This window comes from Oryza sativa, chromosome 5, assembly GCF_034140825.1.
Source record: "Oryza sativa Japonica Group chromosome 5, ASM3414082v1".
Classification (NCBI taxonomy): domain Eukaryota; kingdom Viridiplantae; phylum Streptophyta; class Magnoliopsida; order Poales; family Poaceae; genus Oryza; species Oryza sativa.
The window spans coordinates 19,040,491-19,112,579 of record NC_089039.1 but is presented as its reverse complement, the minus strand read 5'-3'; the positions used below and the strand labels follow the sequence as shown (position 1 = coordinate 19,112,579).

General features: G+C 39.7%; 4 protein-coding genes, 1 long non-coding RNA gene and 1 pseudogene across 5 annotated transcripts in view; 4 read left to right on the top strand and 2 right to left on the bottom strand.

Annotated features, from left to right (window-relative positions):
- LOC4338683 (mannosylglycoprotein endo-beta-mannosidase) overlaps nt 1-262 on the bottom strand; it is an 8,749-nt gene extending 8,487 nt beyond the window's left edge. The window contains exon 1 of the mRNA XM_015784830.3: nt 1-262. This exon is cut by the window's left edge and continues 174 nt beyond it. Coding sequence (XP_015640316.1) covers nt 1-14 — 14 coding nt within the window. The 5' untranslated portion in view covers nt 15-262.
- Nucleotides 263-12,978: 12,716 nt separating this feature from the next.
- LOC4338682 (probable glycosyltransferase STELLO2) lies at nt 12,979-17,380 on the top strand. Its single transcript, XM_015784992.3, has 3 exons — nt 12,979-15,124; nt 16,455-16,581; nt 16,661-17,380. The coding sequence occupies exons 1-3, from the start codon at nt 13,371-13,373 to the stop codon at nt 17,135-17,137; spliced, it is 2,358 nt and encodes a 785-aa protein (XP_015640478.1). The 5' UTR covers nt 12,979-13,370; the 3' UTR covers nt 17,138-17,380.
- A 16,874-nt stretch (nt 17,381-34,254) lies between these two features.
- Nucleotides 34,255-40,791, bottom strand: LOC136356671 (uncharacterized; annotated as a pseudogene).
- A 10,748-nt stretch (nt 40,792-51,539) lies between these two features.
- Nucleotides 51,540-55,436, top strand: LOC9272551 (VQ motif-containing protein 10). The gene has a single exon (XM_026025709.2). It carries the CDS (start codon nt 51,738-51,740, stop codon nt 52,242-52,244), a length of 507 nt encoding a protein of 168 aa, XP_025881494.1. The 5' UTR covers nt 51,540-51,737; the 3' UTR covers nt 52,245-55,436.
- An 8,465-nt stretch (nt 55,437-63,901) lies between these two features.
- On the top strand, nt 63,902-64,647 carry LOC136356709 (uncharacterized). Its single transcript, XR_010741631.1, has 2 exons — nt 63,902-64,136; nt 64,309-64,647. It is a non-coding gene; the product is annotated as an uncharacterized lncRNA (long non-coding RNA).
- A 3,580-nt stretch (nt 64,648-68,227) lies between these two features.
- Nucleotides 68,228-70,297, top strand: LOC4338680 (probable membrane-associated kinase regulator 1). Its single transcript, XM_015782419.3, has one exon. It carries the CDS (start codon nt 68,357-68,359, stop codon nt 69,512-69,514), a length of 1,158 nt encoding a protein of 385 aa, XP_015637905.1. The 5' UTR covers nt 68,228-68,356; the 3' UTR covers nt 69,515-70,297.
- Nucleotides 70,298-72,089: the final 1,792 nt, after the last annotated feature.

The following is a 72,089-nucleotide window of genomic DNA, read 5'->3' as shown; positions in this document are numbered from 1 at the left end:
GCAGCAGCAGCCATCTCCGCTCCCGATCGCTAGGACGCCACCTATCTACGGATTTCTGGGAGGAGTCCACGCCGCCGATGGCTTTGGCGTTGGCGAGTGGGGTGTGGGGGTTTTGGAGCTCACGCAAACGCAAGCATTCCGGTTGAGTGCACGGCGGCGACGAGGGGTTTTTGGTTTGGAAGGTTGCGGGAGTGGGCCAACGCATCGTCACGGGGCGCCGCGCCGCGCGGGGGAGCGCCGTGTCGCGGGGGCAGTGAGACACGGTTGCATCATGCGCGATATGTCGATTTTGTGGTGGGGGGTGGGGGTGGGCAGCGGCGACGGCCGATCTCGTGGGTGTGCCGCGTGCGCGGCTTGGGATCGGAGTCGTCGGAGTGTGTTTTGGAGCATAAAATCGTGAACGGGATTGCTAAAAATACGTCGCCATGAAATATGATGGATTTTAGTCGGTTGAAACCAACCGTCAGATACGGATGTAAAATTACGTCATGTCACATGTGTACGTATATCGTCCCTCCGATTCACTTCTCTTCACAGCATATGCTATAGTTGATTTTTCTTAGCCACTTACACAGTAATTACACCCCATATGTAATTAGTATGTAATTTTCGAATTTACATATGTAATTTTAGGACTTACATATGTAATTTTGAGACTTACATTGTAAATACACTAAAATTAGATATGTAATTTAGAAACTTACAATGTAAATACATACCGACTGTTTTTTGATGAAAAATATGGCGTCATAAATATAGCTACACCCATTGTGAAAAGCACTGGGTTAGTACTCGTAGTGAGAGTACGAGATCCTGAAAAAATTGAGTTTTTTTAGTGTTTGACTTCTAACTTATTTTTTATTTTACAATTACAGTTTCTCAAAATCTAAACCAAGATATCCAAATCATGATTGTTTAGAGAACTTCTGGTTCTGATAGAAGCTGCAGCAGTTAAAACCTCCTCTAAATAGGTCTGGAGTACCTTATCCGGCTCGGTTTGTAGCTTTACATTTTTTTAATCCGTCATCTCGTTGGGCAGGTTTACTTTTTAATATAGGTTTTTAAATAGTTAAAAACACATGAATAAAGTGTTTGTATGTAGTAATTGTTTTCTTTTTCTAAAAAGGCATACGGCTTGTAATCGTATTAGCCCAACAATAAAATATTCGTCAATGGTTTTTATGGATATTTTTGTCCAGTAGATAGGAAAGGAAGAGTTATCCAATTAAAAACTACAACACCATATGGTTTGTCACAACCATCTCTGCTTTGGATAGCAGAGAATAATGTAGCTTTATATCTCCTCCCTAACCAATGGTAAAATGGTGATGCAATGGTACATTTTGTTTTTATCGGATCTCGACTATTTCCTTTGATATACTTTCTTGTACTATTAAGTCGAGTACTTAATAAATTGGAACTTCTCCTAACACGGTGACATTTGTGTTTGATTGCTACGAAACATTTGTGCAACGTGGCATTCCTCTTATCTAACAAAAAAGTACTATGAAAGGGGACCCACTAACATTACATATCCCTTTATCACTTATATATGAGCCCATGGGTGATGGAGTTTGCATGTTAGTGATCATGTTACTCTGATTTCACGTTAGAGGATCTCAATCCGTACTATATATTACTATGGTATTTCCTCCGTCCCAAAATATAATGTATTTTCCCCTTTAATTTATCTCAATATATAGCATATTTTGAGTTCCCAAGAACTGAAGCACATCAAACATTAAGTCCACTTTATCCATGTCCCCGTTGTGTCCTCTTGGGAGTGTTCATAACATGTAATGTTTTGTAAGCGCTAGGTGATTTAAATTTGTATGTTTAAACTATGATATGTGTAAATGGAGATAAAAATAGTGCCTGGTAGTGGCGGCAATTAAGTCCCACGCGGGAGTACTAAGTAGCAGTGATAATGACCACTATTGCAGCCACAATAGCAATAAACCATCAGTGGGATGTTCTTACTATTAGGATGATGTTGTTGCTAAAATAGTGACGGAAACATTATGAGTGTTAAAATAGTGGGCTAGCGGCTGCTATTGTGGCAAGAGCTATTTTACATGTTATAAAATGTTTTTATTTAACTTTTTAGGCTTGGTTATACGACTAATAAGTTGTATAAATGATACCTTCTGACTAAATTAGCTACAAATTATAATTTCAAAACTAAATTGATCTCACATAAATTAATATACACAAACAATTTACTTATATTTTGACTAGTATTTTTTTCGCACTATTGAAATATGTCCGCTATCCGCTATGACAATGAAAATCCACAATAATCGTCCCACTGTCCACTATTGTAGAGAGAACTTTTAGTTACCCATTGGCCACTGCAATGTAATTTCACGTTGTAGAGAGAGCTTTTGATTGTGTTAAATATACATGCCCATAGTCATTTTTAAGATAATGAATTAAAAAAATTGGTCTCTCCACCTATAACGGGTGAACACAGCCAGCATTGAAACAAATTATAGAGACCTTTACACAACGTTTAACCAAACAAACACCATTTAGCACTTAGACTCAACCTCTTCCATAACACCAAACAACTCAATAACAAGCACCCAAATAAAAGAGAAAGATAAACATGAAGCTACACTTCTAATCTTCTCATCAAGTTCCATCCAGACTTTGAAGAAAGACGAAAAGTTCTAACGTCCAGTAATTTGCACCCCCCCCCTTTTACCATATCACCCTCTCTTCCTCCTTAGGCAACGAAGATCATTGACGAATCAAATATATTCCCCTAAAAATTACCTGAAAAAATAGTTAAATTTGAAGTCATTGACGACTACATCATTTCTACAGAGCCAATCTACAACAACTTAAAGTTGCAGCCTCTATCAAGGTTTGGTACTTAAACATTCTATACCATTCAACCAGCTGTTGAATTTTGGCGGACCATTAGACGCGTACGTTGTGCACGCGTGCCGCCACGCCATGCGAAGTGAGCAAGCGCACGTGTGTTCCCCCTATTCTCTCCACCTCGCATGCTTCAAGTGGCTAGGAGAGCATCCTCCCTTATAAGAATGTCTCCTTCTCCTATAATAAGTAAGGTAGTACTAAACTCCCCATACATGACATCCCATGAGGTGGACTTTTGTGATTTTCCAAATAATTAATCTTCGAATGGGCTAAAACCCATCTATTAATTCCAACACCAATCACCAAACATATTAGCAACACTCATTGAAGAATTAAAAAACACATTCATGGGCGGCTAGTTTAATCCCAAAAGTAATAAAGACGGCATTCTATACAAATCTAGCAACTTGGCAATCAAAACAAATCCACCGTCATAATCAATAGGAATAGAAAAACTATCTGCTATTCATCAGTCATCTCAAGGAAGGCTAATATGTAGGGTTCATGAATATTTTCTCCACTAAATCAGGGTGCTTTCTTTGAGACCTGCATCAGTACTAGCTTTGACACCCTTAAAAAAAATCCACAATGTTAACACACACTAAATATTTGGTTAGCTTATCGCCGATTTTTTTCTCATCAGTTTGATGCACAATAGAGCTCCTAGGTGCAGCTGGAATAAACTTGAGACGAATGATAAAATTTGGTGCTGATTTCTATTGAGTTGCATGCATTGATTAGATCAACTCAAAAGCTTAAGTAATGAGAAAAGACGGGTATTGAGTTGCATGCATTGATTAGTCTAACTAAAAACTTAAGCTGATGAACAAATTTACTTATACTCCAACTCTTTCTTCTTTGTTACCATTCCGATTATGGATACCGAATTATTGCATGCATGTTTCTGAAGCTTGTAAAAGGTGCCTTTTTTTAAGAAACAATTCTTCATCAGTATCTGTTGGAAAACATTTTAAAACAAACTTTTCAACTCTAATATTGAATTTATTTATTTGTGCTCTTAAACAATTGTCACAAACTCAACTTAATCCATCATTCATTTGTATCAACACTTTAAACATGTCCAAAGGCAATTTTTTTTATGAATGTAGTGGAAAAAGAATACGTGTCATATATATACTCATTTACTCCCATTTTAAATTTTTTCATAATGCAACTCTGATCCATAATTTGACATGACCTCAACAGTTACAGTTACAGCTGATAGGGCCCATAGATTGCACCAAGTCACCAACTAACTACTGTTCAACAAATTGTCCACTCATATATGGCATATAGCACAGGAGAATAGGCAGCTATATATTGGCGATTGTTGAGCTTTTTATACGCGATTTTATTGACCTTTATAACTTTAGCGGTCCAAGCCTGAAACATATATATATATATATATATATATATATATATATATATATATATATATATATAGAAGGAATCCAGAAGAAGGAACCCAGAAGGACACCCTATAAAGCATAAAGGAACAATATAGGGTGCGGTGAATGACATATCCCTGTGAAGAATAAAACTTTCGGCAGGAAAGGCCTCAACTTTAGCCTGCTCTCGTGAATCCACAGTAGCGAAGAGATAAGCAGGAGGCACAGGCGACGCCACCCCTGACCTCTATAAAAGGAGGGGCCTGCCCAGCTGAGGAGAACACAACAACGAAGACACCATTCAGAGCAAAGCTTCCAAGCGCGCTCTCACCCTCCATTCCACCGTTCTTAGTAGTAGTGACTTTAGCCTACCTTGCATAGTGTATTGAAGCAAGGAGTTGTGTTATAACGCTGTGTAAGGTAAGAACAGCTTGCTTGTACCTACCTTCGGGTTTCCCAAAAGGGAAAACCGTATGTAAGCTTATCTATTTAATATGAAGTAATTTTCCTTAAGTATTCCTGCACGTTAGTTCTAGACAAGTGTTTATGCTAAGGACCCTATAGGAGAAACCTCTTCGGTTTGTTCTCGTTTTTAGCCTGCATCTTGCATAGGCGTCTGGAGAATCGGTATCCGTAGAGAAGTGTTCCCTTCGGTTGGAACTGCCTGGGGAGACGATAAACTCTTAGCTAGAACAAGTGTGACTTGGAATATCTTTTTAAGTTGCTTCTAAAAAGACAGATAGGTGAGGCATACGGTGAGTACCGAGTAGGACTTTACATCATCTGAAACAAGCTTCTGAGGCTGTCTAAGTAGGATTCGCCACCCTGCAAAGATCCTAAAGTTAAAATATCTCTCGAAGTGAACAATATTGAACAGTAATTTGAACAGTAAACTGAATAGTAATCAGCCGAACAAACAGTAAACTGAATAGTAATCAGCCGAATAAACAGTAAACTGAATAGTAATCAGCCGAATAAATAGTGTTTTTGAACAATGTATATTGTTTGAAGTATAAGTGGTATCAGAGCCAGTCATCATAGAGAAATCAAATTCAGAAGCTAATATTGGAAAGGTAATTACTACCAAAGATAATCTGAATATAAGGTGTAGGCTAAATCACATTGAAGACCATAGTTGGCACTCTAACAATAGTCAATTAAATTTAATTGTTGATCTGATATATAATTTTTATATAAATTGGGATAAAAAGCAGGAAGATTTAGAGCGAAGGATTGAAGATTTGTTTAAAGAACAAAAGCAATCTGAAGAACAATATTTGCTTATCAGTAATAAATTAAATTCAGTGCTAAAAGAGCTAGAGGAATATAAGATAAGGCAGAATAAGATATTACAAAACAGTGACTATATCAAAGAATTACTAGAAATAATAAATTCTAGTAAAGGAAAAGAGATAGTTTTGGCTTCAACAGGCATAATTACCTCGTCTCAAGCTATTAATTCAGAAAAATGGACCTATCTAGGAGTTTGTTTAGAAGAATAGCAAGCAGAGACGATAAATTTTTAAGTTGTATTGATAAACAAAAAGGTAAAAATGAAGACATAGATTAGCTTGAAGATATTGCAGAAGTAGACAAACAGCTCGAAAGATATCAAAGAGATACTCTGAGGGCAATAAGACCTCAACAAATATATTGCATGGGATTTTTTGAGAATAAAAATGGGTTATACAGAATATCTAGAGAAGTAGAGTTAAGCGTTTTAACAAAGCCAGTTGAGTTAAAAATTGTAGCCAAGGAATTTGAAAATGGATTAAAGTATTCAGGGTATAAATATATTCACCAAGGTATGTATATAATAGGAATCAAAGGTATGACAAGAAAGAAATTAGGAGCTAAAGTTTTAATAACTCTGTTAGATAAAAGGTGGGACACAATAGATAAAGCAGCATTAGGATTTTTAGAAGGTGATATGAATGAGAATATGTTGATAACATATATAGCCCCAGATCTAATGATGCCTATAAAAGAATTTATAGATAAAATGAGTTTTGGTTTTCAAACAAAGGGATACGAAGAATTTAAAGGAACAAATTTGCTAGTAAGCATAGAATTTATAGGAAGATTAACTAATAGAAGTGCCTCCAAATACAAAATAAATGTAAATGACGTGATTGAAAATATGCACTCTAAGGGAATAACTTTCATGAGCCCTTTAAAAATAAGTTCTGAAGAAAGGGCAGAAGAAGAATGGAAAATTAGTGATTTAATTGAAAGCAAAACTTTGAGTCAGCCTGAAAATTATATAAGTTATCAAAACAGTAAAGGAAATACCAACATTAGATTTATAAATTACAAACCCAGAACCACAGATGACTTAGAAACAGAAGCATCTGATAGAAATATAATAGATAATAGAAGACATAGTGTTTCAGAGTTTATGGAAAAATTAGATCAAGAAAGTGAGATAAAATATTACGAAAATAAATTAAAGGAAATAAATGAAGAATATAATAAATCTATGAAGTGTGAGTGGCCTAAAATAAGAGATAAAGAACTTTATTTCTATAGAGAATTAGCTAGAGTAAAGAAAGTAAAGAGAACAAAGATATGGCAGTAGAAATTTTTAAAAACCAAGAAACCAAGATAGAACAGATAAAGAGGAAAGAGCAAGATAAGCATGGCAAAGAAGAGCAAAATCTTGGTAAAATTTTAAGTGAAGAAGAGCAATGGGCAGAGAATGAAAGATTATTTCTTGAAAGTTATGAAGAAGAAATTAATCTAATAAATGAGATGGAGAATATAGAAAATGAAATAGACAATGCAGAACAATATAATGATTTTATAAACACATTAGATGAAGTAGGGTTACATAATCTTGATAATGCAATGGAAGCTATGGAAGTGGACTTAGGAATAGGAAAGAGAAAAAAATATGGAGAAGGTACTGTGAAAAACGAAGGAGAAAGAGAAAGACCAGCTAGGGCAGCAGGAAAATGGCCCCCTGATAGAGAAGAATTTTCATATAACTATATACCAGGACAATATAGGCACATGGGTACTAAGAGAAGAGACTTTGAGAAGCCTGTTAAATTTCAAAACCAGAGGAGTGATGGTGCTATATTAAATTTAGCCGCACATGACCCTATTGATTGGCCTAATATTATTAGTATTTGGAAAGGTTTAATAGTTCAAAAATATATACAAAACCAGCACAATATAGGAAGTAAAGTTGAAGATATGATAACCTACTTAGAAACATTTTTAGGTGAATCTGCTAAGGTTCTATGGGAACAATGGGTTGAAAAGAATCCTAATAATTATGAAGAATTGAAAAGAGCTGGTAGCAATCCGCATAATTTTGCAAATGTTATATCTAACATTATTATAGCTGAAGATCCGGAATTAGGTTATACAACTTTGCAGAATGAAAGGTTAAAAGAAATAGAAAAATTAACGTTAACAAGTTGGAAAGGCATAAAAGAATTCTCCCAACATTATTTATATAATGCTATAACTGCTAAACAAGGATATAACAGGGGAATAGTTGAACGTTATTTCAATAAATTACCTGACCCACTAGGAAGTATGATATTTGAAGAATATAAAAAGGAAATTGAAGGAGCTGAAATCAACATCTCGCAAGCCATAACTTTTGTGTTTAAGCAACTAAGAAAAATATGCACGGGTATCCAAGCCCAAAGATCTATGAAACACTCGGATTACAATTTCTGCAATAAAATAGTTCAAATACCCTTGTCATATGGAGAAGACAAGCCTAGAAGTAAAAGGATTTATAAACATCAAAATAGAAACAACAATAATATTAGAACAAAGAAAAGGTATTTCTTAAGAAGATCAGATAATAGAGCACCCTTCTTACATAAAAGAAATGTAAGAAGATATAATCCAAAGAAAACCTATGACAAAACATGCAGATGTTTTATATGCAACTCGCCAGATCATTTAAGTAGAACATGCCCAAATAAAGATCAAAAGAGATATTCTAGTAAATATGAAGAACAAGAGAGGGTTCTAATTATAGATAGCGTAAACGAAAACATATTAGTATGTGATGATGAAATAAAAGATGACGAATCAATATATTCTATCATAGAAACAGACGAAGTTGAAACCATCAACGAAGAATATGAATCATCCGATGAAGAGTTAGATTTAATTGACGAATTAGCAGGTCTAAAAGTTGAAATGATGGATCAATTAAATTGTGAACATGATTGGATTAGAGGAAAGGGTGACTATAATATCAAATGTGCTTTTTGCATATATTACCCAAGTCAAGAAAATAGAGTGACTTGTAGTATATGTCTAAAACAAGCTTGTGCTGAATGTATAAAAGTAAATAAACAAAAATGGAGAAAAGAAATAGAATTAGAATCAGATGAAAAGACTTTATCTAGTAGAGTACGAGTGTTAGAAAATAGACTAAATAAACTAGAAGTAGAATTAGAGAACCTAAAAAATAATTGTGATATTAAGGCATTACCAGAGAATAAGGACATACAAAACACCGAATTTAAAGAGCAATTGATAACACTAAAAGACAGTAATACTGCTAAAATAATTCAACTAAGAGAGGCCATAACTAATTTTGGAAATAAATATATAGTAAGATTGCCTTTCAAAGAAATATTAGGTATAAGAATCCCTGTTAAAATAAAATTGACACCCAAAGTATCTTATAAAATATTAGCACTAGTAGACACCGGGTGTACAAAGAATATTATTCATGACAAATATTTTATAAGATGTCCTAAAATAGTTCACACAATTGACGACAATAAGGCAGAAGTTTCCACAGACATGTCCGGAATAAAGAAAATTCATAATCAGTTAGCTTATAATATTGAGGTTTACATTAATGCAACTAAATATATAATAGATGAGATTACAATAAGAGATTTATCAATGATTAATGATGACATGATAATTGGCCTAAGGTTCCTTCAACAATCAGTACAAACCACAGTAATACATGAGCAAGGAATTACTTTTATCCCATATCAAAATAATGTTCCATATATCTCAGAGGTACGAAAGCGTGGTGGAACCTCCCCCAAACTCGACAACTTAGAAGTACCTAATCTTGAGTCTGAAGAAAGAATTAATGAATATGAGCTTAGTGAGAATATAGACAACTATTATATATCAAATTCCAATATAGAGTGCATAGGACTACAAGCATTTGCACCAAATTGGTATAGGGATATTAAGTCTAAAAGGGATATAGAAAAAATTATTCAAAGATTAGAAGATATCCAAATTATAGGAGAAATTCCTATGAAATATTAGAAAAAAAATGCTATTGAGTGCAAAATTAATATAATAAACCCAGAGTATATTATTAAGACTAGCACAATAGAAGCAACTCCGAAAGACATAGAAGAATTTAAGATGCATATAGAAGAATTGTTGAAACTAGGAGCCATAAGAGAAAGCAGAAGTCCACATAGGTCTGCAGCGTTCATAGTAAGAAATCATGCAGAAGAAGTTAGAGGTAAATCTAGGATGGTCATAAATTATAAAAGACTAAATGATAATACTATAGAAGATGCCTATAATATCCCAAATAAGCAAGAATGGATTAATAGAATACAAGGTAGTAAATATTTCTCAAAATTTGACTTGAAAGCTGGATTCTGGCAAGTAAAGATGGCAGAAGAATCTATAGAATGGACTGCATTTACATGTCCTCAAGGACATTATGAATGGCTTGTTATGCCATTAGGATTAAAAAATGCACCAGCAATTTTCCAAAGGAAAATGCAGAATATATTTAACGAAAACCAAGAATTCATATTAGTCTACATAGATGACCTGTTAGTCTTCTCAAGGACTTACAAAGAGCTCATCTTGAAATATTTTTTAGAAAGGTGGAACAAAATGGGTTAATATTATCCAAAAAGAAAATGGACATATGCAAAGAAAAAATTAACTTCCTTGGACATGAAATAGGAGAGGGCAAAATTCATTTGCAAGAACATATTGCTAAGAAAATTTTACAATTTCCTGATGCTATGAATGATAAAAAGAAGTTACAGCAATTCTTAGGACTTGTAAATTATGCTAGAAATCACATCAATAATTTAGCAAAGTTAGCAGGACCGTTATATGCTAAATTAAGAAAAAATGGTCAGAGATATTTTAATTCTGAAGACATTAAATTAGTAAGATTAATAAAAGAGAGGGTGAAAGAATTAAAACATCTAGAATTACCATTAGAAGAAAGTTACTTTATTATTGAAACTGATGCATCACAACACGGTTGGGGTACTATATTAAAGCAAAGACCTACTAAATTTTCCGCTAAATCAGAAGAAAAAATATGTAGATATGCTTCTGGAAGTTATAAATTAAAAACTGTCAATAATACAGATAGAGAGATCATGGCAATAATCAATGCAATCAATGCCTTTAGGTTGTACTTAGGATTTAAAGAATTCACGGTTAGAACCGATTGTGAAGCCATTTGTAGGTACTATAATCAGCTAAATAGCAAGAAAAGCTCAACTAGAAGATGGGTTTTATTTGAAGATATTATAACAGGAAACGGCTATAAAGTTATATTTGAACATATTAAGGGGAAAGATAATAATTTGCCTGACATGCTTTCTCGTTTACCTGAATTGCAGGTATGAAAAGATCAATGAATTACAGCGGAATTGAATGCTTCACATTTGGAGATGACAACAAGCTCAGAATATTCCCACCAAATTCATATAAATTTAAGCCAAAAGACCATATAATCTTAGATGAAGTACAAGAATGCATCTTGGATAATTTTTGGTACCAATACAATAATAAAAGGGAAGAAAAAGGATATATGTTATCAATATTGAATAGCCTCTCTGAATATTTTCACTTAATAAACGGGTTATTAATGCCAGCTAATGAAGATCATGAAATAATCCAACAGAAGCCTATATATGTCGTATTTGATGGAAAGCTCCCAGGGGTCTATATATCTTTTGAAGAAATTGTGGCCCAAAAGATATATGCTAAATTAATGGGAGGAATATCTTGGAAGAAATATAAAGACATTGATGAAGCACTAAGCCAGGCTAGAAAAATACTAGGAATAAATTATTATCTAGAGTCTGCTGCAAAAGAATATATTCAAAAATGCAAAAAAGCTAAAGGAAAGAAGACTCCAGAAATACCCATTAAAACGACTATAAAAGAAGAAGGGTATTCTAAAAAACCCACATACAAGGAATGCCTAACAAAAGGAGTGGATCCATTAGATGAGGAATATATTGATTGGAAAATAATAGAAAAATTTGAAGAAGCCTCCCCACAATTAAAGAAGGAATTAAAGGAAGAAATACTTAAAGAATTAAAACAAGAAATGGATCAGAAATTTGAACAAATAAAAAAGGCAGTAGATGAGAAATTAGAAGTTTCTTTTTCTGATCTGGACACTATGGATCTTGGTGGTCATGGGCAACCAGATGAATAGAATTCTTTAAGCTAAATATGTTTTTCAATATATATTGATAATAGAATATCAACAATTTGGGCGTGGAAGAAGAATAAACAAAGATTTCAGAAGACTAATCAAGAAGGAATCTAGAAGAAGGAACCCAGAAGAACACCCTATAAAGCATAAAGGAACAATATAGGGTGCGGTAAATGACATATCCCTGTGAAGAATATATATATATATATATATATATATATATATATATATATATATATATATATATATATATATATATATATATATATATATATATATATATATATATATATATATATATATATATATATATATATATATATATATATAAACTCCTAAATTAATTCTAAAAATCGAAAATAGCTGTAGTTGGATATGAACTTAGCCTAATCACGTGCTAATGGACGCTCCGTTTTGCATGCTTACTGTTTGTGTTGGGAACCTAATCTTGCGAACAGAGCCGTAATGTTTCATTCCATTATCTAAAAAAAAATCTTTCAAGAAACTACATCGCTACAAGTACTACATATACAGTAAGATGCCATTTTAACTCCAAGATTGCTTAGCGACAACACCCTGCAGTTCACCGGCATTCTGCAAGGTTACAGTACTTAAAGCACGATATATTCCTACTGTTTTTCTTTACTCCAGGATTCCTTAGGGACAACCCCTTGCAGTCCATTGGCATTGCCAAGTAGAGTAATATACTACGGACCACTCCAAGTACTAGGCTGTGGTTAGTTCAGCATAAAGTTTAGATTTTGGTTGAAATTGGAAATGATGTGACTGAAAAGTTACGTATGTATGACAGGTTGATGTGATGAAAAATGACTGAAGTTTAGATTCAAGCTTTGGATCTAAACACAGCCCTAGTTTTGTTTTCTAGAAAAAACTGCCGAGTACCAGTAGTAAAATGTACTGTACTAAGCATCTAGATCTACATGATCTCCAAAATATTGCCCTCCTAATCCCATGTGCAAGGAGTGCCACCGATGGTTAATGTTTCTTTAATGATCAGATGATTATCATTCCAGCCCATTTCGATCCACATTCCATAAAACAAAACTATACACGTAAATAAAAACATCAAATCCACGGGCTGTGTGCATCACATGATGCACAGGTTGGAATTTTTATTCCATTATCTAAAAAGAAAAACACCAAATCCAGCAAAAAAAAAACAAGAAGAAAACCAGAAAACCCCGATCCCAACGAACTCCGCTCACCTCACTGCTCACCCCTCTCCTTCTCCTCCCCCGTTTCGTTGCGTTTCTCCCCCACCGCGAGCGACCACGAGCTCCCACCAACCGCTCCACCTACTGGGACACCACCACACACACACACCCCACCACTGGACTGTGGAGTAACGCACACTCCAGCTCTCGCCCTCGCCCTCGCTCTCGCTCTCGCCGCGACCGACCGACCGACACCGCGCGCGGCCGCCGCGCCTCAGGCTCAAGAGATCCCCCCCCTCCCCGCGCGGATCGCGACTCCCCACCCCACCCCACCTGTCGGCGCGCGCACCCACCGCCCACCGCGCCGCTCCACCAAATCTCGCCTCGCGGGTACTCGCGGCGCCCCAAATCCCCAACCGCTGCCGCGCGCACACCCCCGCAAACCCATCAGATCTCGGACTCGCGTCGTCGTCGTCGTCGAGGATGCTCGTGCAGGACCGCGTCTCGCCGCACGCGGCCGTGGCGGTGGGCGGGGGCGGGGGGCAGAAGACGCCGACGTCGCCGCGGGGCGCGCCGGGGGCGGACAGGCGGCACCCGCGGCCGTTCGCGAAGAACCTCGACTTCGCCTCGTGGGCGTCGGAGCACTCCTCCAAGCTGCTGCTGCTGCTCTTCGTGGTGGCGTCCGCCGCGGCGGTGTTCCTCCTCCGGGGCGCCGCCCCCGACGCCGCGGCGCTGCTCTGCCTCGACCGCTCCCGCTCCTCGTCCTCGTCGGCCGCGGGGTCCGCCAGGCTGCCGTACCCGGACGTCAAGTGGGCCGCCGTGCCGCCGCTCGCGATCGCGGCGGGGGCGCCGTTCGCGTCGTTCCGCGCGGAGAGGTGGATCGTGGTCTCCGTCTCGTCCCCGCCCACCGCCGCGCTCGGCGCGCTCGCCCGCGTCAAGGGGTGGCAGCTCCTCGCCGTCGGCAACTCCCACACGCCCTCCGGGTGGGAGCTCAAGGGCGCCATCTTCCTCTCCCTCGAGCTCCAGGCGCAGCTCGGCTACCGCTCCGTCGACTTCCTCCCCTACGCGTCCCACGTCCGCAAGACGGCCGGCTACCTCTTCGCCATCCAGCACGGGGCCAAGGTGATCTTCGACGCCGACGACCGCGCCGAGGTCCCCGGCAACGATCTGGGCAAGCATTTCGATGTCGATTTGGGATCTGGGGTCACCAACCATCCCGTGCTTCTGCAGTACAGCCACGCCGATCCCAACAGGACGGTGGTGAATCCCTACGTGCACTTTGGGCAGCGTTCCGTGTGGCCACGGGGGCTGCCGCTAGACAAGGTTGGGGAGGTGGCTCACGAGGTGTTCTACACTGAGGTGTTCAGTGGCCAGCAATACATTCAGCAAGGGCTCTCAGATGGATTGCCGGATGTCGATGCCGTGTTCTACTTCACTAGGAAGCCACCAACCGCGGCGTTTGATCTCAGGTTTGATGCAGAGGCGCCGAAAGTGGCACTGCCTCAGGGCACGATGGCACCGGTGAATTCGTTCAACACATTGTTCCACACGCCAGCTTTCTGGGGTCTCATGATGCCAGTGTCAGTGAGCTCAATGGCATCAGATGTGATCCGTGGCTACTGGGCGCAACGGATCTTGTGGGAGATTGGTGGGTATGTGGCTTTCTATCCGCCGACTATTTACCGGAAGGATCATATTCAGGCATACCCGTTCGCTGAGGAGAAGGATCTGCATGTTAATGTGGGTCGGTTGATCAAGTTTCTGAATGAGTGGAGGTCAAACAAGAGAACTCTATTCGAGAGGATTCTTGATTTGAGCTATGCCATGGCTGAGGAAGGGTTCTGGACAGAGCAAGATGTGAGATTAACGGCTGCCTGGCTGCAGGACCTTCTTGCAGTGGGTTACCGGCAGCCTCGGCTCATGTCATTGGAAATTGACAGGCAGCGGGCAACCATTGGAGAGGGTGACATGAAGGAATTTGTACCCAAGAAGCTGCCATCTGTGCACTTGGGAGTTGATGAGATTGGTACAGTGAACTATGAGATTGGAAACCTGATTAAGTGGAGAAAGAACTTTGGAAATGTTGTGTTGATCATGCATGTTAGTGGGCCTGTGGATCGCACGGCACTCGAGTGGAGGCTGCTATATGGAAGGATTTTCAAGACGGTTATCATACTAGCTGAACAGAGCAACACAGAGCTTGCTGTTGAGCGCTGCGCGTTGTCACATGCATACAAGTGAGTGGTTATCCACCAACCCCCCCTCCCCCCCAAACCCCCAATAACTCTTTATCTGACTTGCTCATAACTATTCTGATTCTTAATTTACCAGCCTGTTCATCTTGAAAGTTGTCAGTTAATTACTTAAGGTTGCAAATAATTACAATCCAGTTTTTTACTTAAACAAATGAGTATTGAAACATTCATCTGCAGGGTTGCATTTTATAACCACATGCACATTCTGAACATGTTCTCTGGAATTTGTTAAATAATCCAATATGAAATTCATTAATGACAATATCGTTTATGCTAATGTCAAATACAGTTAGGACTGTAATGTCGGGATTTTATATTGATGATTGCATCCAGACTATATTTAAATGAACACATTGCTTGAAATACTTAAAGTCATTATTATTATATCATTACATATCACTAGATAATTCCTGCTGGTGTTAAATTGAACTTTGCTAGAGGATTCTTTTTTTTTGTTTGTTTGTAGAGAAGACTCAAATTTTTCACTCTTTAAACCACATTGAATGTTGGCTGATTGTGTCGTTATATATATGATGTTATTTTGGCGATAATTAACCATTTTTGTTTGAATAATGAGCATCAACAAATTATGATGGTACTGCCTCCAAGACTCTTCAGTTGTTGTGGCTGAGCTGGTTATAATGGTTGTGACATTTGAGTGTGTCTTCACTGAAAAGGCTAAATAGAAATGCACACTTGTATGATGGAGCTTAGCATAAAAATACTTTACAATATTTGCTACTCCCTCCGTCCCAAAATATAACAACTTTTAGCCCTCAGGATTTGTCCCAAAATATAACAACTTCTCCACCAACATTCTCTTCTCAACCAATCACAACCCTCCACCATTCATTTTTCCCACCTATCTCCACTACTCATCCAATCACAACCCTCCACCATTCACTTCTACTTACTTTCTTAATAACCGTGTACGACTCTAAAACTTCTTATATTCTAGGATGGAGGGAGTAGTTGATTGTCAGAGTTCACTAGCTACATGTTCTGTAATGTGGTCTTTTTAGTATCAAACATGCCTATATGAATATAGTGGTCCACCAGGGATTCAACTGAGAAAGGACTAACTATAGTTACAAATTTCTATTTCATTTTTAAGTTCAAGTCTTCAGGGGCCTAGGTTCATATGGCTGAACCAAAGGGGTTTGCATGATTGTATCAAATTGTTGGTTTGCAACTTTTAACTGCCTTTAAGTTGTTTTGATGTTTGTCGTGATTATAGCTGATCAATAATGTTATGAATTTGAACTTTCTTCCATGTGCTAATCGTGCTGCCAATATTGTGTAACTTAATTAGGTTTCTGCCCAAGGTGTTTGCGAGATACGGTGGTGCTGATGGATTTCTCTTCCTGCAAGATCACATGATTCTTAACTACTGGAACCTGCTGCAGGCTGACAAGGAAAAACTTTGGATAACCAACAAGGTTTGTAGGCTTCATGTATTTGATATTAATCAATTCACATGATACGTTATTATCCATAACATACTTTCTCATACTGCAGATTGCACATTCTTGGGTTACTGTTCCATTGGAGAACAACAAAGAGGAATGGTTTGTAAAGCAAGGGTCAATGGTTAAGCAGGTCATTGGCAGTTCCCCAGTTCATTTCCAGACAAACTATAAAGAAAGCATGGGCGAAGATAAGATTGCATTCTGTGGCAGTGAGCTTTTTTACATACCACGTCAATTTGTTGAGGATTTTGGTGACCTTGTGGGACTTGTCGGCGATTTGGAATTGCACCACAAAGTTGCTGTCCCGATGTTCTTCCTGGCGATGGACTCGCCTAAAAATTTTGACTCTGATGCTCTGGCTGGAACAGTGTTCAGGAGCAACTTGGTGGGCAACGAGACTTTCTCAAGTATTTATACAGCTCACGCACCTGCTGTTTTCCCAGTGAAAGTACAGAACGAGATTGATTTTATAAAGCTTATTCGGGTTATGTCCACGGGAGACCCTCTTCTAATGGAGTTGGTATAAATACATATTCTGTAGTTGGAACGAAACTTCATCCTTGTGACAGTGTGGACAGAGTAGACAGCCATAGATTTCTGTTTTCAGGGGGTTCTCCATTGTTGTAATTTCATTTATTCTGTTTATTTTGTAGCTGTTTTTTTTCCTCTGCTGTTGTATACTGTTGTATCAATAGTGACATTGTTACTGAGGATCATCTTGGTCCAGCTGCCCTAGTGAAGGAAAGGACAGCTAAGAGTTTACTGAGAAGAGTGTCACCACGGTCGGCTGTTTTGCGAGCTTTCAGGGGTTGCCTTCAGTGAGATACACCATTGAGGGATACAATTTGCTGTACCCTTCAAATTTGATGAAATATTTGATAAACGGAAAACCATACATACCCTTTTAAAGGAGTATAATTGTGTTTCGAAATCCAGCATATGTTGATGAAAGTTGGTTATTGTTTGGAACAAAAAGTTCTCAATAGTTCGGACTAAAGTCACTGAACTATTTGCCATTTCTATTGTGTAGCTTTAAGCCTTTAACCTTCTAGATATGAAATTTTAGTGGAAGCTCCTTTGACGTAGCTCTACTTGTCCACCAGTTAGGTTGTTCTATGACATGGTCAATTCCTCGGCATGCATTTGCCTTGCTAGTTCTGTATAAAAAGGATAATAAAGCTATTTCCAATGCTTAGCCTTTCTGAAGCCTGCTGCTCCAAACCTTGTGCCGATGCTTAGCCTTTCTGCAGCGCAATAAGTTCACTTTGGGTCCCTATATTTGTCGCCTAGTCCGATTTTCGTCCTTGACCGCAAAACCGGGTACGACCTGTCCCCAACTTATGAAAACTGGCCAAACAAGATCCCTCGGCGGTTTTGAAGGCGGTTTTGGCTGACGTGGCGCCTACGTGGCTTATTTGACTAGGTCTCTGTCCCACGTGGCATTGACGTGGCGCTTACGTGGCAATTATATCCCGAAAAAATAATAAAAAGCTTGGCCCCACATGTCAGCTGCACACAAAAAAGTATTTTTAAAATGGTGGGGCCCACATGTCAGCCTCACTCCTCACTTCTTTCCTCTCCCTTCTCTCTCTTCTTCCCTTTCCCCTCTCTCTCGCAGCAGACGACGCGGGTAGGCGGCGGAGCAGGCGAGCTCCGGCCCTCCGACCGGAGCGCCGCGGACAGCGCGGCGTAGGCGGTGGGTGACCGCAGAGGCGTGCGCGCCGGGAGGTCGGAGTCGGCGAGCACAGCGACGTCGGAATCGGCCGACGGCGGAATCCTCGAGCTCTCAGACCCGCGCACACCCAGCCCCAATGGTGGTGGTGGTAGCAGTAGCACCGTGACTGCGCGCGTCCCCTTCCACCTCCTGATACAGCCGCCGCCGGCTGGATACATTGATATATCCTAAGAAGCAATTTAAGCTAGCTAGCTTCGAGAGATTGATATTCAACAATGGCGTCAGCTCCGACCGCCTCTTCTGCAGTGCTCGTCATCGTGGTCCTTGTGGCGACCCTCGCCGCCGGCGGCGCCAACGCGGCGACCTTCACCATCACCAACCGGTGCTCGTTCACAGTGTGGCCAGCGGCACGCAGCTGAGCCTGAGCCAGACGTGGACCATCAGCCGCCGGCCGATTCTGACGTCACGGCGCTCACCGACTCCGACTGCCTGGCGCTCGCCGACTTTGACCGCCCGGCACGCTCGCTTCTCCGTCACCCGCCGCGCTCTGACTCCGACTCTGCTCGCTTGCTCCGCCGCCCACCCGCGCCGTTCGTGCCCAGGAAGGAGAGAGAGAGGGGAAAGGAAGAAGAGAGAGAAGGGAGAGGGAAGAAGAGAGGGGTGAGGCTGACATGTGGGGCCCACGTGGGCACCACCATTTTAAAATTATTTTTTTGCGTGCATCTAATACGTGGGGGCCACGCTTTTTATTATTTTCCGAGTTATAATTGCCACATAAGCGCCACGGCAATACCACGTGGGACGGAGACATAGTCAAACAAACCACGTAGGCGCCACGTCAGCCAAAACCGCCTTCAAAACCGCCGAGGGATCTCGTTTGCCTGGTTTTCGTAAGTTGGGGGACGGGTCGTATCCGGTTTTACGGTTAAGGGACAAAAATCGGACTGGGCGACAAATAGAGGGACCCAAAGTGAACTTATTCCTCTTGGCACTGCTCCTCTGCTTCAATCTTTCGGCCTTTTTCTAGCGAGTAAATTGCATCCACTCTACAACAACTTAAGCAGATGGGCGTAAAAAAACTTGAAAATTGAACGTCTATGTGCAATACCTTGTTAAGTGGATGCGTTTGAGTACAAAAACTTGATAATTTAGTATTTTTGTGCATAAGCTTGGCTAATCATGTGGTAGGTCAGGTTTTTTTTTTTCACGATGTCAATATTTCATCCCAAAGCAATTCTATATATCACCTTATAAAATTGAATTTAGTCTTCAAGAATTACAGTGCACATCCAATTTACATCACCAGTTAGGATTTTTTTCTTCACCTTCTCAAATCTCAACCGAAATATAATATTTTCTATGTAGTAAAGTTTAATTTATTGAAGTTATTAGAATGAAAATTTGAATATGCTTATACAAATCCGTACTAGTATATTATCAAAATAAGTACTCCATTCGTTCCATAATATAAGGGATTTTGAGTTTTTGTTTGCACTGTTTAACCACTTGTCTTATTCAAAAATTTTTGGAATTATTATTTATATTTTTACTTACTTTATTATTATCCACAGTACTTTAAGCACAACTTTTCGTTTTTTATATTTGCACAAATTTTTTGAATAAGACGAGTGGTCAAACAATGCAAGCAAAAATTTAAAATCCCTTATATTATATTATAGGACGGATGAAGTACTTAAAAGTTAAAATACAATTATTTTATACTTTCAATACAATTATTTTATACTTTCACAACCTCAACGCGGTGATTACTCAAAAATGTACTTCCTCTGACCCATAAAAAACCAAGTCATGTGGATGAATCTAGAGTAGTTATTTTGCAACAAATGAGATGAGCCAAAAATAAATTTATTATGGGAAGGAGGGAATAGGTAAGAAATATTGAAGAAATAAAACTCATCGATTTACGGTAAGGGTACGTACTAGGATATAAATGATCTTATTTAGTACAAAAGTAGCCTAAATATAAACTTATTAATTTTTAGTAGAGAGGTAGTATTACATTTTTATAAAACACTGAGTAACATAGCTACACACTCAATTCACTATAGGAATTTGGCATCCATATAGCATATGTAGGGCTTGTTTGGTACATGCGTACAGCTCCAACTTACCTAGTGTCAAAAGACCAACCAAATATCGTAACGGAAATATTTATCGTCTGTAATTTTTCGTTTAACACAAAGTCTGGGGCACCAGTTCGTACAAGATCCGACAATTAGTCCACCATGTCTACACTCATCACAGCATTGCAGCGTCACCGTCTTAATTGTGCCTACAAAAAACGTACAGCCCGACCACATTACGTACACTGCTACCAGTAGCATTCTCACACTTGTTGCTCTGCTTATATATGGGTGTGTTTAGTTCACGCTAAAATTGGAAGTTTGATTGAAATTGGAACGATGTGTCGGAAAAGTTGAAAGTTTGTGTATGTAGAAAAGTTTTGATGTGATGAAAAGGTTAGGAGTTTAAAGAAAAAGTTGGGAACTGGTTTAGTTCGCGAAAAGAAAATTTTTGGATGTCACATTGGATGTTTGATCGGATGTCGGAAGGGTTTTCGGACACAAATGAAAAAACTAATTTCATAACTCGCCTGGAAACCGCGAGACAAATCTTTTGAGTCTAATTAATCCGCCATTAGCACATGTGGTTACTGTAGCACTTATGGCTAATCATGGACTAATTAGACTCAAAATATTCGTCTCGCGATTTCCTCCCTAACTGTGCAATTAGTTTTTTCATTTATCTATATTTAATGCTTCATGCATATGTCCAAAGATTCGATGTGATGTTTTTGGGAAAAATTTTTGGGAACTAAACAGGCCTAAACTAGGCCTATGTAGAGAACATGAGCTGACCAAGAGGACGCATGCATGATTAGAGAAAAGACTTTAGGAAGTTGCTCGCAGCTTTCTGCCGCTATATATTCACATTTTTCAACTGTTCATGACCAGCAATAATAACAGAATCACAATCTCCCGCAATATCCTTGTGTTTGGATGGTGCCCTGAAAAGCTCCAGCACCAAATCCCTGCGTTCAATGTACCACGCATTCAATCAGATTAGGTGCCTCTCGCATCGTATATATTTGTCGAATTCGGTGTATATATACAAATAATGTGGAACTGCTGATGTTTTGCTTATTCGTTCATATTTTATAATCTAATAGATTATATATATTTATACTACTATCTTAACTATTATAGTACAATACGATATTAGTAAAATTCATAAATTAATTGTTAAGATCACTTTTACTTATAATATTGATATTATAATACTATCGATGAGGAGTCCTTATGTTTTTGTCCTTTCCTCGGGCTGAATATTTTAAGGCTATTTTAATTTGTTATCCAAATCAACAGTACTACAAATTTGATAATGCCAAATTCTATTAGGTAAGAAATGGAAGCTAATGTTTTAAACTTTATCAAATTTTGGTAGCATTGGTACTAAAATGTAATATTTAAAATTATTCCTATAACAAAAACATATAGAAGTTTCAATTGATCAGTGAAGACTCATGGCATAAAAAAATCAATGTGAAATTAGTTTATCGGGGGAAGTACTTATTTCTAGAGGTAGCTAGGAAGAAAGTACTGGAAGTACACAAAAGCAGAAAAAAGGCTATATTTAGGGCCTGTTTAGTTGGCAAAATGTTATATCGGATATACGAACATATATTTAAAGTATTAAATGTAATCTAATAATAAAATAAATTACATATTCCGTCAGGAAACTACGATACAAATTTATTAAGCCTAATTAATCCATCATTAGTAAATATTTATTGTAGCACCACATTATCATTTGTCAAATCATGGCGCAATTAGGTTTAAAAGATCCGTCTCACAATTTCAGGACGAACTGTGTAATTGGTCTCTCGCAATTTCGTGACAAAATGTGTAATTGGTTATTTTATCTATATTTAATATTCTATACGTGTGTCCAAATATTTAATGTGATAGCGTGAAAAATTTTATTCAGGGGACTAAATAGGCCCTTATTGGCCATCCCGACCGAAGAACCACGTGTGTGCACGCCGCGTTTCACCGACAAGCAGCGGAGTCAAATACGTATCAGATCAACCGATCCATCCATCCTCGGTGTGGATTGCATCTGCAATGTCACTAGTTGAGTAGTAGTAGGAGTAAGAAATTCGGTGATCTGCAGGTTTTTGGCGTGTTCTCCCACATGTATTCCGTGGGGACCACTGTCACCAGCCACGTCGCGGCAGGAGGCATCCTATGGTCCTAAGGTGACAATGGAGAATCAAGAATGGACTCGTCTCTGCTCCATCCTTAATCACAGTGAGCTAGAGGGGTCTCTTTGGTAGAGCTCCAACATATAAATTTTCTAAATTCAGCTCACCTCTCGAATTCATCTTACGAGAACGCTCCACTTAGCTCCATTCTCATTTTAGGTGGAGCTGAAATTGTTTGGCTGAGATTCAGTTCCAGGAGAGGTGGAGCTGAAGTTGGAGTTGTGCCAAATAGACCTTAGCTTCAATTAATAGACATACATAATTCATAATTTAGTGTAAATATATTGAAGTCTAGAAATCCCCTTCCCAAAATGAATTAACTGTTACTCTAGATTCGTTTTTGAATACAAGTAGAGTTTCTACAAAAGAGTTTCAGAGTGGATTCTTAAAATACTAGCCAGATTCATATAAAAAAATGAATTTTGGAACAGCGAGAGTACGATCCAACCTTCGAGATTATCTTTCTATAATTGCAAGAAAAATATTCATCGTTTTAGAAATGTGGTTGCAGTTGTGAGGTGGCATTTACACTACAACAGAACTCCTCATCAATGATGAATAGTACTACCTCCGTCCCAAAATAATTATATTTCTAGGATTGAAAATTCATCCCAAAATAATTGTAATTCTAGAGTACTAATTACCCCATCAATCATTTCTCATTTAAATTTCTCCCTATTTTACCCTCAGCCATCTTTCCACTCTCACATAAACACCATTTAATGAGGGGCACCATAGTATTTCTTTTCAAACCTTAATATATGCTAAACAATATAGAATTACAATTATTTTGGGACGGAGGTAGTAATATTCTTGATGGGTATAAGCCTCCTTAGTGATTATTGGTCAGTGATAAAAAAAAACTCATGTATGACATGTGAACACCTGTCACAGATCTATGATGTTATCTGTGACGGTTCATAACATATGGGTCGTAATGATGAACCGGGTTGCAATCACGACTTTTTAATTTAAAAGACACCAAGAAGTATTTTAAATTTTACTAGGAGTATTCAACTATAGTCACGCATCGCACGCCGCAAATTCAAGATTCTTTATGCAAAATATGCATGAATGCGCTAAATGGGGTTCAAATCCAAGAACTCCCAGTCCCACTGCATATTGACCATTTTTACCATCTCATCTATACACCACATATTGTTAATGTTTGGATGTTATATTGATTGTTTCTGTCTGAAATGTGAAATATTAACTTGATTCTCTATACAACGTTGAATGAGATTTCATTGAACTTCATAATTTTAATATAGGGTATATCTACATCCGAGGTCATTTGAAAATTTTGAAGTTTTTTTTTCAAAATAGATCTCATCATTATATGTAAATTATCTTAAATGTAAATATTATCAACTAGAACATTAAGTACATCTTGTCTAGATCTACGACTTTGATATATGACACATGAGGTTGTTTGAAATTTTCATCTTTGAAAAATAAGATCCCATCAATTTATAACACATATTCAAGCATACAAATAAACTCAAATAAAAATACTGTCAATTATAAAGTTATTTTTTCGGACCTATACAGTGAAGGTTTAAAATGTTGATATAGATATCTCAACTCATGGACTATTGACATATTTGACTTTAGAGATGCTTCACCTTTTTAAGGTCATATATACCCAATTTCAGTGTCGCGTTTCCCTTTCTAAAAGGAAGAAAAGAACGACCACCTAACATTCGAGCAACACCCCTCTCTGAAGTTATTGAATCACTCGGCACAATCATTCAGCAAAACAGAATGATTGCTGTTTGATCCCAAATTTGTTGGCACCCTGTTATATAATTTGGCCTTTTTTATGTCTTTATGAAATCTGCAGTGCATCACGGGTTCGATTGAAGCCTCCCAACAGCCGTACGTACGTACGTACATGCATCAAGTAAACACGTTAACAATTAAGAAAAGAAAGAAAACAATTCTAAATTTGTCGGACAATTAGATGTGCCTGCCGAAATTTTGACAAACTAACCCTTTAAGAAAACTTATTTTGAGATTGATCCATACTAAAACATAATTGCAAAAATAAGCCGTCGGCTAAGCGTCATCGAGTTTGGCGCTAAGATCCAAAATGAGCTAGCAACGAAGGTTGGCGCCAAAATCTTTGGTGCTGACCCCATGTACCGGTTAATAATGGAAGCAACAATTAGCAATCTGTGATGCAAGTGTAGCCTAGTGGTGACTGGTGAGAGATGAGCTCTTGCATCCCCCTACTATGCTTTTTTTTCTTTATTTTTTCATTGGTGCAAGTTCTCTTTCTGCTTTCTTGAATTAGCGTCGCATTTATTTTTTACAAAAAACAAACAACTGAGAATAATCAATCTTATACATGCGACAGAATAAAAAAGAAGAGAGAAAAAAGTATAGAAAATGGCTTATACATGCGACCAATGGGAATCGAACACAAGACCTGCAGCAAGCAACTAAACCATTATACCACTACCAGTTGAAGAGGCAAAAATCACGTTGTTAAAAGCTAGTATGGGGTCAGCGCCAAAGAGTTTGGGTTGACCCCTGACACGAGAACTCATCTAGGATCTCAGCGCCAACGATAACAGCGTTGAACCGTTATATGTTGCGCCAAATTTGATGGCGCTGAGCCGATGATTTATTTTTGCAATTAGTTTTTTTGCAAGGTTCAATCTTAAAATAAGTTTTCCACAAGGGTCAATTTGTAAAAACTTCATAATTGAGGCATGCCTCAGCCTCACATTATTGTATAGGTATATGCTGTAATTGACATTTAACTGCCCTAAGACAATTAAATCAGTACTCAATTTTATCGATCGTCGCTACATTTGTAACGGTACATGCGAACTCCTTTTTATAAAGAATACAAAGTATAGAATATTTGATCGAGCGGTGCATATCGGAAGACACTATAATCATGATGGTGAAGTCATCATGACTTCACTTAGCAAGTTTACATATTACATAATAGTGTAAAAATTGATCTAATACCCATTTAGATTATTGAGTGCATTATTGTCCCAGATTATCTCTCATTTTATGAAATAAACTTAATAAATAGCTTACAATAAGTCGTCTAAGCAATGCAGTCAGGACTAATCCCCATTATTTATTGTATTCACCTGAACACCGATAAATTTTTCTGTGAAACATACTATTTATCAATATATAATATTTTATATCCTAGTGGCTCCTGAGTAAAGGATTTAAGTTACATGTCTTGAGTTCAACTCCTAGAACTGCATCCCTATCATTTTTATCCTTTTATTTTCAATAGTTTAGTAACAATATCTTCATTTTAAGTTTTTAGCCAAACACATCTCCAACTTTCAATATTCTTTTTCTTTTTTTAGCTCTTCTATCTTTTATCTTGAATAGCTTAGTGTAATAATATCTTGTAAGTTGTAACAGATTTTACTTAGGTTTTGTGTGGAATGTGTCGACGGGGGATACCCGCAGACCGGATATAGAAGGTATTGGGGTCCGTTGGTACGAGGATCTACGTAGTACGACATCAAGCAAACAGAAGACAAGAATTATACTGGTTCAGGCCCCTTGGTAGGTAATAGCCTTAATCCAGTTAGTATGGGATTATATGATAGAAACCACAGATTACAAAGGGAATAGCAGAATTCGATGATACCGACGAGACCGTAGTCGAGTTGGTCCGACTAGATCTCCCGGCGACTTGGTTCCTGTGCGCTCCGGCTCCGTAGGTTGTGGTGGGTGTGTTGGCAGTAATATTCGATGTCCTAGGTCCTACCCAGGGGGTCCCTTATATATCGCGGGTCAGTTGATCTCCAAGTAGAACTCGGAGATATCGGACCCCTCACGATATGGTATAGGCCCAGTCTCGTCCGAGTAGGATTCCTTCCATCCGTAGATTCTGTTTCTATTACGTGATAAATTTCCTTAACGTATACGGAAACTATCCGTATACGCGCGAGTATACCGTATTAGTACCCAGCGTACATCCAAGGATAGAGGGTATACCTTATCAGTAACCCTGACAGCATGCATTTTTTTTTACTTTTTTCAATTCTTCCACGCTTTATTTCAATAGCTTAGTGTGATAGCATATCTTCTAATGCACGTGGCGCCCTTCCTTTTTCCGTGCGGAAATTGAGAGTGAGAGCGACTCTCGACTTATGGAGAGCAAGAAAGGAGGAGAAGGAGATTCCAATTTTCGAAAACTTATATAGGGAAGCTGTTAGAGCAAGTCTTTCACAAAATAAATCTTAATTTTAGAATTGGATCTCATTTAGAGATACTATTGGTCATGCTAAAAGTACTAGAGTATAGAAATTCTCAATTTTATAAACACTTTAAAAATCGTCACTAGAAAAGTACCCCTACTTAATGTTTTTACTAAGTGAAAGAGGTGCTCGGTTTGAAGTCTCAAATATATTTTTTTATAGTTTATTGTGTTGTTCTAAAATTCAAATTAATAAATTCCAAGTTGTAATCAGTTTTGAGTCTAATTATTTTTACTTCAATAATATACAAAAAATAAATTAATAATTAGCACCTTGTAAAATGATGAGAACTCATATACTCTCTCCGTCCCATAATATAAGGGATAATGGGTGGATGTAACATATTTTAGTATAATAAATTTGGACAGACGATATGTAATTATGGGACAGAGGGAGTAATTAACAAAGATAAGGTCGTTGTACTCTGGCGCGGAATTCCTAACCAAATAAATTTGAATTTAGAAATATCAAGCACAAATTGCCAGTCGGCTTGTAGTAACAGTTTTAGTTTTATCAATATTTAACATTTCCAATGTTAAAAATTGATAAAATATGAGGTTGTATCTATATATCTTAACGTCTCAAGATTCAAAATTAGTAAAATTGCCCTCCTAATTAAAGAGGGTGTTTATTTGAGTGAGTACTTTGCCAAACACTGTCAAACCTTTTAAAACTTTTAAAACTGTTGTTTGTTTCGCTGTCACAAGTGTATATATCATGCCACATTTTTGCAGCGGACTCCACACGTGATACTCTCTATTTTTCTTGTCACCTTGACTTAATATGTGGTCAACATATTCTTGCGCGTCTTTTAATGATCGCCACACCTTAGCTAACACACATTTTGGCAAGTTGGTGTGACTTCTTTTTTGACAAGAAAAGACTGTGTGGTATTTATTTGATATGAACATACAAGTAGGAATGAAAACGACTCAAAAAAGACGGGAACCATATCTATCATTTTCGTTTACATTTTTTTATTAAAAAATATGAATAGAAAACCTCGAATATCAAAACAGAATAGAATATTATTGAATGTGAAAACAATGATGAATATTTATTGGAAACCGAGTTTCCAATTTCTTTCTAAAACAATAGATAAAAATTTAAAATTTTAGCAGCTAATAGTACCACTTTCCACTTTGTATCATAAGGATAATATCACGGTTCATAAACACTTTGTCAAGTTCAAATTTTCATCTTTGAGACGGTAAACATTCTTCAAAAAAAGTTTTAAATTAGTTTTTCAGATATTCTCCAAGAAAGTTTTTGACCTATTTCGCTTTCTGACAGATAGTGCTATTACTGCATCCCTTTTTGTTTTCAAGAAAAGAATTCCAAATTTGTTTTCGGTTTTGAAAATTTCCGTCCAATGTTTCCCGTTTACGAAAACAGTTCGGAATCCGGAAACTTTCTGAACCGTTTTCAATCATCCAGAAATTTTCCGAACCATTTTCAATCGTATGTATGGAGAATAGTGATTAAAGCAGGAGTGATCATGGTACAAAGTAATAATTTGTGAATGTACAATACTCCCATTTCCTATGTTATGTTTGAAGTGGGCAAGCTGTCGAAGATGTTTTTTTCATAGAAGTTTGAATCAACAGTGAGGTTTCATCAGGCCCGTGTATATGGGAGTTCAGGGTTAACTACAGGGCTCCCAAAATTCTGGGTTATCCAAAATTTAATTGTAGTAATAGTATGATGAGTTATAAGGATATGTTCAAAGGTAGATATTCTAGTATAGGCTTTTAATTAGTACGTTTAAAGACTATTCAGAGATAATAGTTGAGACGATAAAGGCTCTAACAATTAATGTACGGACTACAGAACAATTTTTTTTATTACTCTTTCCTTTTTTATCCTCCTACAACAAAGGTTCCTTTTATAAATTTTAAGAGTTGATGTTAAGTCATTGTTAACTTTAATATCAATGCTTCTCTCCTTTCTCCTCTCTTTCATATCAGCAAATTTACCTTCTTAATAATCCTAACAGTGTGCGAAAATTGTAGCTACTCCATCTGTCCCCCATCCGTCCCAAAATAAGTTAATTTATTACAAGATAAGACATATCTTAGTACTACAAATCTAACTACCAATCAACAGCAAATACTGCATTATGCCATCGTCAAATATGGTTCGCTCAAACGCCATTCCATATTTTGACTTTGCTAAATTGCTACTCAGATTTGGTATTCATATATTAGAATGCCATCACAATGAAAATGCCTTTGAACTTCCCTAGTGCATTTTTGTCGTCCGCCAAGGCCTTCTAGCTCTTAAGCACTAATTAAGAGTGACAATTTAGTGAAACCAAAATCCAAAATGGCAACCCATATTTGATGATAGTAATTTTCTAGAATTTCTCATAGCTTTGCAGACTGCAGCTATGTCTTTCTTCTCAACAGCTAGTCGATTGATTTCTTGCGCCAATTCACACACAACTCCTCAATCACCGTATGTGAAAATCATTTCCTCCCCCTCACAGTTTTCCTCCTACCAATGAATCCACTCCTCCATCTCATCTATTTTTCTATGTTTTTTTTTCTAAACTCTAATTGGGGTTTTGAAAGTTTGCCTCGACAATGACAATTGATGATTTTTTTTCTGTGTTTCCTATTATTGAAAAAATGCATCAGTTATATAATTAAGAAAATATATTTGGTTATTAGCATTTACCAAATGTTGGGATTAATTTTGCATTAAGCACCAGGCCTCTAATCCTATCTTACTGTAAAGTTGATACACACTAACTTTTAAAACACAGTATGCAAGTGTGTCACATCATCACCCACTAGCAATTATTATCTAAAGTATTTTAAATCACATGCAAAAGTGCCGCATTATTACTCACTAGCAATTATCATCTAGTGTATTTTAAATATCATGCAAATATGACATATCATTTACAATTTTATTGTATTTTTAGAGCTCAATATGTAAGCAATGTCAAATCATTATCTCCACGTCATTTTTATATTATTTAAATATATAAATCTATCATTTGTTTAATGTATAACATGCATTTATCGACATGTCCCGCTGGAAAGCGCAGGGTATCAACTAGTTACGAGGTAACTTCTGCCCATGAATTGAACTCATGTTTTAATATAAATCATTATGGGGCTGTTTGGTTCTTTACCCTACCAAATCTTTGGTTGTGTCAAAATTTTGGCATGTTTTGGCACTACCAATTCTTTGGTAGGGTAGAGATGCATGGTACATATTTAAATTGCTACCAATGTAAAGCCAAATATTGATGATATAGAGAAGAAAGTTCTAGATTAGTGTTAAATTGTTAATGGGTATTACCAATAATTTGGATTCAATCAAAAATACACTATCACTATTCAAAATACAAATAAATTGGTAAGGTCACATTTTAGCTTCAATCTAAAATGGCCCTACAATTTGGTCCAGAGGCGGATGGCCCCATACGGTAAAGTAGTGCGCTTGGCCCAGCTACCGGCGGCCCGGACACCCCCTACCCCCGCAGGCCACAGTCTGCAAGTTGGGCTACATATGCTCGATCTGCTCCCTGGCCTTGTTCCCGATCTGTTCGATACCTAGCCCCAACCTGGCGACCTCCTCTCCTAGCGTCACCTCAGTCACCCCTGGTCCCCTAGCTTCACGAACTTCAGTAGCGCCGTCCTTCGCTGCTGTGTCACGCATCGCTACTTGCCTACTGCCTCCGTCCAAATAAGCTTAGCCGTGGATATCCATATCCACGACCGTCCGTCTTATTTAAAAAAAATATAATTTTTTTTAAAAAGATAGTCACACATAGAGTATTATTCATGTTTTATTATCTAATAACAATAAAAATACTAATCATAAATTTTTTTAAATAAAACGAACGACCAAACATTAGACATTAACAGTGTAAAACCACATTTATTTTGGGACAAAGGGAGTACTTACCCGTAGCCTCGGCGGCCGACGCCCCATGAAGGACGAGAGAGGACATGAGGCACAAAGGCAGCGGGATTGCCGGCCGCGGGCAGTGCGCGGCGGTGGCGCCAGTTCAGAAGTTGCAGCTAGCGCCTGAGGCTTCTTTTTTTTTTAATAATAGAACATCCCGGCCTTTGCTCAGAAGAGTTACAGCCAATTATTATAATCTAGCACTCTAAAAAGAGTGTAGTTAAAATAAAAATTGAAAACACCAACCAAAAATAAGAAATAACCAATATAAGATAAGGAGTACACATTTATTAAAGTTTATTTATGAATCTCCATCGATAGTTGATAAAAAGTTATATATCCAAGTTTACGACATGCAACTTTTATAATCGGAAAAGGTCGAGGTGTGTCACCCGATTGCCGCAACACTATTCCAATTAGAAATAGAACGGTAAGAAGAGATAATGCGCTTATTTAACTGAAAGTCGTTAGTCACTAGAAATTACCCATTACCATCGGTAGGTTGCAATTTAGCAGATTCAACAAGAGAACAAATCAGGAGCTAGAAGCAGTAATGTGTTTACCATTTTTTATCATTTTTGGTAATGGATTAAGAATCTGCCCTACAGTAATGTGTTTATATTTATCTTTTTTTTAATGGATTAAGAATTGGTGTAGATTTTTAGAGCCATTTTCAAGTTTAAGTGTCAGCTCAGGCTCGTCTTCACGTTCATGTATACATGTGACTTCAATATATGCCTTGTGGGTTTGACCCACCTAGTTTTTTTTGGCGTGCTCAGTCATTGATTTGGTCTCACATTAGGCCTGGTTTAGTTCCCAAAATTTTTTCCCTAAAACATCACATCGAATCTTTGGACATATGTATATAACATTAAATATAAATTAAAAAAACTAATTGCATAGTTAGGAGGGAAATCACAAGACGAATCTTTTGAGGATTAATTAGGCTCAAAAGATTCGTCTCGTGGTTTCCAGGCGAGTTATGAAATTAGTTGTTTCATTCGTGTCCGAAAACCCATTCCGACATCTGGTCAAATATCCGATGTGACTTTTCGTGAACTAAACAGACCCTTAATTGATGATCAGATTTATTTACTATTCCCTCCGTCTCATAAAAAACGAATCTATAACTAGATGTGACATATACTAGGACGATAAATCTGGACATATGTATGTTCAGATTTGTAGTACTATGATGTGTCACATCTGGTATTAGGTTGATTTTTTATGGAACGGAGGAAGTACTTCTCAAACTATTGCGGTAATTTTCTCATGGTGCCCTACAGAAGCACAGATAAGAAGGCCCAGGAAATAGTGATTAAAACATGAGTGATCAGGTACAAAGGTAGTAACTAGTACTCCAATTCCCAAATGTGCAGTACTCCCATTTCTTATGTAGTATTGCTTGAAGCCGCGGGCAAATTAAGCTGAACCAAAGACGTTTCTGTCAAACAAGTTAATTTGAATCAATGGTGATGTTGCTGTCTTCTGCCCCACGAATTGAACGCCCTAACCACGTAAACAATACGTGGAGGGCCACCAACGTACGCCCTCGAACGACGTCTCCAAACAGTCGTCGTCCATCTACGGGGACCTCACAAGTCACAAACGAGCGTGTACATGCCATTGGATAAGAGAGGAAGGACGAGGCCTCTGGGAGACGACGGCGATGCCATGCCAAAGGGGTCAAACGCACTGAGGCCCAGTTCTTTTCTACAACAAAAGTTGGATGAAGATTAAGATTTTTATGGCACGTTTTTCAAAATATTAAATGGTGTGTTTTGTGCAAAAACTTTCTATATAAAAATTGCTCTAAAATATCATATTAATCTATTTTTTAAGTTTTTAATAATTAAAACTCAATCAATCATACGTTAATACCACCTCGTTTTACGTAAAAAAACTTAATCTTCATCTTCATCCTCATATTCAGGAAAAAAGAACACCACCTGAGGAGGTTTTGGACATTCTGCTATTCCCAATAAGTGGTTTCGCTGGAATGCCACTCCGCCGAATCGATTCGCTAAAAAACCATCCCCAAGCATTGCCAGCCCGCTGCAGTGTCATATTCACCATTTCATTGGATTTTGACATTTTTTCCCAGATGAGCTGACTGAAATGCCCTTGCGGTCGGTTTAACCGAGTTGAAATGGTGCGGTGCAGCCCATTCATCCTCCCGTCCTCACCGCGTCGCAGTCCTCGCCGATGGAGGCCGCCGCTGTGCTGAAGCACCGTCGTCGGCGCCAGCGAGTTCTTCTCGAGCCATCGTTGTCGCTGTGCTGTGGAGGTTTCCTTTCCGCCTCCGCCCGTATGGCCGAAGCCCGCCGTTCCCAGCTGGGAGGAAATCCTAACCCTAGAGCCATGCAGCGAAGATTTGGAGTGGCAAGTGAAGAAGGTAGCTCCTCATTACCTGGTCTTATTGGGGCAACTCGGTATCCTATAGGTCCCAGTGGCCTCACCCTTGTTCGTTGCCCTCGTTGTGGAAGTGCAGTAGTGGAGTGCAGATCTTGGAGGCAGGGGGACGCGTTTTCTTCAAATGCGAGGATAACGAACAATTTGTGAGTCTTTGATTTATTTTGTGCATTTGATTTGTTTTTGTTTTTGGTTTGAAATTGGTCTGTATGCAATTTTGTAGGTGCCAAATTGTTGTACATTCTTCAAGTGGATTAAGAGCTATAAGAAGATGGTGGAAGCAATGGAGCTTAATTATCCTGATGAGGCCGTGAGTGATGTTGCAATGCCTATGGTTGCAGATATTGTTGAGAAGAGGCCAAATTCGGTTACTAATGCAAAAATTGAAAAGCTAGCTAGGTCGATGCAAATATTAGTGTTCATGAACCGCAGCACACTAGTTTTTGTGCTTTGTATGTGTGTTATGGCACTGAATTGATGTAATCCAGCTGCAATGTATCTAGTTAGTAGGGTTAAATGGTAGTAGGCAGTATCAAGTGACTCCAGTTGCAATGGCAGAACTGTGTTTTATCCAATGTTTTCAGTTTTTGGGAATGTCACAATATCTAATTTCTCCACCTTTGTGTTATAATGTATCCTTTTTTTTTGGAATGGTCTATAATGTATCAATTGACATACACTGAATTAATTTGGAAACAGTGGTAAAATGAAAATTGTGTCAGCATTTTGTTTATGTAATGCTCATATATTCAAGTTCAGGTTCAGACATGAGACAGCACAAAAATGGAAGGTTCAGGTTCAGATAGCACAAAATGACAGTTTCATGTTTGGCAACAAGCAACAAGCAACAAATTCATACACATATCAGATTTGGCAGCAAAGAACAAGCAACCCATTCAGATTCAGACAGAGGTCCAAATTCAGCCATATCACAAAAGGACACAGGTTCAGGTCCAAATTCAGACATTACAGGTTCAGATTCAGAGAGGTTTAGATTCAGACATTACATACTAACATTCAGATATTACAGGCTAAAGACATGACAGATTCAGACATAACATAGTGATAGCAAAATGACAACTTGCAGCTGATTCCCAACATGGTCAAATTTGAAGCTTCTTCTTTGGCGTCAGCTTCCTCCTTGGCTGGGAGTAGCTGTTAGTAGGCTGGGTACTTGAAGTTGTGGCTGCTTGTGGCTGAGAAGTTGTGGCTGCTTGTCCTCCCATCATGAGCATTGCTAGCCGGCTGCAAGCAATAATAAAGTTACCTTATTGTAACTCTGCAATATGCAAATATTGGTACTTAATAAAAGACAATGAAGCTACCTTCTTGTGACTCTTCCTGGGCTCTCTTCAATTATTTGTTGCACACAAGGCCTTTTGGGACTAGGAATATCAGAACTAGTCCCATATTTTGTAGTGTTTCTTCTTGGCTTCCTCTTCCTGCAAGTTACAAGGTAAATTATTGTAACATGTTATAAAAAATACTCAATGCAATGACATTTGAGTTAGTGAACTAGCCTTGTCTTTGTTCCATTAAGTGAACACTTGTAGCTAGTCTGAGTATGTCCCAATTCTCCACAGCCCTTGCACCTTCTCTTGCCCCTTACCAACACCTTCTTTCCTGGCTCAGTATTGGATGTACTAGCTTTGGATTTAGATTTGCCACCTTCAAGACAACTTTTGATCCTAAGCATCCTGTTTCTTCCTGCTGTCTTCTTAGGTAAAGGTGCACCTAGCACCCATGGCATCTCAACCTGTGGCCAGTAAGACTTGTCACCAAGTGGCTCTATAACTCTCTTGTAGGCATTCTTGAACATTTAGACTGAGTAATATGGATTTACAAAGTCCTCAATGTTGACATCTCTGCTCTGTTGTGCTGTTATCAATGCCAATGCATGCTGACATGGTTTTCCAGTGTGCTGCCATTCCTCACAAGAGCAATATTTATTGTATGCCTTCACAACATGCTTGCCATTACTACTGCTGTTATCAACAACCTCTGCAGTTAAGGAATCGGCTTTCACTACTGACAGGTGACCTAAACCCCTATTCATAGCCTTCAGTTGTTGTGTAACTGCTGGCAGGATCTTGCCAGTTAATTTCTCTCCAATCCTCCTCCTCTTATTCCAAAGAACCATAACTAGCACCCTATACTTGTCTGCAAGGTCACCAATTGGTAGTGCTTTATAGTCCTTAATCCAGTTGTTGAAAACCTCTACAATGTTGTTAGTTATGTAATCACACTTAATCTCTGGGTTGAAACCACTCCTCATCCACTAGGTTTCAAGCCAAGGGAGAACTTCACTGCAAGAACCAATAACCTCCTTCATGTGCATTTGCCAAATTTCTTTCCTATATGCCCTAGCAGCTGGGTACATATGTGAGTGTACATCTCCTCCAAACCTCTTCACAAAATTCTTCATCAAATGCCAAAAGCACTCCCTCTGCTTAGTATGTTTGAAAACAGTGTGCACAGCCTTCTCCAACCCCTTACATGCATCAGTGCATACAGCTAGAGGGTTAACATCTCCTATGGCAGCATGAAGCTGACTCATGAACCACTCCCAGTTATCCTCAGTCTCTAAATCTATAAACCCAATAGAAAGAGGATACATCCAATTATGCCCATCTACAGCTGTAGCAGATGCTAAGTGGCCATTCCATCTGCCATTTAAAGCAGTGCTGTCTATACTAATGTATGGCCTACACCCCTCTAAAAAAACCATCAATACAAGGCCTTAATGCACAGAAAAACCTTTTAAAAAAAACTCTCCTATCTACTTCCACAATGTCAATCTCTATAACACTACTAGGTGATGTTCTAAGTACCTCTGCCCTCCACCTATACAGCATGTGAAAACTTTCCTCCCATGTTCCATACAGCTGATCCAAAGCCTTGAGTCTACCCTTACATATTGTGTCATAGTTGATTGTGCACTTTTGATCTTCTACTAGCCTAGTCTGCAAGGCTTTAGGACCCATACCTGGATTCTTCCTAAGAATTGGAATTGCCTTTGCAACCACCCATTTACTAGTTGGTGTAGTTGTTCTTCTTCTGCTGCTAGAAGTACATGTATGATGGTCAGTTAGCACTGTCACCTGCAAATCAAATGGAAGAAACTATCAGCATTAATGCATTGTGTGACACATCTACTGTCTAACTGAAAAGAAAAAAAATAATACCATCACTGTCTTCTGATTAGGCTGCTTATGCCCAACAATATGCCAAGGGCAGTCATCAACCATACAACCTCCTATATATCGTTCAGGATCTGTTTTGATCAAATGCAACTCAAATTCCTCATTTATGGCATATTGCCTCACAGCCAACCTAAACTCCTTCATGTTTGGGTACATGGTGCCAGCCTTCATGCATGGCTTGTCAGGGTCATAGGGCATCACCAACTCCCCTGGTACTTCATCAGACACAGGAATTGCTGCCCCAGTAGTGTCTTGAGCAGCATCACCCACACCATCACCAGCAGCAGCAGCTTCAGCCCCATCACCACCAGCAGCCTGACCCCCATTGCCACCAGCTTGTCTAGCCATCTCGGCTTGCTCATCTTCAGCCCTTAAACCCAGCAACTCATAGAATTTGTCGTCCCCAACAATATCTAACCGCCCTTCATCGTCGTTTCGGGCCAGAATGTCTAGGCTTTCCCAATCAACAATGTCAATAGCAACATATGGGACATCAAGAACAGGAGACCTAGCTAGTTCCCCAACTTGTTCCACGACCCCAGCAGGAGAAACAAAGAAAACACCACCATTATCACCTTCACCACCACCACCACCACCACCACTGCCGCCGCCAACACCAACATCGGGTTCTAACACACTTAAGCTAAGCGCAGGCTCCTCCACGAGCCTGAAGAAATCAAATGTGGACGAATGTTAGAGAACTCTCTAACTGATTCGCACCTCTAACTAATTCAAACCAATCGTAATCACAAAAGCAAGCCACAAATCGGTAGAAGAACTTACCCGGACACTAACTCGTGCCAGGTGCAATCCATCAATGCCACTATGCTCCTACCTCCCACGCGCTAGCACCATTGGATGGCGACGGCACCGCCGGCGACGACGACCAAGACAGAGGAGCGACTGGATCTGGGGATCCCCTTTCTCTCTCAGACCTAATAGCGGCTCAATCCGCTTTCTCTCACCTCAGATAGAAGAAACATAGCACAAGGGCATTTTCATCAGCCCAAATGCGAAAACAGCAGCAAAAGAGATTAAATGGCGAATGTGGCAAAGAAAATGTTGGGCACCGCTTGGGGATGATTTTTTAGCGAATCGATTCAGCGGAGTGGCATTCCAGCGAAACCACTTATTGGGAATGGCACAATGTCCAATTTCTCCCACCTGAGACACACAAAAATCAGAGAGAGAGAAGCTTTTGTCCATGATGTGGTTGCAGAGATTTGCAGAGGAGAAAAAAGGTTTTACTCTGTAGCAGGAGACCCCAGTAAAAGATGTGCCTGGTCCAGGCATATATTTACAGCTGTTAAAATTAAGCTGTACACGAAGGCGCTCGATACATCGAGAGATATCGATCGAGCGGCGAGTGTCACGCCTGCGGCAGAGAAGCCAAAGCTTCGAGTTAGAGCAGTTTGCTTATCAGCCAAGTGCATATGTTCTCTACTGGTTCCTTACTGTACATGTACAGCCATACACACGATCTGAACAAAGTAAAATGTACTATCCCGTAAAGCTGATCAGTATAATGCATGCGTACTCCTCTCCCGCAGAATGGAAGAACCGGCTAAGGCTCTGTTTAGTTCTCAAAATAAAACTTTTCACCTTCTCACATTAAACGTTTAAACACATACATAAAATATTAAATATAGATAAAAAAATCAATTATACAGATTACGTGTAAATTGCGAGACAAATCTTTTAAGTCTAATTACACCATGATTTGACAATATGGTGCTACAGTAAACATTTGCTAACAACGAATTAATTAGGCTTAATAAATTCGTCTCGCAGTTTCCAAGATGAAATCTGTAATTTGTTTTGTTATTAGACAACATTTAACATTTTAAATATGTGTCCATATAAACGTGGATATCTTAAAATAAAAAATTTTGCCAACTAAACTAGGCCTAAGCTAGATATATCATGGAGCATGCAGTCAAAGGCCAGGGTAAAGTCAGGCAGGTCCTCATCGTCCGAGAAGCCTCGATCTACATCTCCTCCGGTCCTGCAGGCTGCAGCTCAGGTCAAGATCGACCTGCAAACCGCCAAGAGGTGAAACCAATCAAACCATCCCATTCCCATTTGCCAGTTGCCACAAGCGCCCATGGCAAGTACCAGTTGTACAAATTAATGGAGTACAATACATCCATTCATCATCCTTCCATCTTGGAATCGATATGATCGACCTAATTAGTATAATCTAGGGCAGCTAAGACTTAAGCTCTAGATTTATCTCCTAAATTATTATTAGACTAGCAAATATACCCGTGCGTTGCAACATGATCTAGTAAGAGGGGTTAAACATTCCGTTCCACTGTATTATAGTATGTTTTCAGTTCTTTCTGTGTTTCAACTTTTTTCCATGGTTGTTTTCTCCGTTTGTGTGTATGTTCACCGGGTTTTCGGAAACTTTTGTTTTTAATAAGCGGATTGACTAAAATCTGCTTTCGCCCTTCCTGCATTATAGGAATTTCTTGGAGTGAAAAGCTTGGGCACCACATGCTGATCCCTTGTGGTGGCGGTACAACACAATGATTGAGAAATCCATTGAACATATGATGGTCGTGCTTGTGCGATCAAAGCATGGGCTCATGTTCTACTCCTATCGTCTCCTCAACTACATCGCTTCCTCATCTTCATCGAACCACTTCCACTGTTGGGCCTTACCAATGCACAGCGACACCAACCATTTTGCCTCCCATTGCGAGTATCTCCACACTCTACACCGCCGCCTTAAATGTCACGTAGGCCTATCCGACACCACCTGCATGGCCTCCGTCAGTGTATGGGTCACCGTCAATAGCCACTTCAAGCTGCCAGGCACCAGGCACTTTCTCAAGAACATATTATTTAAATTATCAGATGTATCATTTCTCAAATTAGGTGTTTGTTTGTTCACGAGTTCACGTAACGAATCCATGTGAATATTAAAAAGAGTAGACCTACTTTAATTAATTTTTAATTTAGATTTCCTAGTTGTTATGGCCACATGTCATATGGATTATGAGGCTTGTTACTATTATATATTTTATTATATTAATGACTCGGTTATTTCCTAATTCACGAGTTGGCAATCCTTTGACATCGTTCAAATTGTAAACTTACCGATAGAGCAGAAGCAAAACATGATATGATTGATGGTTGTGTGATTGGCGTGGGAAGACAAATAGGATGTGCTGTGTGTGGAGCCTAATGGATTCTAACGCGTGGGGATGCTTGACCATCAACGTGGAAGCGGTGATTTTTAGTTTGGGAGCAATCAGACTCGCACGCGCTGCTAGGGTGCTAGTGCAGAAACATGAAAATCGTTGATGTACGGTAGACAACGACGAATAATAGAAACACTACAAATATTTTATATATGTAAAGATAAAGATAAAGATAAAATGATATCACGAGGAAATAAAACACGAACAGGAGTGGTGAGACATATTTTCATCCTTTATTTATTATAGATCATTGTACTTTTAGGAATTTAAATTGTTTGTTTATTTTATAGAAAAAAAAAGAAAAAGAAAAAGAGATCGGAAGGGGAAGAAGCGAAGCAACCACAGGGTGTGGTGGTCTTTTTGCGATTAGATCTTTTGTCCTTTTGTGATAAGAAATTTAGATTGTTTATTTACATTATAAAAAAACTCTCATAGAGACTGGTCTTATAGGTTCCGGTTCATTTAAAACCGGCACCTATGAGCCTTTTCCAACCTTCGCACGATGAATAAAATAAAAAAATGACACCTTTAAGCATTATAAGTGCCGCTTCTCAAGAAAAACCGACACCAACCGACACCTATACTTATATTATAGGTGTTGGTTCTAGCAAAAAACTGGTACAAATATTATAGGTGTCTGTTTTAGCGTAAAACCCGATACAAATGTTATAGGTGCCGGTTTTTTTAAAAGAACCAATACCTATAATATAAATGTAGGTGTCGGTTCTACTTAAAGAAAACGTCACCAATAAAAAACCGACTGGTCAACATCCTTATCCACTCGCTTCTCTCGATCGCGGCCATTCTACCTCATCCACTCGCTCCTCACACTTCTCACTCCATCCACTTGCACCCCCCTCCCCTCTCGCCCTCTCTCGCCTCCTCCTTCTCCTAGCAGCAACGCGCTGGCGGCGGGGGTGGCGGCGGCCTCTTCTCCAACGGAGGCGGCCCCTTCTCCAACGGAGGCGGTCCCCTTCTCTTTGAAGCGGCGGTGGCCCCTTCTTCCGGCAGCGGCAGCGGCCACAAGGAGGCAGCGGCGGCGGCCCCCTTCTCCTTGCAGCGGCAGCAGCCCCTTCTTCCGGCAGCGGCAGCGGCTGTAAGGAGGCATCAACGGTGGCCCCCTTATCCTTGCAGCGACGGCGGCCCCCTTCTTCCGGCAGCGGCAGCGGCCCCTTCTCCCAGCAATGGCAGTGGCCCCCTTCGCCGGCAGCGGCGGCGGTCCCCTCATCCAGATCCGGTGGAGGAAGCGAGAGGAGGCGGTGCTATGCACGGATAATTTTTGCTGTGTAATTTTTCCTCTTGTGGTTGAATATGTGATGAAGTATGATTGATATGATCAAGAGGGGAGGAGAAGTGAAGCTAGCGCCCAGGAGGAGGGGGTGTGCGGCGCTTGCTTTTTTCCGCGTCCGATTATTTTCGCTCTTTTTTTTCGCGTCCGATTTTTTCTGCTATGACGAAAATCACTCTATTTTGTATTAAACGGACAAGGAAAACAACTTCAACTTTTTAAGTAGTAGAAATTATCTTAAAATACAGTAGAAATTTAAAGATACAAGTTTAACCTTATTTTCAAAGATTTTTTTGGCTTTGCCACTGCATCGACGACAATACCTACTCCTACCACATTCTACGTTTCCCAGCATTGTTTCTAACAGAACTAATACATTTATACATGTTATGACGGCCTAGCTGTTCATGGTCTGGGAGCAGTAGTAACTCAGCAAGTCACTGCCTTCTTTCATCAGGTTTTGCTTGATGTCTTGAACAGGAAGACATCTTCCCATCAAAAGAATTAAATTTGAAAATATATTGTTTGTTTTTTCTTAGAAATATTCGGGTTTTAAATTGTTTTGCACAAATATACGGTTGGTATCGCTCAACGGATGCACGAAAATGACGTGGGCTGATGATACTGACGATTGTCGCGTGACAACCGCATGAGACCGAGCGGTCTCGCACAACCGAGGGCTGATGATACTGACGGTGTCGCGTGACAACGGCACGAGACCGAGCGGTCTCGCACAACCGAAAAGCTACAACAGCTGAGCGAGACCGGCTATCTTGTTATCTGAGCTTTAATCAATCACTAATTAGGATGATTAATCATCAATTATTAATTAACTAATATTTAATCATGACAACTAATCACTAATTAATTATTTTTCAAAACGGTGTCGCTGTTTGGCAGTGCGAGACCGCGCGATCTCGCGTTAGACCGAGCGGTCTTGCTCAGTTACTGCGTGATACCATCGGTGTCGTCAACCCATATCATTTTCGCATATTTGTTGAGCGATACCGATGGTATATCTGTGCCAAATAATTTGAAACCCGAATATTTTTGAGAAAGAAACAAATAAACAGCATATTTTTTAATTTAATTTCCCATCAAAATTTCTCTTTGTGCGTGCAGGGATATATATAACAAAATTTTCGCTAACGGTCACTTAATAGGTCCGCTTTGCTTGTAAAAAGACATTTATTTTTACAAGCAGACCTTTTAGGTGACCGCTAGCGAAAATTGATTTTCGGGGGTTGGTAACCAATCCCTCTTAATTATTTTTGCAAGCGTATTTTTATCAAACCTATCAATAAAAATAAAAGGGTAACACTATGAAACTTGATTTTTCTAGTAGTGAGAACCCCTCGTAAAGGTATCCTTTAGCAATTAGTGAGTAAATAAAAAATTGAAGTTCGCTAAAGCACTGCATTAGCACTATAATCTAATCATACCTGTGCATTAATATTTTTATTTATGATGATGTAAGCGCGTTTACATCAGCGTCCGTAATTTCATTTATGTTTAGAAAAAAAGAAAACCTGGAGAAACCAATGCGATCAGGCGTTGATAGGAGCAAGAGAAGCGGCGGGTGGACTCCCCGTCCTCCTCTTCCCCAAAGTCCCACAGCAAACTTCTCGCGAAGAGGAGGAGGAGGAGCCCCCTTTCCTTTCTTCCCAACCCATACGCCATATCGATCCATCCCTGGCTAGCAGGAGCCAGATCTCGTCCCTAGGGAGGAGGGAGGAGGAAGAGGTTGTGGTGGCGGTGATGGATCGCCATTCGCCAGACAGCAGAGCTCCAGCGCACTGCAACGCAGGGTGGTGGGTCGTCGCTCGGCGAAGGCGACGTTCGACGAAGGCGGCGGCGGGGGCTAGCTACTACTACTGTAGGATCGAATCATAAGAACTAAGCCAACCAGAGGGGGTGAATGGTTGAGATAAACAAAAACCAAAAATTTTAGCGGAAATAAAAGTTACCCTCGAAATCAATGGATCGCGGCCTGACCGAGGTAGTTGTGCCGGTCTGACTGTCTAAAAGCCACCGGTCTGACCGAGATTGGAACTCCGGTCTGACCGCCTGATCAGCTGCCGCTTGCTGTCGCCGCCGCCAGTCTGACTGCCATTACGCCGCCGGTCGGACCGCCGCGATGCCGCCGGTCTGACCGCCGCTGAGATGCCGGTTAGACCGCTGAAACCCGGTGAAACACAAATCGAAGAACTCTCAAAGTAGATGACAATTTTATTGCTTCTATCCGTGATTACAAAGTGCACCAACAGCACTCCTTACAAAAATCTCGACCAAACTCGAAACCCTAACTAAACTAGCTCTCAAAAGCTATACAAAAGCGATACAAAGCAATACTTGGAAGACTCACGCTCCCCCTCTATTTATACATGAGGTAGGCAGCCTAAAGCCACGAACCAAACTCATACTAAGAGTCCTAAACACCTTAGGAAACCCTCTAATATAAGAAAGAAACTTTACATAACCAATCGTACCAAATTTGAACTCCTTCCAAATTCTACTTCGCATCCCATACACACAAAAACAATACCACCATTGTATGCCATATGGAATCTTCACCAACCACGTGCATCAACTCTAGCCTTAGTATCCTTCATGATATCTGACCACCACGGACATCGTCTTACCACCAAGCCGACTCCCGATCCATCACCGCAAATACTCTCCCGAGGCATCGAGTCACCTACACATGAAACAAACAAAGAAACCATATTCCGAGACCAAGCTATCTCCAACTTGACTCATTAGTAGCAAACAACAGTATTACATACGTATAGTATTCATCTAGAAGCCATAACCATGAAACAATCACGGATATCCAAAGAAACAACTCGAAACCGAAACCGACACAGTGTCGGCCGGTCAGACCGCGGGCTGGCCGGTCTGACCGCACACATAGCACCGGTCTGACCGGCAACCTCCACCCGGTCGGACTGGTCACATAAAATAACAGTGAATCCGATCATCACCTGAAAATTGATTATCTCCAAAACCACTTCAACGATAATCTCCAAATATCAAAACCAATAATCACGGATACCAATTGTTTATCACAGAATAAGAATCAAAACACACATTGATCTTACAATCTCTCCCTTGATGAACACATTGGCAAACCTCATCAAAAATGTTTTGGTGTTTGGAAAAATAAAAACAAAAGCGGTAAAAAGCACACTTCGTACAAAAGTACACATCGTGCTCAAAAATCCAAAAGAAAACTTCTCCCCCTTTTTAAAAGAAAGAAATTCCCAATTGAACCAAAAATTTTCATATTACTTCTCCCCCTTTTAACAATGATTTCATCAAGCATAGGAATTATGTTCATTAATGTATAAGAACTTAGCATACATATAGCATATCAAGTTATGTGTTGCAATAAAAAGAAGATGAACCCATCTATAACAGAACAAGCATGCATTAAAGTATAACCATGAACCAAAGATTTTACAATTAAGCTTGAATCAACAAGCAAAATTCATGATTTCATACGATTTCTAATGCAACATCTTAACAAGCACATAGGTTGAAAAATAAACACTAAACACATATACCTATTGCATTTATCACTCTTTCTCAAATAACCTTTAGCACAAAACAACAAAGAGAATTTTTTTTCTTTTTCTTTTCTTGAGCCTTATTGCTCATATTTTTCTCTTTATTCCGGGTACGTCCCTGTCGTCAAGACTGTTTCCAGGGATTCGGCACCCATTGTTTTGCTCACATCGAATACGTCCTTGTCGTCAAGACTGTTTCCAACGATTCGGTATTCATATTTTTTTTCATATTTTTTTCTTTTTCATAATGAGCAATTAAAGCTATTTGAGAAATAACAAATCAATAAATCATATATATAAAGCATTTATAGATCAAACCATATGCTAGCATCAACATTGCATATTTGCTCAATTCAAGTAGAATTTAAGTGTCATGCATCATCTCCCTTAAAAGCAAAATCTAAATCTCATGAAAAGACTAGAATACATACAAGCTATGCTAGAGACAAATAAACCTTCAAAGTATTGCTAGCATGCACAAGAAAATACTATATGTATAAAACAAAGCTCTCGTTTTGCAATTTTTTTTTCATTGTCATATTATTGCTTGATAAAACCATGAGGTACAAACTCCCCCTCAAAACATGCCAAAAGGATTCACGAATAAGCATTAACTCCCCCTCAATATAATCTCCAATTCTCCCCGAACAAAAATCAAGAAGAAATCAAAGATTTTGAAAAAGACATCCAATTGCCAATGATATCACTAAGATTCTCATGAATTGACATGTATATACTTGTATTAACAAAAACTACTACCTCAAACACTAGCATTGAAAAGCTAATAATTAAGAAAGTAGAACAAAAAATATGTCAATCCAAAAGTAAATTGATGTTACCTTGAAAAGCAATCATCATCTCAACATTGAACGCTCATGGGGAGTATGCCGCCAAAATACCTACGAAAGAGGAGATGTCGAGGCCTTCGTGTTGGGGTTAGAAATAAGAAATTTTGGAATCCAATACTGAGTCACACGACCAGTAGAACCAGTAGGTACATATGCACTTACAAAATCAGAATCAGACTTACCTGATAAATTACCTTCTTGCTTCACAAAAGTCTGAGTTGAATTTCGCGCAAAATTGCCCCGAGGCCGGTCTGACCGTCGTTGTACCTGCGGTCTGACTGGACCTGGCAACCGGTCTGACCGCCGGTTCAACTGCGGTCTGACCGCTGGCCGGTCTGACCGGCTGGCCGGCGGTCTGACCGCTGGCCGGTCTGACCGGCTGGTCAGTCTCGGTCTAACCGTGGTCCTCGAATTAAAACCCGATTTTTGCCAACATCGTTTTGCAAAAGCAATTTCTCTTTCCTTTTTCTGTTTATGGGCAAGTCTAAAACAAAAACCAACCAAATGTCAATCTTTTCCACAAAAAGAACAAGTGTACTTCTCACAACAAGTTTGTGAAGTAGATGGTTTTGAAATTGATGGTTTTGCAACAACAGAAGGTTTTGCATTCACATCATTTGATTTCAAAGAAGATGCATTCAAAGAAGACATGATGCCAGCAGATTTAAACACAGTGTTCTTAGGCTCAGTTTCAATCAAAATTTCACCTCTCCTAGCAACACCCAAAACAGTAGGAGGATGTCTAGTATGATGAGCATAAGAATCAAAACCTAAACCACGATTGTGTGTGCTAACTTTAGATTGATCAAGAATCATGTTGAGGTTCTTTTTACCATCAGAAAATCTTTGCAAATAAGAAATCTCCTGAGTAAGAATAGCACAATTTTTGCAAGCATCCAAAAGACCTTTTTGTTTTCTACAAGTTGAGCAAGAAAACACCTCATCTTGTTTAACAATCTCTTCCATGTGTTTAACATGCCCTAAAGCATCTTTCAACTTCAACTCATTCAAAACACACTTTGAACAATCTTGAGAAAACAAAACACCATTGTTTTGTTTTGCCTTATTTGCACACGAAACATTGACCAAAGAACTTGCACAAAAAACAACTTTGTATTTTTTTCAAAACGTTCTTTGTCAAAATTAACTCATCAACAACACGAGCATGTAAAGCAAATCCAAGAGCAAAAGAAGATTCCAACTTTTTAGATTTTTCCATCTCAAATTCCAATTTCTTACAATTAACAGAATTGATATCTCGCAAAGCATTAATTTCAGAAAATAAAACTTCACAAGATTGACAATTATCATCATTAGGAATCAAAGATTTTAATCTAGCAATTTCAGCATTAAGAATCTCAATAGTATGATCCCTCTCATCAAGCACAATAGAACATGTTCGAACCGTTCGAGTTGATCATCGGACATGGCATTAAATAAAGCAAGAACAGAAGGCTTCGATGAAGAAGTACCAACATCCAAAGAAGTCGAGGAAGAAACCAAAGCACTAGACTTAGAATCAACTTTACGAGCAAGAATATTCATCTCATGAGTTTTCAATATTGTGTAAAGCGAATCCAAAGTCAAGGTAGACATGTTAACAGACTCCTGAATAGATGTAACTTTCATTTCCCAAATAGACATGTCAAGACCATTTAAAAGGTGGCGAGAAATCTCAGATTGTGGATAATTAGCATCATAAGAGGAATCAAGATCACTCAAAATTTTATTAAACCGAGAAAGATAGTCATCCAAAGCTTCTCCAGGTTTCATCTCAAATTTAATGTACTCCTTTTTGAAAAGATCACGACGAAGTTCTTTAATATTATTTGTTCCTTGATGAAAATTACTCAAAGCAGTCCAAATCTCATGAGCAGTTTGAAGATGAGCAACACGATCATAATCCGAACGAGAAATCCCACTCAAAAGAATATTGCGAGCTTTGCAATTTTGTTCAAACTCAGTTTTTGCAGCAGCAGTATTAATAACTTCAGGAATCATATAAGGATGAGAAACTTTTCTCCAAATATCATAATTCTCAGCCATAATGTAAGATTGCATCCTACTACACCAATGAGAAAAATCCGTTCCATCGAAAACATGGGGCTTAGTTGTAAACTTATTAGCCATGGCAAAAACTCAAGATCGGTAAAGATCGAAAAGAGCAAACGTGGCTCTGATACCACTTGTAGGATCGAATCACAAGAACTAAGCCAACCAGAGGGGGGGTGAATGGTTGAGATACCCCAAAACCAAAAACTTTTAGCGGAAATAAAAGTTACCCTCGAAATCGATGGATCGAGATCTGACCGAGGTAGTCGTGCCGGTCTGACCGTCTGAAAGCCACCGGTCTGACCGAGATTGGAACTCCAGTCTGACCGCCTGATCAGCTGCCGCTTGCTGTTGCCGCCGCCGGTCTGACTGCCCTTACGCCGCCGGTCAGACCGCCGCAATGCCGCCGGTCTGACCGTCGCTGAGATGCCGGTTAGACCGCCGAAACCCGGTGAAACACAAATTGAAGAACTCTCAAAGTAGATGACAACCTTATTGCTTCTATCTGTGTTTACAAAGTGCACCAACAACTCTCCTTACAAAAATCTCGACCAAACTCGAAACCCTAACTAAACTAGCTCTCAAAAGCTATACAAAAGCGATACAAAGCAATACCGGGAAGACTCACGCTCCCCCTCTATTTATACATGAGGTAGGCAGCCTAAAGCCATGAACCAAACTCATACTAAGAGTCCTAAACACCTTAGGAAACCCTCTAGTACAAGAAAGAAACTTTACATAACCAATCGTACCAAATTTGGACTCCTTCCAAATTCGACTTCGCATCCCATACGCACACAATACCTCCATCGTATGCCATATGGAATCTTCACCAACCACGTGCATCAACTCTAGCCTTAGTATCCCTCATGATATCTGACCACCACGGACATCGTCTTACCACCAAGCCGACTCCCGATCCATCACCGCAAATACTCTCCCGAGGCATCGAGTCACCTACACATGAAACAAACAAAGAAACCATATTCCGAGACCAAGCTATCTCCAACTTGACTCATTAGTAGCAAACAACAGTATTACATACGTATAGTAATCATCTAGAAGCCATAACCATGAAACAATCACGGATATCCAAAGAAACAACCCGAAACCGAAACCGACACAGCGTCGGCTGATCAGACCGCGGGCTGGCCGGTCTGACCGCACACATAGCACCGGTCTGACCGGCAACCTCCACTCGGTCGGACCGGTCACATAAAATAACAGTGAATCCGATCATCACCTGAAAATTGATTATCTCCAAAACCACTTCGACGATAATCTCCAAATATCAAAACCAATAATCACGGATGCCAATTGTTTATCACAGAATAAGAATCAAAACACACATTGATCTTACAACTACGACGACGACGATGACATCTTCAGGTGGCAGCTGCTGGACACCAGCTACTCGGTGTTCTCGCCGCCGACACTGCTCGACGACGACCACCCACACAGCAAGGTGTAGTGACCCACCCCGATCCCGCCACGAGGAAGACCACCTTGTTCGCTGTGTGTATTGCATGATGAAATTGCATGTTTATTGTGGTGTTCTAAAATTCAAATTAATAAATTCCAAGTTGTGATCAGTTTTAAGTCTAATTATTTTTTCCTGCAATAATTTTAAAAAATAAATTAATAATTAGCACCTTGTAAAATGATGAGAACTCATATAATTAACAAGGATAAGGTCGTTGTACTTTGAGTGGAATTCCTAACCAGATAAATTTGAATTTAGAAATATCAAGGACAAATCACCAGCCGGCTTGTAGTAACAGTTTTAGTTTTTTTCAACATTTAACATTTCCAGTGTTAAAAATTGATAAATATACGAGGTTGTATCTATATATCCTAACGTCTCAAGATTGAAAATTAGTAAAATTGCCCTCCAAATTAAAGAGGGTGTTCGTTTGAGTGAGTACTACTCAAACACTGTCAGACCTTTTTAAAACTGTTTGTTTGTTTCACTGTCACAAGTATTGCAGCGGACTCCACACATGATACTCTATTTTTCTGTCTCACCTGGACTTAATATGTGGTCAACATATTCTTGCGCTTCCTTTATTGATCGCCGCACCTTAGCTAAAGGTAGGTACAATAGCATGTTATAAACCAGCTATAAACATATTTTAAAGAGATAAAAAAAGCTATTAACCAGCTATAAACATATTTTAAAGAGATAAAGAAATAGAGAGAAGAGCAGCGGGTTATGGATCTATAGTCAACTGCAGCACGGACTCTAAGACGTAATGTGTGTATGACAGGTGGGACCAGATACTAATATTATAATAAGCAACTATTGTATGAATTGGCTATAGATGATTTATAGTCATTAGTGGGCTGCACTATTAAACTTGCTCTAACAAACATTTTGGCAAGTTGGTGTGACTTTTTTTTTCGAGAAAAGACGGTGTGGTAATGATTTGATATGAACGTACAGGTAGGAATGAAAACGACTCAAAAAAAGACGGGAACCAGATCTATCATTTTCGTTCCATGTTTTTTATTAAAAAAATAGAAATAGAAAATCTTGTGTATAAAAACGGAATAGAATATTATTGAATGTGAAAACATGATGAATATTTATTGGAAACCGAGTTTTCAATTTTTTTTCTAAAACAATATATAAAAATTTAAAATTTTAGCAGCTAATAGTACCACTTTCCACTTTGTATCATAAGGATAACATCACGGTTTAAACACTTTATCAAGTCCAATTTTTCATCTTTGAGACGGTAAACATTCTTTGGAAAAAGTTCTAAATTAGTTTTTGAGATATTCTCTAAGAAAGTTTCCGACCGATTTCTCTTTCTGTTAGATAGTGCTATTTCTGCATCCCTTTTTGTTTCCAAGAAAAAAAAATCCAAATTTGTTTTCGGTTTTGACACTACTGGAAAAATCGTTTTTTCAAGCAGCCAAAAATAGTTTTCGCAGGCAGACCGCCTGTATGCAAAGGCATGCGGAAATAGATGATTTCCACATACGGGTCGTGGGTCCGCCAGGCGACATCTCCATCTTTGTAGGCAGTAGATTCACCCGCCTGCAAAAAACATTTCAGTGAAATAAAAAAAAGGCGCGCCACCGCCAGCCTCCCCCTCCGGCCAACGGCTCTCCTCCTCCATCTGCGGCCATCCCCACAGGCATTGATGCCGTCGTCGTCGCATCGGCGCCGTTGGTCATCGCGCGGCGTCGGGATAGGAAGGAGCCAAGCCGCCGCCTCTCCTCCTCGTCGCCACTGCCTCCACTCCCCTTCGGAAGACCGGCCGGCGGTGGATCCACACGCCCGGGGTGAGCCGGCGGTAGATCCATAGATTTGGTCATTTTATAATCCTTCAAAACTAAAATTTTTGGGTATTTTACACATTTCAAACGATAATAGCATGGTAATGGTGTGGGAGGTATCACTAAAATCATAAGTCACACGGTATATTGTTAGCGTACCATGTGTAATGGTGTGGGTTTTCCGAAACTTATTGGTCGATACGTGCAAACAAACCGTTTATTATATGTGTTTTGGAATCCTTCGTGTCGACATGATAGACGGTGAGGAACTAATTACAATAATGCCAATATCTTTAACGTTCACTTCGTCACCAAATTTACTTAACCTTTAAAAATAGTACCAAGAGTAAAAGTAAAGACACACGACTTAATACCGACATGGAAAGCTCAGCTGCAGAGATGAACCCTTTTCCTCCCATAAGGAAAGATACAGACGGTGATAAGTGAGAGAACATTTATTGGTTGTGGTGCGGTAGTGCCAATCAATAATGCTCAGGAAGAGCAAATATGGACCGCATTTTAGTGTCCTCTAGCGCAGTTTAAAATGAGTGGTCCGCACTGGACAAACAGCTGTAACTAGAAGGGCCTCACACTTTATCCCACTTACGAGGCATGGGCCCTAGCAACTTGCAAGTGGGGCGCTGACACTGCAACAATAATTTTTCTGTTTCCAACCCCCTTCTCACACTATACCGATACTCCAATATTTCTTTTCCTTTGCAGTTTTGACACCCTGTGGGACGTCTACCCAGCGCTGTGGTTGACTGGCGCGTGGGTAGGTGGGGCCCAGGTGTCGGTGACCCTGGAGCCGAGGTACGTGGGCGCGGGTAAGCCGTGGCGGGCGGTGACGATGGAATTCCTGGCCACTGTACAGATCGCGTCAGCGTGGGACCCACTAGGTGACGCAGGCCTACCCTGTCCGATATTTACTGCTCCACGACGCCCCGCTTTCCCCCCATCCACACCCGCACCCACCTCGCTCGCGCGCTCGGTAAAAATCCCCACGATTTGGGAGTCCTCCTTACATGGCCACGCCCAGAACCGGGAGCACTCGCTCTTGTCATTCAGATTGCCGCTGCTTGCAGGAGCCAGATCTCGTCGGTAGGAGGAGGAGGAGGTTGGGGTGGGGGTGATGGATCGGCAGAGGCAGCAGAGCTCCAGGGGCAATGCTAGTGCTACTGCAACGCGGGGTGGTGGTGGTGGTGGTGGTGGTAAGGGGGGAGGGAACGGGAAGGCGGCGGCGGCGGGGAAGAAGCCGATCAAGGTGGTGTACATCTCCAACCCCATGCGGGTGAGGACCAGCGCCGCCGGGTTCCGCGCCCTCGTGCAGGAGCTCACCGGCCGCAACGCCGACCCTTCCAAGTACAGCCCCCGCGCCTCCGCGGGCGACGACGGCGGTGGCGCCACGGCGCTGCCCGACACCGGCGCAGCCAGCGACGCCGACGCCCTCGAGGCGGGCGCGGCGCCGGGTCGTCATCCGGCGGAAACGGCGACGTTCGACGAAGGCGGCGGCGGGGGCGGGGGCGGCTACGACGACGACGACGACGACGTCTTCAGGTCGCAGCTGCTGGACACCAGCTACTCGGTGTTCTCGCCGCCGACGCTGCTCTACGACGACCACCCGCACAGCAAGGTGTAGTGACCCACCCCGATCCCTCCCGCCATGAGGAAGACCACCTTGTTCGCTGTGTGTATTGCATGATGAAATTGCATGTGTGTGCTAGCTTCAATTCAGTGTGCCGCTCTATCCCTTAGCCTAGCTCATCACCACATGCCTCAAATGAAATTAAAAAAGAGAGTGGATTCTTATCCCTCGAGCATACATCCTCTCGTTCTGTACGTATCGTTCAAAAAGTTATAAAAAAATTAAAAAATTTATCAAGATAGATCAATAGATCAATAGATCAATACATGATAGTATATCTTTTTCAAATATGCAAGTTAAAATTTGACTTATACAATTCGAAACAAAAATAAAAAAATTGATGATGAATTGCACGTTCTATTCATAGTTAAATTTGTTATTTTTTTCTACTTGTATAAGTTGAATTTGAATTTGTATGTTTGTGAAGTGATATATCATATATTGATCTATCCAACTAATTTTTTTTCAAATTTTTTTATGACTTTTAAGTGATATGCAAAAAAAATAAGGGGATATCCCTTTAAGGGATGAATTGAGTTTTGCATTAAAAAAAATGAAGGCAAAATCTTAGCCTGAGCTGCCGCTATCTGTGTTGTGTGTTTGGTACTGTGGACGCCACACACCTGGGGGGATAAATTCTTCTTCCTTTTTTAATTTCCCCTCGCTCTCTTCTTCTTCTCTATTGATATCAATGGCTTGGTTAATTAATTGTCGTCTTCACTGCTAGCTCTTAATTTGCAACTTTGCAAGTGATGAACTGATGATGCAATGCTCGTGTCGTCGCCATCGATATATATATATGTATATATCATGATGATCGGCGGCCAGCTACGAGCTGATGCTAGTATATTAATTTCCAGATCTTTTTTTCTTCGATCCGAGACGTTTTTTTGCCTACTACTGTTCCTCTGATTTTATGGTCACCTTTTTCTTTTCTTTCTGTGCGGTTTTTTTTTTTTGGCATGGTTGAGCTTGGAGCATCGGTTCGCCGATCACCCCCAGTCACCACCAATTCGGGGTGGCGCTGCGCTGTGCTGCCATGCCATGCCACTGCTAGAGTGGTAGCGTGCGAAACAGTAAACACACTACACCGTCTGTCCAAAAAAAAAACTCTAACGATTAATCCGGATAAATGCTTATCCAGATTCATTCCCAGAAGTTGATTTTTTATGGGACGGAGGAAGTACTTCGCTGCAACAATACTACTACTGCACTCACCTGGCTAAGGCAGTGTACACATATAAGGGTGTGTTTAGTTCTTTGGGTGTAAAGTTTTTAAGGATACGAACACACATTTGAAGTATTAAATATAGACTAATAACAAAACAAATTACCGATTCCACATGTAAATTGTAAGACGAATTTATTAAGTCTAATTAATCCATCATTAGCAAATGTTTATTGTAGCATCACATTGTTAGATCATGGCGTAATTAGGCTCAAAAGATTCGTCTCACAATTTATATGCAAACTATACAATTGGTTTTTTTCCCCACATTTAATGCCTTATGCATATGTTCAAACATTTGATGTGATGTTTTTGCCAAAAATTTTTAAGATATAAACAAGGCCTAAATCACAGCTAGATATCGTTGGCACGCACCATATCTATATCTTAACTCCTAATCAGCATCAACGTGCTAATATAATCATTAATTAATTAATTAACCAGTTATAAACCAGTATGATATAAATGTATAGGATGACGACCTCGATCACTTTAATTTCATTTCATTTTCAGTCTCTAATTAATAATATATATAAGATCGGCTTGAAATTGAAAGACCACTTTCATCAGGAATATAGTGGATACATGCATATAGTCATGAACACATCTTATCTATCTTTGCCCTTCGAATTCATTAGTTATATATGCATGGCATGGACACAAGATCAAAGAAAAGCAAGTGTTGCGAGCATATTTTAGCTAGCTGCAATTATCATGCATGGCCACCCTTCATTTTCATGGCGAATTCCACTGTACTAGAGGGCATCAGGAATTTCCCCCTTTTTTGTTTTACCCGTGAAGAAACTGAAGAATTCGAATTCCGGTCCTACCTACTTCCAACAGGAGAAATTGACATAATTAAAAACAACCCATCTCTCTTTGTTCTTCGATCACCAGTTAAATGTATATATATATATAGCATACACAAGATTGAAGCCTTGTGACATTCAAACTCTAGAACTAATATTAATTGTAGTCTCATCAGCTGCGGGCCAGAAGACACAATGCAATACACGAGGGCCAGGTATATATACTGCAACAGAAGTGTAAGAAAGCGACAACATCGTGTTGGCTTACTAGCCAGCTAGCCCCCTACAGTCCAGATAATGATTTCGTTAAGAACAGTACATGTGAATGGATTTGCCTCTCGCACTTTGTTAGTGCTTGTTGGATGGTCAAGTTTGGAACCGCGAGTTACAACTTACAAGCAGCAGCAACCATAAGTTTCACTAATTTTGGTCTTCAAGGTCCTTAAAACACTCATATACAGCACTACCATCCAACCTTTTGTTCATGATTCTTCTGGTTTCATATTTTGGCTTGTTTGATGTGTTCATTTTTGTTCTTCCATTCTTCCACTACTAGTTATACTACTATTTGCTAGGCAAAGATTTTTTTTTTTTCGTAAGCTTGATTTCAGTTACTTTGGTTAATTTGTTTTTCCATTCTTCTATTTCATTTGTTTGACAATATACTGCTTCATGGGTGTTGCTTTGTGCTGTTCTGTTCCCACTTTGATTCTTGGTCATTGCTTATATATATTGCTCTTGTTCATTGACCCATTGCACTTAAGTTTACCTTTCGTTTTGTTTGACATTGGCTGATGACTCGATGGCCCGTGTTGTGTTATTCCTTGATGTTGGAATGATCCAAAATTAAACTTTCTATCTTAATTACTATCCTAGAACACACTCATATAGGTTTAACACTATACATGCATACACGCGATGCACTGATGCGTGATAATAAATTAGCATATTAATCCAGTGGAATTTAGCTGTGGCTTAATTTGATCTTTTCTGCTCACATACAGGTTGTAGCATTGTGATATCCATGCATGTTGTGCTAGCTAGTTGATCTTTTTTATATGTACTCAATCTATTTCTCTTTTCCCGATATATGTTGTCCCAACAATCTCTCATTTTTCTTGAATCAATAATGCTTTCCCGTTCAATGTTTCCTCTTTTGCTTCCACTGTGTGTACAAGTCCCAATCTGTGTACTGCATGCTTATAAAGGACCCTCTTCGATCAGCATTTACATCCTGCAGTCTGTATATGATTTGGTCTATTTTCCTTCCTCTTTAATTTACTTTTGAGACAGACATTATATTGTCATGGCATTATTTCCTTAATTCTAACATTTCGGTACATCGTGTTTACTTCATTACTTGTCTCCAAATTTTATGCAATGTGATAAAAGAAATTAGTTGCCCAGATGTTATTTACAAACACACCATCCAATGTCTCTACTTCTGACTAATAGTAACACGCTAAGGGGTAGGGTGACACCTTGTTGATTTAAACTTGTTAGCACCTCAATTAGTCCACAGTCTTTGAGCACATGCATGCATGAGTCCATCAAATACTTGCATTTTCATACATATGTATGCATTATATTTGAACCAATACTTTTCTTAGCTAGCTAGCTCTGGTGCTTTACTAATTAAGATGACACTTCACATGCATACTATTACTCCATCCGTCCCAAAATATAAACATTTTTGAACTTCGACACAGTCTTCGAGATGCTTCTTTGACCAACAATATCTATAAAAGTAAAATGTTTTTAAAAAAATGTTGCATATTATGATAGCTTGTTTAATGATAAAACTAGTAACATCAATTTTACATTGTTGATCTTGTTAATTTTTTTTTTTGTTATTAACAGTCAAAATTAAAAAAGTTTGACTTTGCACTATGCCAAAAATGATTATATTTTGGGATGGAGGGAGTAGAATTTTAGTTCATACAAACTATCACTACATAAGTAAATTAAAAACTTTTTTTGCATACATGTTTTGAGCAATCTTGGGTTTCTATGCAACTCTCTTAATTAGTTATTACTTCTGAATTCATTCCATTGTTTTCTTTTGGATTTCGTTACTACTCTCTTCTAGAGAGGAAGTTCTAAATCTGTTTTACTGTCTGGTTCTTTGGTAAAATCCTATTTGTTATGTTAATTTTGGTATTTCAATCAACTAAATATTTTAACATATTTTGGTATGAATGTTTGTGGGTGCACTTAGGGTTCTATCCTTTTTTTTCTTTAATACAAAATGTCCATGCTTTTTTGGTAAAAGAAATATATTATAACATTGCCATAGCAAAAGAATGTATATATTTATCAAACATGTTAGGATCACTTGTTTGCTTTTTTTTATTTATGTTCTTTCTAAAAACAAAATTAAACCACATAAATTCAACAAATTATACTTTCTAATTATTGGGTACATATGCATCACATTTGATTTGGTCAAAATAGAACTACTCCTCTATGTTAATCTTCATCCATCTAGTTTAATTTGGTACTAATAACATCGTTTCTCGGTGCCAACTGTTCAGATGCTTTTTTTGGGCAAATATATCTGGAATGAATAAAGGAGAAGAAAAAAAAACTAATTAAACGTTGAAAAGGAAAAGTTTATCACAAACAATCTTTTGTCTGATCAAGTGTGCTGGTAATTAATATATTCAAACAATAAAATTAATATGTAGGCTATTTGAGCACGTGTTTATATTGATATAATAATGTTTTAAGAAATTACCAAGTATGAAATTTCTTTTTTCCTAAGACTGGCAAAAGTTTTGTCTACGTGTATATTGATAGAACAGGGACAAACACACAAGGTGCAAACAATATTTACAGGGTATGCTGAAAAAAAGGCACACCACCCAAAAAAAACCTAAGGAATCTTTTCCAAAGGATATAACTCTATAATTCGATGGTCCTGGCTTTTGTCTAGGCTCTTCCCTCGACTTTGATCTTCACTTAAAAATAAATGTCTTAGCCACTTATCATCAATCTTATATTCTTCCTTGTATCTTTTGAAACTCTGTCTACTAGGCTTTTGTCTAGGCTCTTCCCTCGTCTTTGATCTTTTTTTTTTCGAAAAAGACCCTCATTTTTGATCTTCACTAAAGAAATAAATTTCTTAACCACTCATCATCAATCTTATATTCTTACTTGTATCTTTTGAAACTCTGTCTGCTAGTTGTATAAGTCTTTTTAGGCACTTCGTCCAGTCTTTTGTATGGCATTGATTAAGTGATAAGAAACTCCTGGTCAAAAAAAAAAGTGATAAGAAACTAGTAATGCAATACTCAGAATGAAGCGATATAGGTCTTGCGAACTGTGCATAGTATGGGGTATATATGCTGCCGATCTATGCTTGGCTGCTTGGCTTTACTTCTCTAGTACATGATGATTGTTTCTGATCAACATTACTGGCTTTCAGTAGTCATTTTATAGTACTGAGAAGATTGCATTTTACCTGAACTCTGAAATTACCCTACAACTTGATTGTGTTTTCTACTAATTATCACAGCACAATCTTCTGATCAGTGTAACTGAAATAGCAGTTCTTTTTTTATAAACTCCGCACTAACTTCTAGAGAAGCTGAAATACCAGTCTTTTTTTCTCTTTTTGTGAACGGACTATACACTGTTGAAGAAACCATCTTTGGTCAGTCGACCAAATTTCACAATAGTCCCGTTTCCATTAAAAACCGGGACTAAAAACGATTTTTAGTCCCGGTTTAAAAAATTTTGATCTTTAGTCCCGGTTAGTAACACCAATCGGGGCTAAAGATGATTTGTAGTCCCGGTTCATCCCCTGTCAGATGTATGTCAGGGGTTCGAGAATCTTTAGTCCCGGTTGATACTACCAACCAGGACTAAAGATCGAGCGATCTTTACTCCCGGTTGGTAATACCAACCGGGACTAAAGATCGATCTTTAGTCCCAGTTGGAGTTATCAACCGGGAGTAAATATTTCTCTCCCACATCCGATCGGTTAAGTCTCAGACAGATATTTAGATAAGATTGGAACATCCCCTCTCTTGCTCTTCTCAGATCCAATCCTCTTCCTCCTCCCCTCCCCTCTCTTCCTCCCCTCCTCCCCTTTCTCTTCTCCTCCCCTCTACTCCGTCTTCCATCAGCCGGCCGGCGGCGGGCGGCGGCGGCGCGGCCGCGAAGGGGGAGGCGGCGGCGGGCAGGAGGCCGGCGGCGGCGGCGCGGCCGCGCGCGTGGAGGCGGGCGGCGGCGCAGCCGCGCGCGTGGAGGCGGCCGGCGGGCAGGCGGCCGGCGGCGGCCGCGGCTACACGCGGGCAGGCGGTGGCCGGGCGCCGGCTCGGTTTTTTTTATATATATAATTTGTGTTTCACTGGATGTATAATTTTTTAGATTTTGTGATTCATTGCATCGCATGGATCTAAGATGTATAATTTGTATAATCTGTGATGTATTTAATTTGTGTGTAGTTTTTAGGATTTGTGATGTAGTTGATCTGTGTGTAGGATTTGTGATGTATTTGACTTGTGTGTATAAGTAACTTAATATTTGAAATGTTGATTTGGGATGTGCATCTCATTCGATTCGGGAGAAAATACATAGATTAACACTAGCCATTAGCAAATCAACAACAAAATAATAATAATAAAAAGATCTCGAGGAACTGTCGCTTCCCCTCTTTAGTCCCGATTGGTAACACCAACCGGGACTAAATATTCCCCCTCTTTACTCCCGGTTGGTAACACCAACTGGGACTAAAGATCGAGTTCCGGTTATTTGAACCGGGACTAAAGATAGCGATCTTTAGTCCCGGATTCGTAATCCTGATTGAAAAATCGGGACTACAAAGGGTTCTAAACCAAAAGTAAAGAGCATTTCTCCACCAGTGATAGCACCTTAATATGCACATTCTTGGAAATTATTAGTTGACTAACTAAAGCACGGTGCAAAAATATACATCTTCTAACACACTGGTTTACTGATTACCAATTTCAGCTAAATTACAATGAAATATTATACCGTGTTCATTTCTCCAACAACGGTTGGATTAAATTTTGGATACTCGTGGCACGTTTTTCAAACCGCTAAACCGTACGTTTCGTGCGAAATATTTATATATGAAAGTTGCTCTAAAATATTAGATTAATCTATTTTTTAAGTTTATAATAATTAAAACTTAATTAATCACATATTATTACCACCTCATTTTGTGTGAAACACTTAATTTTCAACTTCGTCTTCGGAATATTCAAACATCAGTGGTAGTGTCATTATTGGTTAACATTGCAGTTTTTTCTTGAAATTGACGTGTACGCACACTAACAACTGCAATGCTGCTAGTTGTAGTGAAGTTGTCGTTTACTGCCTGTGATTTATGAAGAGCAATTGATGTGCTGAATCTGCTGATCCGACACGCTCACTACAATGCTGCTAGATGTACGCCCTCCGTCACACAAAAAACGAATTTAGAATTAAATGTGACACATTACAGTACAACGAATCCGGACAGATACACTGTTACAAATCATCAAATAGGTGTCGCCACTATAGGTGCCAGTAGTGCTAAAACCGGCACCTATAAACCTTTACCCACCTCCGCGGATTGAAATCGCAAAAAAAGGCACATTTAAGTAATTATAGGTGTCGGTTCCAAATAAAAACCGACACCTATTATATTTTGTGTCAGTTTTTTTTGTAAAAAAGGCACTACAAAAACCGACACCTATAAAAAATTATATGCGCCGATTTTTTAAATAAACCGTACCCAAATCGAGATGAGCCGGCGGGCCCCAGCAGGACGAGATAAGGATAAGGGTGCCGCTAGTGGCTTCTCGATCTCTCTCTCGCCCCCCCCCCTCTGGCGTCGTCGGCAGTGGCTTCTCCCACGGTGGTGGGCGAGGCAGCCTCGGCGGCGGCCGGGGTGGCGACAGCGGCGGAGGGGTTGCGGCGGCGACCGGGGTCGGCGGTGGCGGGCGGAGCGGTGGCGGCGGCAGATCCCACGACGGTTTCGGCAACGTAGCGGCAACGGTGATTGTTTTTATGTAATTGTTGAGGGATCTGTGATTTGTGTAAAACTTCTGTGATTTGCTTTGAGGGATATGTCTTGGATGAATCGATGGTGACAGTGTGAAACTTCTGTAATTTTGTTTTGGATCGATGGTCTTGGGGTGACAAGTCTCGGGGTGACGGGGAACGGCTCGATGCATCGGCTCGATTCCCTTTTTTTTGGATTCTTGGGACCTCAAAGGTGCCGGTTCCTTTGAATAATCACATCAGTGCCGTCTCCTTTATGCCGGTTGGGAAAAACCGGCACCTATATAGGGTTTCCAACCGGCACTGTTGCGGTGTACTATGGTAGTGATATATGTCTAACTAGATTGATCATAGTACTATAATATGTTATGTCCAGTACTATGTTAGTTTTTTATGAGACGAAGGGAGTAGTTAACTTGTCGTTTACTGCCCGTGCAGAGCAATTTTTCTTTTGAGAACTCGTACAGAGCAATTCAATTGATGCGCCGATCCGACATGTTCATTACTACAATAACGAAAACCATATGTGGTCATCTCTGTGGTTTTCAAATGGCTGAAGTAATGTGACTGTTGGTTCTGAATCCTGTATAGGAGTATACTGTTTTGACTGAGTTCTATCTCTTCACAGATAAAATAGAACCTCATTTGCGTGATATATTGTTATCAACTTATTACTCCCTCCATCCCATTATAAGTGTAGCCATAAGTTTCTGTACCCAACGTTTGACCATCTATCTTATTTGAAAAATTTATGAAAAAATTTTAGAAGTTAAATCACGCATAAAGTACTATTCATATTTTATCATCTAATAACAATAAAAATAGTAATTATAAAAATGTTTTAAATAAGACGGATGGTCAAAGTTAGACATTGAAACTCATAACTACGCTTATTATGGGACAGAGAGAGTATTATTGTTAAAAAACTAAAGTTTATTAGCTAAAATCAAAATTGTTTCTCCCTTTAATTAGGAGTTCAGCGTTGTTTCTCGTGAAGTTTTTGTTGATTTCAAGATCCTTAAGCCATTCTCAACCCAATAATTAGAATGGTTTCTATAGCATTAAATAAGTTACCATCTAAAATAAAAAATGATATGGCAACTGAATAAATGAGGAAAGAGAAGAAAATCACATCTTACATAAGACATGCATGGTTTCTATACAACATCCAAAATATCATATGAGATAAGTATCATTAGATATTAGATTTAAGTATAAAAAAGTGGTGTTTGTATTGAAAGAGTAGAGTCTAGTACTATTTCTTAACGATGTGAAGTTTATGAAAACTATGTCTATTGTCTTGGGTTGGGATTGGCCTTAGTACTAGTGCTAACAGTGTTGTTATTAAATGTTTTCTGATACATTTGTATATGCTGTTGTTGGAAACTCAAAAACGTATATACTGAGATGTGCGTGTATACATGAGATATTGGTTATTGTCAGAGAACGACATTAACTCATGAATGTTTTCAGATCAGAACGTACTGAGATGTATTATTTATTTTGGAATGGAAGGATTACTTATTATCTCGACCGCAAATAATTCCTGTATCTTCCTGAAACTTAACTCATGCGAAAGGTCTGTTTGCCTCGAATGTGTACTATTACTGTTAGTCAAGCACATAATTCAGATAAACCTCATAGCTAGATTGAAGTGCTATTAACGGGAGGGGGTTTCCCCCATTTTGCATTTCCTTCCTCGGGGCATTTGCAAATTTGCCACTGGTTTTTTTAATTTTACAAGAATGCCACTTAATGACAGTTTTAGTGGCATTTTTGTAATTTTCTAGTGACACTCTTTTAATAATGATTCAAAGCAATAGTAAATTTGTAATTGCCCCTTCCTTCTATTGCTCCAGTGATCTTGGCTTATGAATGCTTGACATTACACCACTACTACACAAACTCCAGATAACTTTTTTTCTCACCAGCGGTTAAAATCTATAGCCTCATGCCACGAAGCACGTGGCCTCCTCAGGCTTGTATGGGCCACATGTGAAAACATATTTTTCACGGACGGTACGTTAATAAAATTATATGTATTAATGGTCGTATGAATATAGACTATTACTTTTTCTTATAATGGATAGCCCAATATTTACTTTAGTTAAAAGTTATGTTACAAAAATTTTTAGCTTAGCATAGAACCATCATAATGATCAAAATTTGAACATTCCAACACAAAAAGGATAAATAATCTTATTTAATCCTATTGGTAAATCTACATCTGAAGTTTGCAAATTTTTACTAGATTCTAGCATGCGATATACATTAATTCCTTATTTTCATCACATCTTTGTAGCTAGCCCTATAACCTGAGATGTCCTGAAAGTGCCTTTATATAAGATTTACTTGGAGATTTTTCAAAAATCATATTATTCCTAAGTTATAATATTGCCCAACACAAAATAGATTCTCTAGCTAGAATGACTTGATTTTTGAGTGAATATGACTTTTTAGAAACATAGGACAAACGCATGCGCTCACAACATTTGCATACTCACCTCTGTAAATACAAACACAAACATCCTACCTCTATAAAGCACATCCGAAAGTCTAAATCAACATATCTTAAAACTGATGAAATCACTATGGGTGTCTAAAACAACTAGTTATAAATATGAATACATGTATCATACCTAGGAATTGAAGTTGGTTGGACTGGTTTCACCACAAACAATTTAATCACTTCTTTCATAGAGTGCGCTTGGTGGCCCAAACAGCCGAACGCCTAGCAGCGGGCCGTAACGCGGGTGGAGGCCGACCGTTTTTTGGGTTCTCACCACCATCAACGAGTCGATCGATCGATGGGTGGAGACGGGAAAGGTTCATAGCGCTGCGCTGTCTTCGCATCGGCGATTCGGAGTGGCGTTCGTTTGCTACATCCTACTCTACTTAAATTCAAGTTTCCTAAGTTAGGTCGAATAATATTGAGGTGTGCACGAACTGCGAGAGCTGCTACGAAAGGTATACGTTAAAAACATGGACAGCAATTGTAGAATTAAATTTGAAATATACTTTTTTTTCATAATTTACGTTTATATACACGGGTGATAAGATTTAGCAAAAATATACCTATTCCGCGAGTTAGAAATGCGGGAGCGAGATGATACCGTAGACCGGCGACGTGGGAACGCGGTACCACAGCATGGGAGTGCGGTACCGGCTCGGTCGCGCAGACCGGGGGTGCGGAACCGAGTCGGTCCCGCACAACAGCTGTGCACGTTGCTGTAGCCTGCGGGACCGGCTGCCGGCCCGGCCGGTCTCAGGACCGAAGCGGTCCCGCGGTACCAAGCTGCGGCACCGAGCCGGTCCCGTGGGGCTCCGGTGCCGCTTTCCAAATGCGCGGGATCGCAATCTCTCCGCATCTCTGTTGTGCGGGACCGCACCGAAAGTTATTTTATCCGCCGAAAGTTATTTTGTCCCCGGGCTCTAGCTCCATGTGACATGTTGAGGCACAAACAAAGGAGAGAGAGATTCTCTTCTCTAGTCCCAGCTTTTTTCACGTGTTGCCCGCCGAAAGCTTGTTGTCGTCTGGTTAGAGAGACTACTCGTCGAGTGCCTATAAAAGGAATATTACGAAACGAAAAAGGCAGACTCAAGTATAGTATATAACTCATATTCGTAGAGTTTATCATTAGTGTAAGCTTCAATAGGTTAGTGTGCTCGGCAAATTTCACAGGCCCTACTTCTGGTATGAACTGAGTACGCGATGATTCATGGTGCGTATTAGAGGCTTACCATAAGATAATGTCGTGAATTCGCCAAGCGTTCAAACCCACTGATGTGTTATGTAAAGAAAAATATTTGTAAGTATTCATGAAGAAAAGGCAGGTAAATATTTCGAATTTATTTATTTAGAAATTTAGCCGACACATTAGAAAGTTTTAATACACAATATTACATATTAGTTCGAATGAGCAAAATATAAAATCGTTCTACTCATTAGCCTCATCATCGAAATTTCTTGATGTCGTAGTGCCTTTTTTCTTTCCCTTTCTTCTAGCACCAGCTGAAGGTCTGCATCCTAACAACGATAATCTTTCGGGTGAATGTCGCTCGCGGACAGACCTATATATGTGCCACCTCAACACCGCTGAAATTAATGTACCCGTAGTCTTGGGTCGGTTGAGTTATTGGAGGCGGTTCATCAAGCTGCGATGGTCCTATCTCGTGTTGTGCTGTTGACGACCCCCCACCGTAGCTACATGGTTCTCCGTAGGACAGCGTGCTGCCGGCATATCCCATCATTTGGTCGGCAGTGTACATTCCTACAAAACATTGAATCCAAAGTTGTAAAGTACACACATTCTGGAACTAAAATATTTTGTACTAAATTATAATTTGTACCTGTTATTTGTGGTTGCATGATAGGTGGTTGACTGAACAACCAATCTACTTGGCCTAACATCTCCAAAAAGCTTGGTCCTTGTGGTTGTACGTTTTCATTTATGGACATTTGGTACATCCCCCTACAGGTGCAGCGCTAATTTAATATCGCAATATAAAGATCCTCAAAATTGAAAGACATCATGTACGAACCAGTGTTGTATGTGGAAGCTCCATGCCACTGATCGTTCATACCCGTTGGAAACATGGGCATGTTATCTTGAGGTACAGCTGCAAAAATAAGCAAATATGTTTGTGACTCGGTAAATTACAAAATGATGAACATTAACATGCGTGTTTATTGAACTACTGGTAAACGTTGTGTGCCCTGCACGGAATTGTGAGCTTCCATCTTCTGTACGCATCGGAGGAACCATTTGGCTAGATCCTGCAAACCGCGCAAACCCTCCCTGCCATTCACTAGTGGTACTTGCATGCAGAATAAAAGGGATCACTGTTGTACTACCTGCAATAATCTATAGGTGAATATTGAATTCAAAAATAGCACCAGTTTTGTTCGGAAAACAAAAGGCAAAACCACCACCTAATTTTGGTATATTCCAAAAATTAGTCCATAAAAATAGTGCGCATTGTACTTTTAAGTCCCTAAATTGAATTAGCATTGGGTACAACAATTAATTCTATAAGTTAGGCCACTTGTACTTAAAAAAACTGTGCATGAAAAAGAGCTAAATTTTTGGACGATTTTCATAATAATACGTAGAGCTTTTGGTTTAATTTAGAGAAAGGTTACCATAACTATAATGATTAAAAATAATTCGTGCACCTAATATAATTCATATGTTTTCATATACATAGCTTATAGCAGGTTGATTAGAGTCGTGCGAATGCTAGACTATATACAGTAGTACTAGATGAGAAGTTAACAAGTCATCCGTGTAAAAATATTTTGTGAAACAGTTTCTACTTGGTATCAATGTTAACCCTTGATGCCACTGTGATCCACCTGTTGTAAAAGGTTTATTGCAGTTGCATGAACATGTGTTGTTATCCTCGGTTCCCAATGTTACCTCATGAGTTATAATGCCAATTGAAGACCCAAATCCACCCTTTGCTCGTTGCCTGTTATAAGTATAAAAAACAAATGAAAAACAAATCAAATCCCTCCATCACTGTTGGGCTGATTTCGGCCCATTTCCTACACTCATCCGCTGGTGGGCTGAAAACAAAATGGGCTAAAATCACCAAAGACTAGAGTCCAATAGGTGGGCTGATTTTATCCACTTTCCTACACCCTCCTCCCTACACCCTCCTCCTCAAATGGGCTGAAATCAGCCCAATACTAATTGAGGTATTTTCTCTGCTTTTATGTTTTCAATAATTTCTGAAATTATTATTACACTTTAAAAATTATCAATATAGCTCCAAAAATTTCAAGAAAATTCCATAGGGTATTTTAGTTCATGGAGAATTTCAAAAAATTAACTCGCACCATGATTTCTTAAGAAAATTTTATTCCCTTGTTAATTTCATTAGTTTAATTGATTTGCACATTTAATGAATCCCTTAATCGACTTTTAATTTGGTATTTCAAAGGTTAAGCAAAAATTAAAATATTATTTTAATATATGTTCGTTGGTGTAGTATCCAAATGTAACAAATGGTTCACGGATACATGTTAATGTATTCAATATTTTTACATATAATTTTCCGTGCGACATAGCTCTAAATACTATTCAAATTTATCCACGTATTATGTACAATAAAACATAATACTAAATTAATTTTGCTAGAGATGACAGCAAATTTAAAAACATAATAGTAATTACCAAATTTAAACACATAAAAATATAAACATGCTTACCTCTATGTCTCCTATTTATTTCTCGTCCTTCTCCGAACTTGTAATTTCTAAATTTAATGCACCACGTTCACTCTTATAACCTTGAAAATAATGAAGATATGTTAATAATAAATCTTGCAAAATCCATACTATTTACAACAATTCCAACCGTCATGCAAATTACCTCTAAATTTTGTTCTATCATTTGTCTTATTCACTGTCAAATGGTACTTTGAACTAAAAAAATTCTTACCACATTCAATTATTCGCGTGGCGCGGCTCTAATTACTAGTTAAATTTCCCCCCTTATAATGTACCCTAAAACATAATACTAAAACCATTCTATCTTCATACTAAATTAATATATTTTTTACTCATTTCTCTATCTCATTCAGATATCGTACACACAACTAAAGAAATTTCGAAATATATACATTTCTCCCCATGGCCTAACACAATAAAAAAATTTATGCACGTCTTTTGTACAATAAAATATAATACTAAACCCATTCTATATTCAAACTACATTCATACTATATATTTATTATATTTATTGACTTCTAACTTAAATGGTATCTAAAATTTCTAAACATACCATATAACCGAACTATTTACATGTAATATATGCACACTATCTAAATTATTACTTATCCAATACACTAATAATTACATCTAATACATAAACCATCACTAAATATATACTTAATAATATTTATATTACTAATTTACCTCTATTTCTTCTCTTGTTGCAAGCTCATCAAAACATTAACATGGTTCTTAAAATCCCAGATAATTACCTGAAGTGGACATTTTTTTCCCCACGAAGAATAGATGCAGGAAGGATACTAAACGCTGTAGTCAAAACGTACCAAACCACAAAGTCATTACCCCGTTCATTTGTCAACTCATTAACTACTCTTGTGCAAGTGAACATTGATCCATCCATTTCTACTGCTGTACGAATTACATGCTCCCTCCGTAAAAAAAAAATATTTCCTCCATCCCATAATATAAGACATAATCAAACTTAGCACTGTCTTCAAAACTAATTCTTGAATTTCTCATATGCTATAAGGTTTATTACAACAAAATTATAACCATAAATTTAAATGTGAATATTCCAATGATATTAATTTTAGCAAATAAATTTTAATTTATATTATAATAGTTGTTGGTCAAATATTTTTAAATTTAAATTTTAGAATATTCGCACATCTTATATTATGAGCTAGAGGAAGTAATATAAACAACGAATTTGAACAACCCTATAAGAGTTCAAATCCCATCCGATATTGCCTTTTTTTCTAAAAAACGGAGGGAGTATCAACATACATCTATTTTTTTTAAACTACGGCGGGTTTGAACACTAGCCTGAACTTTATTCATTTGGTTAAAAAAACACTTTACAAAGGGGAGGCACAGAGGGAGGGGGAAAGAAACTAAAAATTAATTACATAAAGATTTAGCGCACAAGAGTGAAGTTGTTGTTTGCCTCTAAAAAATAAAGTAACTAAAAACTCTAGCCAACTCCCCCGATTATTAGCTGAAAAACAATGGGGGTATTTGTAAATTTTGCCACTAATTATTTCATTTTGTATTTGGGCTACAGCCAGGACAGCCTCCTGAGCCGTCCGATCGCGATCCGGAATCGATCCAACGGCTTCGGGGGCCACCCCCACATGCGACAATCCGCATCTTCTCCTCATAAAGCGGTCAGACTCGTAATCCCGGAAAAGTTTTCACCTTTTCCCTCCCACCTCGCCTCGCCATGCTCACCTCGCCCTCGTCTCCGATCCACTCCTCCTCCTCCTCCACCCGCCGCGCCATGAGCCCGTAGCTTACGTGGCAGCAGCGAGAAACCATGGGCAGGTCAAGAGGCAAGGATGGCGGCGGGAGGTCGTTCCCGTCGCCGGCGTCGTCGTCGTCGGCGTCGTCGTCGGAGTTCGAGTTCACGGTCACGCTGTCGCCGGCGTCGAAGCAGAGGTCGGCGGCGCAGCTGTGCCCGGCGGACGAGCTGTTCTACAAGGGCCAGCTCCTGCCGCTGCAGCTGTCGCCGCGCATCTCCATGGTGCGCACGCTGCTGCTCTCGTCGGCGTCGACCTCCTCCGCGTCGGCCTCCGACTCCACCTCCAACTCGTCCTCCTCCCGCGACTCCAACGGCAGCACGTCGTCGTCCTTCTCCGCCGACTGCGCCGCGCTGCTGCTCCCGGACTCTGCCGCCTCCTCCTCCCGCCCCAGCTCCGCCACCGAGGACGACCGCCACCTCGCCCCGCCGCCGCCGCCGCCGGGTGTCGCTGCCTCGTTCGCCGCCAAGCGCACCGGCAAGCAGTACCTCTCGTCGTTCGCCACCCGCTTCTCCTCCGTCTTCCACCGCGGCGGCGCCCCCGCCCCCGCCGCCGCCGCCGCCAACGCCAAGAAGCCGCCGTCCAAGTCGCTCGCCAAGGAGGTGATCAAGAAGTACGCCAAGAAGGTGAAGCCGCTGTACGAGAAGCTCTCCCAGATCCCCAAGAATCAGAGCAACAGCAGCGGCCAGCCGCTGCAGCAGCAGCAGCAGCAGGGGTTGAAGAAGCCGTTCAGCTTCTCGATGCGCAAGAAGCGCGGCGACGACGACCACGCCGCAGCGGCCCCGGCCGCGGCGGCCGCCGTGGCCGCGGAGGTGGGCGGCGGCGGCAAGTACGCGCACTCCAACTCCTTCTCCGGGAACCTCCGGTTCCCGCGCCAGAAGCGGTGCGCGGCGAGCTGCCCGTCCTCGATGCGCTCCTCGCCGAGCCACTCCGGCCTGCTCACCTTCGGCGGCGCGGGCGGCGTCGGCTTCCCCGACGTGCCAGCCGCCGCCGCGGCGGCGATGTCCGGCGGCATTAGCGTGGGCCCCGTGTCGCTGTCCACGGCGTCGTCGATGGAGGAGCTCCAGAGCGCCATCGAGGGCGCCATCGCGCACTGCAAGAGCACAATGGGCGGCGCCGTGACCATGTGCTCGCGCAAGGCGGCGGCGGCCGCCGACGAGATCTGCGCGTTCTGAGCGCACGTAGGATTCGGGCGGGGACGAAGCTAAGTAAGGCGGTTTAATCGATAGCATTATGTGTTAATTTTATGTGTTTTGTTAATTAATTTTGTGTCCTCCTGGTAAGACTATTAAGTATGATTATGGTGGTAAATAAGGGTAGTTTCAAGGGGTAAAATGATATTTGGAGCCTTTGGAATTTTGATATCTCCCTTTATTCCAAAAATATGGAATTTGCGTCGGCGCCCTCCAAACATATCCTCTCATTGCATCAAGGACAAAAATTTAAGTTTATGAGGCTAGCAAACTCAACTAGTCATTAATTCATAAGGAGAAAATTCAGTTGGAGATATTTCCAAATGTCTTCTGTTTTGGAATTAGGAGGATTGATGTGTATGATATCTTTTGCTACATAAACAACAATTAGAACCTGCCTTTGAAAGATTATTATATGGCTGGGAAATGGATTTCCCAATTCGAGATTTGCCGATTAGAATCCATGAAAGTAGCTGGTCCATCTAGTGGAGTGTCCCTACAGACTTTTGGAGCACAAAGCTGCCAATTTTCTATGATGGAGTCTTCAAAAAAAAAACTTTCTATGATTGAGGGTGTTGATGCAGGTTTCATTTCCTGGAAAAGGGATTTGCAAAGTTCCTTAGGTTAATTAGATCAGGTTTTGGAATCTGATGTGGCAGTCTGAGCAAGTGCTGTCATTTTCTTTTTGTTGTGATTTTTGTCTCAACTATCAAGACAAGTGTTTATTAAGCTAATTCTAATATAATTTTGGCTTTTGTACTTTCACATCACATGGTAACTTGTATGATCATTGTTTCAAAATAATCCCCTCATCTGCCCCCCAATCTTTGGTGCTTCATTAAAGGAATTATGATTGTTAAGCACATATGTTCCTTTATTGTTCCCTTGATTTTGTATGACCTCTCCATTTCTGTCCAGTGTTCACCTTAATTGGGGATCATGTACCTTTTTGTCCCCAGTTAATTAGCCACTCATTTTACCTTAAATCCTACAAAATCTGCTGCTCATTGCTACAACTTAAAGTGCTCATTTCCTTGCAAGTTAATACTAATTCTACAATACCCGTTAGGTAGATTCCCCTGGAACTAGTTGGACACCACTGCGTGCCAACACCCACAAGAAGTTAGCAGTAGCAGTTGGAAGTTGGAAAACGATTCCCTTGCTAGATCTGGCTCACGCAAATGCTGTTTCTTTCACATGTCTTGCCCTTTGGAATGCAGTATACATTTGCTAATCAATGGAGTTAATTACAAGTCCTTGTACCACTAGACATGTTGACTTGACTGTTTAAACTGGGGTGGTGCCATATGAAGGGGTCATTAACTTCAGCAATCATTAATAAGTGCCATAATTTTTCTCACCTAAATTATGGCACTTATGATTGCATAAACTATATTGAATGCTAGTAAGAGGGGATGTGAGGACACACAAGGACATGGGCAAACTACTGTATGCATAGATCATGTTCAGAGCAAAAATATGTACATGTACTTGTGTCAGCTCCTCCTGTGATTAGATACGACTAAGCGTGATCATGCTTAGCTAGCTGCAGGTCATCATGGTTGTGGTTAAGACTGTTACGATGGAATTAACAAGGGTTTTAAGGATAAACAAATGAGGCTAGCCATGTTGCTGTGGCTGTGATCGTCTGATCGAGCAGCGAGCAGAGAGAGATTCCTGCATCTGCATAGGGGAGGAGACGCGGTTGCCGAGGGTTAGGTGCCACATGCGAGCTGGTGGCCGCGCCCAAGTAGCGTGAATAGTAAAAGGCCTAGAAATAGTTAATGCTCCTCTTTAGATGTGTGTTGTGTGTTGACGTCTTGATATTTATAAATGGGTGAGCAACCTGTCGAGTGTTGAGAGTGATCAGTCAACATTCAATGTTAGGAGTAGTGGTGGTAGATGCAATGCAAGCAAGCATCAAAGTTTCCCAGCACAAGCTTCCTCTGCAGTAGTAGGAGTACACTGCACTTCAATTTGCAAGTAATTACTCCAGTACTCCATATAGCACTACACCTATACTGTAAAAAAGAAAACAATTTCATTCATTTTCAGAAGTTTGTTTTTTCTTAGGAGGGAGCAGGCTATAATACTAATATCATTAACCTTTGTTGATGAGATGAGTAATGAGCTTAATTACTCTGTCCGTACTTCAATTTGCTATAATAACATGTAATCTTAGGGGCGGGGGTGATAAGATGGAAAAATTAACATTTAACCATAATCAAAACGAGGCTTCGTTAAAATACCACTCCACGCTTAGGATTCGTCAAATGCCATTTGCAATCGAGGGGTTCACCCAAATACCATTTTGGGTCAATTATCCCTTTCCTCCTGTCTTTTGCTGACCAAAACGCCTCTGGTTGAATCAATTCAAGTGGAGCAAGGAGGCGAGGAAGTAGCGGGCAAGCAGCAGGGCAGCAACGAAACGGCGCGAAGCAGACAGGGGCGGCACGAGCACGAACCCTAGCTCCCAGGCCGCTGCTGTCCTACTCGAGTAAGAAGATGGGGGGAATTTTGATGGTTTGATCTTCTTCGATTCAACTATGAGCATTTT

Coding starts and splice junctions, on each gene's coding strand:
- LOC9272551 (XM_026025709.2), top strand. CDS start 51,738: ATGGATCGGCAGAGGCAGCAGAGCTCCAGGGGCAATGCTAGTGCTACT.
- LOC4338682 (XM_015784992.3), top strand. CDS start 13,371: ATGCTCGTGCAGGACCGCGTCTCGCCGCACGCGGCCGTGGCGGTGGGC. Junction 15,125..16,454: donor GCGTTGTCACATGCATACAA/GTGAGTGGTTAT, acceptor TAACTTAATTAG/GTTTCTGCCCAAGGTGTTTG. Junction 16,582..16,660: donor AACTTTGGATAACCAACAAG/GTTTGTAGGCTT, acceptor CTCATACTGCAG/ATTGCACATTCTTGGGTTAC.
- LOC4338680 (XM_015782419.3), top strand. CDS start 68,357: ATGGGCAGGTCAAGAGGCAAGGATGGCGGCGGGAGGTCGTTCCCGTCG.